Genomic DNA, 72,089 nt, shown 5'->3' with positions numbered 1-72,089 from the left:
GAAACACATTCACAAAGTGGTTAGAAAATCATGCTGTGTGTTCCCACAAATTGCCAAGGTCTTTGCATGTAGGTCAAAGGAAGTTCCCTCTACTCATCAGTCATCAGACCCATCAGAGAGTATCACGGCACACTTGCGATGAGTCTGACTAGGCAGCTTCAGCAGCTGGAAAGACCACTGAAGTACCTCAACAAGAGGATTACTGGCCTCAAACAGTTGCCCCATGCAACCAGACTGAAGTTAACTCAATCTGTACTCTGTTGCATACTGTCTACTCAGGCGATCACTGCCCAACAGACAGGTCCATGTCCAATGCAGAACTGATGTATATGCTCTATCTTAAGTAAACCCAAGCTCACTGTGCCACATGCTCTAGGGATATCATCATCACAGCAATAAATAGAACATGTTGGAGGGATACATTACTAACTCTCAGACTTCCCTTGCTTTGGAACAGGCTCCCAACCTACATTAAGCTGAGTCCCTCACTGACACTCTTCCAGAGGAGCCTTGATTAGTGTATGTGAAACCGAACTGTCACACCATGGATCACTTCATCAGCTCTACTACACAGAGGCCTAGGGAACTAACCCCATGTGTGGTGATAGCTGTACACTCTGGCCATACTAATATATGCCTTCAGGCAGATAGCCTATTACCTACCTATGTACCTTATATATATATATATATATATATATATATATATATATATATATATATATATATATATGCATAGGGGGAACACAGTATAATAAGCCAAAGATGGATGGGCAGAGATGTGTGTAAGAGGGTGACCATGACAGGGAGCCATCCAGGACTGTCCCACCCAGCACACATCCCAATGTCACAAAAGACATCAGGTGCACATCTCACCCACTGTACATAATAGCCACCAGTATCTGTAAGCATTACAGTGTATGTGGTGCATGTGCCTGCTGTACAACATGACTGTACAATGAAGTACACATCTACTATCTGTAGACATGTACCGGTCACATAGGTTCATAGGCATGTAGTAGACTATCTTCATGAAGGCATATATTAGCCTAGGCAAGTTGTGCAGCTTTCATCACCCCATTGGGTAGTCTCCTAAGCCCTAGTTCTAATAGTCAGTACCCTAAGCCCCTTTCTATTGGGGCTGCTGATGTGATGCCTGGCGTGAATTGTCTGTTTCCCATCCACTCATCAAGGTTCGTATTGATGAGTGCCAGCGAGGGGCTCTGTCTGATGTACATTGGGACTCTGTTCCACAGTAAGGCAAGTGTCTGGGATGGTACTCTATCCCACCAGCATGTTGTATTCATTGTTGTGATGAGGTTCATATTCCTGGAGTGTGTAGTGCAACCCAATTTTGTTATCCATAGATGGAGCCTGTTCAACAGTTATGTGTTGGACATGGCTCTGTACGCTAGGCAGAGTGTGCCTCTGAGTAGGCGGTACTCAACAGAGAACAGATTTAGTTTTACCAGTTGTATTGCATAACACAACTGTTTGAGGCCAGTAATCCTCTTGGTGAGGTACCTCTGTGGTGTCTCCAGCTGCTGGATATGCTTAGTCGAGTACATCCAAAATGGTGCATTGTACTCAATGATGGGTCGGATGACTTAAGAGTAGAGGGCCAACACTACCTCTTTTGATCCTGATGCAAACCCTTTGTTGATTAGGTGGGCCACATAGGATTTCCTAATCACTTTGGCAACATGGTTGTCATAGGAAAGATGACTATCTACTTGTGTCCTCTGATCCCTTATTACCTTGTCAGTTTTTAGGGGGAAACACTTATGTGGTAGTTTGTGGGTACTTTGTTTCCTCCAAAGGGGATTACTATGCATTCTTTCACATTGAGCTTGAGGCCAGGATTCTGACACCACACATCTGTCTCATAGAGTCCCTTATGGAGAATATTTGTGTCATCCGGGGAATCTGTTACGGCAAACACTTTACAGTTCCCAGCAAAATTAGTCGATCACAACCCTCCTGTGTTGGCATGTACTTTTGAGAAGTCTATACCAAACAGGAGGGGCCCCAGAACTGAACCTTGGGGGACACCAGTTGTTACCGGTGTAGAGTCTGACATGTAGCCAGCAACTCTTAATTTGTGGGATCTATCTGTGAGCCAGTTTGCAATCTATCTTGTGATGTATGGATTCATGCCCAGGTTGGTGACTTCATCTATGATACCTGACTGGGTAATGGTGTCGAAGGCCTTAGTGAGGTATAGGTAGGCTGTGTGGAGCTCTTTTCAATCATCTGTAGCCTGGGTAATTGTCTCAAAGAAATCCACCCAGTTCAGGAGGCGTGATCTGCATTTGATGAAGCCAAACTGGGTGTGCTTAACTGTGTGAAGGTTCCCAATGTCTTTATTGTTGACTTCCATTATGATTGGCTCCATTGCCTTGCAGATCAGACTCGTCCGGCTCATAGATCATGAATGGCAAGGGTCTTTTGTGGCCCCACCCCTGTGGACTGGGAAGAACATTGCTGTGCAACATTCTATGGGTACATATCCTGTAGAGAGGATGTAGAGAGAGAGGTGTAGGTATCCCTGATGAATATGGCTACATCCCCATCCTATGTGCTATGATCCAGGTTCTGATGCTGGAAGGTATGGAATGAGTCGTATCCTGGCAGTGCTGGTGTGCTCTCTGGAGCCTTGAACTAGGTTTCTGTTACTGCACAGATATCAATATTCTCCATACTGAGAAGTGTTCGAGTGTGTGCATTTAGAGGCGAGACTTCTGGCAATGAGTAGCATTTAGCTCACTTTGTGGTTATTTGTGTTGGTTACGGGGTTTGGTTTGTCCTGAGTGACCGGTGTTCCACACCTGAAGTCAATGCCTCATTGGTCCGATCCAACCATAAGCTAATTACCCTACATATCCACATTCTTCCCCCACCACCCATTAAGGAAACCATGTTAAAAAATTTCTCCAAAGCCAACTTCATGCTTAAGACAGAAGTGGTGAACTTCATGACACCCATGCAGATGGACAATACAGTTACGACTACTGAATTCTACACAATTGCACTTTATAAGCACTTACACGAGTGCATGGATCGTGCTATCCCAAACAGAACCAAGACGCTATCCTCCAAGAAAAGGAAGCCACTCTGGTGGTCCCCTGCCATAAACAAACTGTACAACAGAAGGAAGAAACTGTTGCAAAAGAGGGTAAAATCCCATGAGTGGAGGAGCTCCCTGGTCAGCCTCAATAAGAAGCTGCGATCCCTGATAAAATCCTCCAAAGCTAGTTACGAAAACAAAATTGCCACCGATTCTAAAGACAACCACAAAGCATTCTATCGCTATGTCAAGAATCTCAATGGCAACACTCAGACCTGCTCTGAGTTACAGCACAGTGGCACTAAATATACACACCCAACTGATATTGCCAACATCCTGGCAGATAGGTTCAGTGCTAACTTTACTCCCCTCTCACCCATGAAACAGCCCATCTCTATACTGGAAGAATGCAAAGTTGCTGTCTTCACGGCTGCACAGGTAAAAACCACACTCTCCAAAGCCAGGAACACAGCATCCATGGGACCAGACAATATCCCAGGCTGCGTTCTACACGAACTACAGAATGAACTGGCACCACACCTAAGTACCATGTTTAGTCATAGCCTCACCTCTGGCTTTGTGCCTGCTGAATGGTGCACAGTGACGGTTATCCCACTACAGAAGGGGGGAGCCACCACGGACCCCAGGAACTAGCACCCCATTAGCTTGATGAGCCTGTTCTGCAAGGCCATGGACCTTATCATCATGGAACTTATAAACAAAGACATTGCTAATCTCCAAACTCTGGACCACAACCAGTTCAGGTTTGTGAAAGGCAGATCATTTCTCCTAAACCTGATAGACTTCTTTGAAAAAGTCACCAAAGCCGTAGACAAGGATAAGGTGGTTCACACAGCCTATCTAGATCTTGCCAAGGCTTTCAACACCATCCCCCACTCTGGAATTATAGATAAACTCACTAAACTAGGTATAAATCCCTATGTCACAAGATGGGTTGCCAACTGGCTAACTGACAGAACCCACAATGTGAAAGTAGCAGACTCCAAATCCGACTTCAGACCAGTGACAAGTGGAGTACCACAGGGTTTAGTCCTGTGTCCTGTCCTGCTTGGTATCTACTTCCCTGAAGAACAGGCTAACACAGAAGGTTTTTGGCTATTGAAGTTCGCAGATGACTGCAAACTAGGAGCCATAATCGAAATTACTAACGATGTGGACATCCTACAAAAAGGCCTCACTGAGACAGATGCCTGGTGTCAAAGCCATGGCCTCAAGCTCAGTGCAAAAAGTGTATTGTCATCCCCTTTGGTAAAAACTCTGTACCCATGAACTACAACATAGGCGGTAGTATACTTAACACCGAAAGTGTGATGAGACCTTGGGACAAGATGGACAGTAGTCTCTCCTATGATAATCACATCGCCACAGTAAAAGCACCAGTGAACGAAAAACAAGCTGGTCTTGCTCAGAGTTATAGTAAGTGAATAAGTGGTCACTTTTTATCATGGTGGATTGACATTTTATATAGTATTAAAGTTGCCGAGAGTACCGTGCGTTTGGTCGCTGGTGTTTTTGTATTTTACATCACCACAGTAGTCAGAAAATCTTTCTACGTGGCACACCTCATCACAAAAGGTTTCTCATGCAGAAAAAAAGAGGTAATTGTTCCCCTCTACTCATCACTCATTAGATCCATTATAGAGTACAACGCCCCTTTTGGTATGTACCTCACAAGACATCTACAGCAACTTGAAAGGCCACATAAATACCTCACAAAGAGGATTACCAGCCTCAAACACATGCCCTACACAGACCATCTCAAAACACTCCAGCTTTACTCTGTCGCATATTGCCTACTCAGAGGTGATCTCTGCCTAACATACAAAGCTATGTCAAACACAGAGCTGTTGGACATGCTCCACTTAAAAAAATCCCAATCCCTCCTAGTTTATTCTGGAATATGGGAAGTCTCTGGGACAGGAATCTATCCCTCCAGCATGTTCTGTTTATTGTGGTGACAAGGAAATAGGAAATTCACCCCGGGGATCACTTCTGTGTCTCTGCTCGACAGTGGCACAGGAAAATAAATTTCTTGGGTGGCAAAAGCCAGGGTACCTATTTGGCTGGGCTTGTATAGACCCTAGGGCCGATAACCTAGTACCTACCTATGAACTTATGAACCTTGCCTAAAAAAGGTAATATGGGGACAGCAAGAGCCTTGGCCAGTATTCAGAAGCATAAGGGCGACAAATGCAAACCATCTGTAGCGAAGCAACAAGGCTTGTCTATCATGTCATCACAGGCAGACAGAGACTGGATCCCCTTTGAATGACACCAGAAGCTCAGCCAATTGTTGAAGTTTAACGTCTTTCTGTTATTTTGCAGTATCATGTAGGTGAAAGTAAGATGCTACTCAAGGTCAGGGTCATACCAGCCTGGGCTACATGATCATAGAGCTACTATATATATCTCTTGTCATGTTGTCCTGGGAGGTATGTCTCAGATCATTCACACTGACATGTACAAAGAACATGTCATATATGTACCTGTTCTGGAGTGATGTAAGTGCTTATGTTATGTGGCGGATCATAGGACCTGACAGACAACTGACAGTAACCTTCCCCTTGCCCAGCCAAGTGAGTGAAACATCTGTGTGTCTGACTATGAAGTCATCTATTACTAGTGTGTTGGGTATGTTGTTTTGCCTTAGGGCCTGGTGTGAGGCACACTGCTTTGGTGTATTATGTGGTTTCTGGCGTGTCCTTGGAGGTACATGTTGCTTGCTTGTCTGCTTAGGAGGACACTCTCTCTTTTTCAGATTAATATTTGTATTCTCCAAGTATGGTAATGTGTATTTATGTGTGTGTTTTACTGGTGCTTATATTGTAGGTCTATGTGAGACGGTGTTGTGGTTGTATGACCGTACTCCTCTTGACTGTATTGTCCAGTATTGGGTTGACAGAGCTTAGCCACCGGTTTGACCCTGTGTGTGCCAGCATGTGGTGCATCAACCCATATATGATATGGTCATGGCCTATGCATACAATACACTCACAATACACCTAGTATGATAAGCCTGCTGAGGTTAGCAAATGTGAAAAAAACCTTTGGGCAAACTGTCCACAAGTAATGTCTGTATTGCACCCTGTAATTCCATATTGCTTGCTGAAGTGTAAAGACGTACTTAGTTTGGATTAAGAACCCTGCACTTGCCAACGGTGTGTGTGTCTGTCTCTCCCTGGGGAGAGAGCAACCTTTTTGGAGACTACTTACACCCCTTAAAAGTGGTGTACTCATCTTTGTCAAGTCTGATGATGTCACCATCCTACAAATATACCTGTGGAAAGGTAAAATCCCAGTAATGTGTATAGTGTGTTGTGTAAATGCGTGCTGCTGTAGTATCATAATGTAGTTAGGTAGGGGGTTGCATCCTGCACTTGCCAACTGTGTGTGTGTGTGTGTGTGTGTGTGTGTGTGTGTGTGTGTGTGTGTGTGTGTGTGTGTGTGTGTCTCCCTGGGGAGGAGCAATCTTTTTGGAGACTACTCACACCCCTTAAAAGTGGTATACTCATCTTTGTCACGTCTGATGGTGTCACCATCCTACAAATATACCTGTGGAAAGGTGAAATCCCAGTAATGTGTATACCATGTCGTGTAAATGCATACTGCTGTAGTATCATAATGTAGATAAGTAGGGGTTTGAATCCTGCACTTGCCAACTGTGTGTGAGTTTGTATGTCTCCCTGGGGAGGAGCAACCTTTTTGGAGACTACTCACACCCCTTAAAAGTGGTATACTCATCTTTGTCAAGTCTGATGATGTCACCATCCTACAAATATACCTGTGGAAAGGTGAAATCCCAGTAATGTGTATAGCGCGTCGTGTAAATGCGTACTATTGTAGTATCATAATGTAGTTAGGTAGGGGTTTGAATCCTGCACTTGCCACCTGTGTGTGTGTGTGTGTGTGAGTGTGTTTGTCTCCCTGGGGAAAAGCAACCTCTGTGGAGAATACTCACACCCCTTAAAAGTGGTATACTCACCTTTGTCAAGTCTGATGATGTCACCATCCTACAAATATACCCGTGGAAAGGAGAAATCCCAGTAATGTGTATAGCGCGTTGTGTAAATGCGCACTGCTGTAGTATCATAATGTAGTTAGGTAGGGGTTTGAATCTTGCACTTGTCAGCTTGTGTGTGTGTGTGTGTGTGTCTCCTTGGGGAAGAGCAACCTTTTTGGAGAATACTCACACCCCTTAAAAGTGGTATACTCATCTTTGTCAAGTCTGATGATGTTACCATCCTACAAATATACCTGTGGAAAGGAGAAATCCCAGTAATGTGTATAGCATGTCGTGTAAATGCGTACTGCTGTAGTATCATAATGTAGTTAGGTAGGGGTTTGAATCCTGCCCTTGCAGTGGTATACTCATCTTTCTCAAGTCTGATGATGTCACCATCCTACAAATATACCTGTAGAAAGGAGAAATCCCAGTAATGTGAATAGTGTGTTGTGTAAATGCGTGCTGCTGTTGTCTCATAATGTACTTAGGAAGGAGTTTGAGTCTCGCACTTGCTGACTGTGTGTGTGTGTTCCAGGTGGGTGACACCATTGGTCAATGTGGAGTGGGTTTTGATTTTTCTAGTGTATGACATATCACAATGACAACTGTATGTGCATTACACATGTAAGGTAGCTGTAGGGCAAAGCCATATACATACATGTGACCTCAATTATTTCATAGGTGGGTACTCTGCTTTCTCCATGAATGCATCTGTTATCTTTGCCAGAGTGTGCTGGCACTTTCCAGACCTTAGGTCACTTCTGTACTGTAGTGACAAGCTTAGCCACTGCAGTGATCACTGGGCTACGTCTTCTGTTTCACATCCACTCATCATGGTTTCTGTTGAAGAGTGTGAGTGAGGGTTTATGCTTGAGGTATATTTGAATCCTGTTCCAAAGCAAGCAAAGTCTGGCAAAGATGACTAATCATTATAGGTGTGCAACAACCTCTATGGATCTGCATGCAAACCCTTTATTGCTTATGTGCTCCACAGAGGGATTTCCAAAACCCCTTGGTAATGTGATTATCAAAGGAGAGATGACTAAACACATGGCTCTATGTATACATTAGTACCTGTTCCACATTTTGGGGGCTACTACCTATGTTGTACTCTGGGGATACTTTGTTTTCTAAAAGTGGATAACTATGCTTTCTTTGGCTTACAGCTTTACAGCATGAGTTTGACACTAGGTGTTTGTCTCTATGATACCCTTTTGGAGGATGTGTGTGTCATCTGGAGAATGAAGTATAGCCCACAGTATGCATTTTCATCAAATGTGGGCAGACATATCCCTACTATGTTTGCTTGTACCTAAGAAAGCTATATGCAAAACAGGAGTGGTCCCAGGACTGAGTGCAGGTGAATACCACTTGTTACTGGCATAGAATTGTACATGGAGGCTGCAAATGTTACTGTGTGTCCTACATCTGTGCGTCAGTTGTCAATCCATCATCTAACAATCATTTATGGTCAGTCTGTTGAGGTTATGTATAATACCAGAATGTGGGATGGGTATGAATTGCTGGTGAGCTATAGCTTGGCTGTGTGGACCTCCCCTCCCTCACATATAGCCTTGTTAACTGGTTTGAAGTCTACTAGGTGTAGGAGCTATGATCTGGCCTTTAGAGAACCTAAGTGGGTATGGTGCAGTGTTTGCAGGTTCATAATGTCTCTGTTAATTAGTTCCATAATGCTGTGCTCCATACCCTTCCCGATAACATTTGTCTGGCTTATAGTGTGAGAGTTTCCAGGATCTGTTGTAGCTCTACCCTTAATCAATTTATGTTAACATTTGCACTGGGTGTGACGAGGGTGGACAGGTTTAGGAGTAAGTATATTAGAGGGTCAACCCAGGTTTGAAGGTTAGTAGACCAAGCCAGATAGGCAGGATTAAGTTGGTTTATACATGTGCTGAGGATGGATGCAGAGTATATTGTGAAATAGATGCTAAGAATGAAGCCACCAGGTAACAGGAAAAGAGGAATGCCTAAGATGAGGTTTATGGCTGAGGTGAGAGAGGACATGCAGGTGGATGGTGTGATAGTGCAAGATGCAGAGGGCAGGAAGAAATGGAAACAGATGATCTACTGTGGCGAGCCCTAATGGGAGCATCCGAAAGGAGAAGAAGAAGATGTGTTAGCTCAACCCTTGTGGACTGTGAACACCATTACCATGCGTCATTCCACAAGTATGTAACCTGTATAGAGGCTGCACCTGGACAGAGTGTTTAGGTGAGTGTTGACTTCATATGTCAGCTTGTGTATGACACAGCCAGGGACACTGTCCAGTACCATTGCCACTGTGGTTTGGACTTTGATAAAGAGATGTTTTAACTAGAGAGTCTGTGAATCATCAGGTTTTACATTCTTCAGGTCGGGAAATGTAGCCCTTGTGTAACGACAGGGTGGTGAAATCTGCATTCAAACTGTCTGACAAGAAATTGGTAATGTCAGTCAGAAAAGTGTGCTTTGTGACCATTTACATTAACTGTGACCCAAATTGAGATTTCCCCTGTAGATTATACACAACACTAAAGAAAGCTTTAGTCTTGTCTTTGGAATCCTTGCCATTTTGTATTTTGAAGCTTGCCTTGTACGTTTATTGAGGGATTGTATTTTCCCAATGATACTGACCAGAGAGGTTATCCCTTCTTGGTATGCAACTCTTTTTTGGTACAACTTCACACCTTCTATTATATATTTAGTTTATGGCATGGGGTCCATGAGACTAATGCACTTTTACTGTATAAGTGAGAATTTCTTGTGTTTGTGATAGCACGGTCCATACAACCCTGTAGGTGAACAGTGTGCATTGCTAAAGGATTATGCAGCTGGGACAGTGTTAACCTTAGTAATGCAAACCAATGACAGATAGCAACAACAGCATCACCCACAGCACAGTGTCAACCCGTGTCATACACACACATGTGTACTCAAGTTCCAAAATGTGTGTAGTACAATGCATACTGGCCACCAATAGAAACTATGGAGTGTTAACACTGGCCAATACAGGGCATGTCACCCTGCCCATGTGTCCAATATGCATGTACATGCAGACAGTGCACCTCCAACATGTTCACAAATGGACACCTGCAAACGTGTGTTGCACACACCTCACACTTACTGTCCACTGTATAACGCATGCTGACACAACTGCACACATCAGCCAAGTGGCACATGGGCAAACAAAACACGACTGGAATAAACAATGGTGAAAACAATGCAACATTGCTAATTACAGCTTTAATGCATCATGCCTGCTCAGCTACACCTTCAAGGATATCATTACACTTTACTGCTGACAACATGCTACACATACAACCATTGTTATACTTTATTAAAGTCACCCTGTGTGTCAGTGCCATGTTAGCCTGTTCCTTCATCAATGTTACAAATGACAGGAGGTGGCACAGGTTTCATCATATGCACAGGCTGTGTTGTTGGTTTGCCAGAGGCCTACACTGAGCCATACAATCGACGTGTGTGTGAGGGCCATAAGTACTGTTATGGGCCAATGTTGATGTAATGTGTGCGGGTATGTGTTTGCCCTAGGTATCTGGTTTATGTGTGTGTGTCTGCATGCACACAGTTCCACCATGTGGCTGCCATATACGGGGATTTGTGAGACAGCTACAGACTGTACCTGGCAGGCTTTACAGATCACCATCTCTGGCCATGGATACGGAACCTGTGCCTGGCAGGGGTGCTACAAACAGTATCAGGTACTAATCCAGATTGGGTACTATCCAAAGAGGCTGACATATGTCCACTGGATCCAGGTCCCTGCTGTGACTGGCCAGAGCCACATGCACGTGGTCTGCTAGGATGATCTATGGAGAGCCCCCCTACATTGCTGGGGCTGGTACTGGTACTACAGGAGCAGCTGTGACTTGCTGGATGTCCACGGCAACCTCCAGCTGCTAATGTTGCTGGCATACGTCCACGTTGACGTCTCAACCTTCCCGCACTGTCCTGACACATGGACATGACATTGTGGAGGACATCCAATGTCTCACCCCAGCGTCTATCAATGACCTCAGTGTAGTTATTTATGGCACCTACTAGGTCATGGATACTGTCATTTACAGAGGTGTAATGAGCCCTCTGTGCCCTTAGCCCCTGTCTGGTGTACCGCTCCATTCGTGTTTGTGCTTCCATGACAGCCTGGAACATGCATGTGGTAGAAAGAGGTGTGGCACATCTGCCAAGGGCATGATGACCAGCAGTGCTCTGACGAGAACCCCTGGGCATCTGGCTATGTGGTACCATTCCAGACATCTGGCTATGGCTGCTGTGTCCTGATACATGTGCCATAGATACCACACTGTCCTGGCCAGTGCCAGCGGTACACTGTCCCTCAGCTAAGGGCAATGGTGATGATGGATGTACAGGCAGTATGACTGTGTGCATGGATGGGGTGGAGACTTGTGTACTGTCAATTGGTGGCCCAACAACAGACCCTGACAAACCTGCCTGTGCCTCAACATGCCTATCCTCATCATCACTGTCTGTCTCAGTGACATCAGGTTCCCTGCTGTACTGAACCAGCCCCACCTCGGCACCTGTGAGAGGAAAACAGGAAACCCCCTTTAAGATCTGAACATGACTTCAGACCACATGCACACATGCACACATGCGCACATGCACACACGCAAAACTACACTCCTCCCTAAAGCAGACACACACAACACCAGTAATCGCAGAACATACACAATAGCAGGTGATGGTGTGGTACAGTATCACAAGCAAAACAGTCATATCACACGTCAGCTTGCAGGACATGTGTTGCTCAACAGTATGCAGTGCAAGTGTAGTTAGTCCTTGTTGCTAACAGTATACATGGCTTTGATGCATGTGTTTTGTTATTAGGTGATGGCCCTCCCCCTGGAACATAATGCATACATGGACACAACATTGCTGTGCAGGTATTCATAACCCTGTAATGTACTGTGCACCATAACTCACAGGTGTACATACCATTGCTGAATGTGTATCTGTGTGTCATATAGTTATCCAATGCTGATTACCACCTCTGTGTCTTTAGCAAATAATTGTGAACACATTTTTAGCACATGCATGATGAGTATTCACACAACATCATCAGTGGTGCATGGGTAATTGCTGGAATACCATTTGGCCACATACTCAATGTACGGTACTTATGGTGAGTGTAGATCATATTGTGGACATGCAAGTCTCATCCATGACATGGCATGCTAAAACACAACTACATATTTAAACACTACACATACCCAATATGTGTCATATGACCTAGCCACTCAATAGCATCACAAGACATATATGTGTCAGTTGTGCAAATGGTGATTGGTATGCATACTGTTTAGAGGTGCGTATGTGTGCACACACGCATCATTACGGTGTGTAGCAATGACAGCTATGTGTAGTACTGTGGTTACAATAACTGGATGGGGTATACTACCATAGGCCATCATCATAAAGCATCAGGTGGTCACTCAAGGCTACAAATGTTTCACAAACGAGCACTAATCATGCTGTGCCAGAGCTGTACTACATTGGCTAAATTCACCATTTCACAACCAGTTGTTACGTGAGTTTGTAAGGAGGCCAATAAGGAGCATTCCCTGACATGAATGTGTAGTGTGTTGCAGAGTGTTTAAATGCCCCAGGATAGGCCTCTACCCCTCAGGTGTATTATGTGTAATGTGTGGATGAGATTTTGGATACTGGAGTGTGTCTTTACAGAGGGTTTGGGAATCCTTTATGTGTAGCATGTTAAAATGCTCTGTGTATGACATAGATGTGTATGTTATGTGCATGTTGAGTATCAACTGTGCCTATCTAATGGTCACTACAGTCTAGCCACATTTGTTTGAGATGGTCTGGGTGTTGCATGTGTTTGAGGCAACTAATCACATTAGTGAGATGTGCGTGTCCTTACACCAAACATGCACAGCATGCATTATGGGTAGGTGTGTTACATGTGTACATGGCCTACACCTTAACTATGACATGTACATTTTATTTACAATAATAAATGTAGAACACACTCAACAGCATATGTCCGCTGCCTTGATGTCACCCCGGAAGGACCTACATAGAGATGAGACAGTTTGTCAGTGGCCACATCTGTGGCATTGCTACTGTGTGTTTGCAATCTTACAGTACAACAGTTTACATTCACAGGGCTACAGATTATGTTCCAAATGATCATTATTGCACATCAACAGGCTCCACATCTTTGAAAAACACATTCCACATCTCACATATGCATGATCTACCAATACAGATAACAGTAATCTGCAGATATGCCATGTTACCTGCATGCTCCATGTGTGCTTCCTCGGTGGCTCCAACCTCCATCATGGTGTATGTCTGCTGCTGCTGCTGCTGCTGTTGGGCAGGTGCCACCAGGCTCAGGAGCAGCTCCTCTACTCTGGTGAGGGGGGATGGATATTAACACCACCTCCTGTTGCAAGCTGTCATCTACGCACATCAGCGGCATGCTGACGGACATGTCTGAGAAGATCACTGCAGTGGTGGCATACCTGCTCATATGTCCGGTTATGCAGGCCTACCTCATTGACCCTGCAGACAACATCTTGCCACATTGCAGTACAGTCCTGCTGATCCTGACTGGTCCGTGAGAACATGAGACAGTAGTGCTGAATCATACTGCTAGTAATGATATTATCTTCAGCACTACTGTAACTGGGGTTCCTGCTATGGGCCATGATCCCTGGAAGACATAAATACAAAAATATGTCTGAGCAAGTCATATGGCACATTTAACATTATACAGTACAGATATCACTGAACTGCCATATATAGCAACCTATAAGCTAACCGAGAGTGAAATACTGTAACTGCCACTTATAACTGCTCACCCCACAGTTGCTTGAAAGTGCCTTGCTCACTCTCTAGCTAATGAACCATGTTCTGCACAGCAACAAAATAAAATCACTATATAAGACTATGCAAGAGTACCTGGCACACTGTATGCAACACGATGCACCACCTAGCCACGGCAGATATACATCAAGCTGATGTGTAAAGAAATATATCATCCATCACAATCAGTGTGAGGTCCAGTAAATGTTTTACTATTATACCACACAACTTGTTAATGCCAAACCCATGGCCAAAATATGTGCACAATTGGGAATATAGGCCACATACTGCTGTAGTACACTATGAATGTTGCTAGATACACAGTAATATGTTTTACCACACATATGCCAAAGGACATGTTACAGACATACCCACACACACATCAGACATAATTACAGGACACAAAGGTATGACAACCCAGTTAAGCTTTCAGTGTGTACTATACAGTACTGTGTCAGTACTTACACAACCTTAATCTTGAGAAATGTAATCTGTGATGAATACAGGGACCACTCAAAACAGTGGATGCAAGCAATGTGGACATACACCATACTTTTCTGTACAGGCCCAGAGCTTCAAGTAGTACTACAGTACACACATGATTTGCATTCAACATCGGTACCAATCAATAATCATAGATGTGGTGCTTTAACCTCCAATACCACACTTTAGTTAAAACCAAGGGACTTAATCACACTGTATGCAATAGTACTTGTTCTGTCTTGCAACAGAATACACAGCTTTTGCTAGGATCAAAGGAAGTAACCATAATACCATAACATAAACAGTTTCCCACTAAGCTATCCCACAGATACATATCTTTGACGTATTCACAAACATATTAACCATCACAGTCAACAGTACAGAGAATCTATTGCAAGAAGTAGATGTAGGTGTGTATGAGTATATATATATATATATATATATATATATATATATATATATATATATACCTATACACATCCATTTGTCTACATATACATTTCACTTTTCATAGTGAGAATATCAATTATACAAAGGATGTAAGGTGTACAGTAATGTAATAAAATTGCACAGTCTGAGGATAAATGCATTGAAGGTGTTCACAGCCCAGGTAGCTTTAGCAGGCCTTACTCGCTTCAACATTGCAAACTGAACATGAGCATGTGATGGCCTCTGCACCAATTAGTGGCCACCATTTGCTAATTGCATGCAGCCTGCTGTGTAGTAATTGCAGTAATCACTGTCATAGCAACCCAGTACTATAAATTGCTGACTCAAGTAGGCGTGGCCCATTCAGCTTTCCAAGATGGAGATCAATCCTTGTTTGCTGTGGACATCATTTAAGACAGTAGGTTGGTATAGTTCTTATATCAGAAGCCACGGGTGTAGCCAGAGATTTACATTTTGTACTCAGACCTAATGTTGCTGCTTCCAGTACCCACTTGTCAGTGTAGAAATGTACTCACCCTTTAAAATGCTACCCCAAGATACGTGGAAATATGTACTTTCTTTTCAACTGTTACAATTAACTGCCATACAAAGCTAGTTATTGAGATGTATTCCTTTGGCACAAGAATTGTTTGTGAACTGCTATACTGTGAATATTCATTTACTCAGTTCTAAACAGTTTGTGCTTTTTGTAGTGTTGACATTAGCACAAGATGCTCAGAAAAACTAGACACATTTCAGTACTGTGAGTATGCTTACCTACATCCTTGGTAGACCCTGCACACACAGGTATATTCTACATTTGGGTAAGGTTGCAGAAGTACAGAGAGCATAAGTAGTATTGTGTGGATTTTATCTTGATAGACTTACAGGGTTGCTGTGTACATGTTAGTTTATTAAGGCAAGTAGTCTGTCTGCGTAACTCCCAACTGTAGACCTATCCACATGATAGCCAGAGAATAGCCTGTTATTTTTTGTCTGTGCACCACACAGGTCTTTTCAGCAATAGAGCAATGGCATTCTTACAGTTGGTTGCTACCAGTACATGGCTACATCCATTTGTATTTCAGTGTTGTATTCCTACATAAGGGTATGCTTACGATACTCCTTCCAAAGCTATTAGCACAGTGTGTAACAGCAGAAAGGCTGATATGCCTCTGTGTTTCTGCATCTGCCAGACCTCTCAACCAGTCAGGTACATATTTGAACAGACTCAGGGAAAAGTCAAGAAAAAGTCAGGGACAATCAGGGACACCTTTAAAATATTAGTGCCATTAAGTTGAGACATTGAGAGAATCAGAGCATATGAATTAATACACCTTTTCTGAAGTAAAAGAAGTGTCTAACTCTTAATTATTGTCATTATTCATTAAGTGTACTTCACCACCTCTCTGCCCAAAGTCAGTAGTTTTCGGAGGGATTCAGAGGGATAGAGCTAAAATTTGTGTCAAAATCAGGGACATCCCTGAAAAATAGGGACAGTTGGGAGGTATGACCTCTACCCTAAACAGATATGCCAGTGTTTGTCCTGCTGTGATACTGTGTGGGGTTGTAAAGTGATAGTGTAACATTATTTACACCTAGCGTGGCTGCTTCTCTTATCACAGTCATGTAATGTAATCCCACAACAACTGTTGGTCAACATCCATAGAACAAGTTGTGTGGTATGGTATTCCTATTTTTCCTTTACATTCACTCATTCTGATGCATGATATAATTATTTAAGCACCAATTTGATGTATATCTACCATAGCTTAGTGGTACTTCATGTTGTGTAGTTTGTGCAAGGTCTGGGGTTCAAGACTTACAGAGGTGTTTTATTTTGCTCCTGAGCAGAACAAGGGCCCTCACATACAGAGTGACTAAGGCACTTTTAAGCAGTTGTAAGCAGGTTTGCGCAATGCTGCGCATTGCTTAGCTAAGCGCAAACCCGCACAAACCCGCTAACTACTGCTTAATAGTGGTTATTCCCGCTCACCCCCTCGCTCATTTCTTTGAAAGGAAAGAAAAATGGGGAGATAGGAAAGTGGTGAAAAAGGGGCACAAAGAGGGAAAGACAGTATGGAAAATAGCTCAGGATGTGCAGGATGGGTGTGGGGAAGGTCCATAGCTGCCCATTTCTTCAACAGCAACAGCTGTGCATATGCAATAAATTTGGAGGTACATATGAAACCTTCAACCCCTTAGAGAGGGGTGAGGAAAACAAAGTATGTTGTAATGCCAATTAAATAACATTTCATGTGTCCAGTGGACATGTGTGCAAAATGGGAAGCTATGTATGAGGCATAATTTTTTTGGGGGGAGTAGATTGCCCTTTTTTTTCAGGTGAGAGTGGAATGTGGGGTAGGGGAAGTAGGTATATTTGGGGAGGTAGGTTGGGGAGGTAAATAGACAAGACAAACAAGACGCATACAGGGGCGGTATATGACACATGTGGTGGGTGAACACCTTTGACGGGGAGGGATGTTTAGAAATCACAAGCCCATGAGCCCCCAGATGGAAATAGTGGGACTGAGGTTCCCACCCATGTGCAGTCACCACTGCACCTTCACGGCCCAGAGGGTGGCTGTGTAGGAGGGGCAGTCTGACCTGGGAGATGCACCACTCGGGCCTCAAGCTGGCGTAGAGGTTCTGCAACAGAACGTTCAATCTCTCTACGCACCACAGCCTGGACCGTTCAAAGGGTGATAGGTACCCCTCATCCACCCACGCTTGCACAAGGGGGCCGAGCCCCATCCCCTAAAGCACTTCCACCCGAAGGTGGCATAGGGCCAACAGAGGAGAAGGTCCCAGGCTGGGCACCAGATCTGCTGGTGCCAAGTGCCATGGCCAGCTGAGGTGGGACAGGTGGGTCTGCTGGGACCGGCCTTCCCATACAAACTATGTTTTGGAGAGTTTAATAAAGATATGGGTTATTAACAGTCAACAGCATTCCCAATTAGTTTTAACAGCATGCAGAAGTATTCCCATTAACCCAACACACCAGATTTTCAACAGTTGAAAAGCAAGCATAACACATGCATATATAGAACAATAGTGGACATTACAACAGCATGCAGGTTGAATTGATGGCAACAGGCCACCAGTGTTGTGGTATTTTAACAGGGCACATGCATAGAAATTAATGCAAATATTTATAAACCAATAGGACATATGTCCCAAAAAATGTTTTGAGATTAGACATACTGATTGAGGTGTGGAATTGCATTTTTTATACACATACAGTAGGGTGGGAAAAGATAGCCCAATTAACAACTTATATATCCTTCTAGTTTTCACTACATAGGTTGGTTCATAGGTTGATACTAGGCTATCTGCCCTCGGGCATTTATAAGCCTAGCCAGAGTATGTTTGGCTTTCGCCACCCTTTTAGATTAGTTGACTGTGCCTCTGTATAGTAGGTCACAGAAGGTAGCCCTTTTAAGGTTTGTTACTGTACCTCTGTCAAGCAGCGACACAGAAGAGATACCAGGGGTAAACTTACGATCTCCCATCCATTCGTCAAGATTTCTCTTGAAGAGGGTCAGTGAGGGGCTCTGCCTGACATGGATTGGGATTTTGTTCCAGAGTGAGGGGAGCCTCTGGGATATGAAACTGTCCCTCCAGCATGTCCTATTTATTTCTGTGCTGAGGTTCAGGTCCCTGGAGCGTGTAGCTCTAAGAGATTTAGATTTCCTGAGGTGAAGCATGTCCATTAATTCTGGGTTGGACATGGCTTTATACGTAAGACACAGATCGCCTCTGAGTAGGCGGTACGCAACTGAGTAGAGCTGGAGTTTCGTTAGCCGAACTGCAAAGGGCATCTGTTTGAGCCCCTTGATCCTCTTGGTGAGATACTTTTGGGGTCTTTCCAGTTGCTGAAGGTGTCGGGTAAGGTACATCCCAAACTGGACATTGTACTCAATTATGGGCCTGATAAGTGATGAGTAGAGGGGCACAATGACCTCTCGATCTAGATGTGAACCCTTTCATGATAAGGTGGGCTATATAGAAGGTCTTTCTAACCACTTTGGCAACATGATTGTTAAAGGAGAGATTGCTATCTACTTGGGTCCCTAAGTCCCTAATTACTTCTTCTGTACTTAATGGATTACCACCTATGTGGTAATTTGTGGGCACTTTGTTTTTTCCAAAGGGGATGACTATGCACTTTTTGGCATTTAGCTTTAGGCCATGGCTCTGGCACCAGTTATCCATCTCTGTGAGACCCTTTTGGAGGATGCTTGTGTCAGTCTGAGAGTCGATTATAGCACCCAGTTTGCAGTCATCTGCGAACTTGGTCAGCTATAGTCCACCCGTGTTAGACTGTACCTCGGAGAAATATATACCGAACAAGAGAGGTCCCAGGACTGAGCCTTGTGGTACACCACTTGTAACTGGTTTAGAGTCTGACATGGCACCTGCTATTCTGACCATGTGGGTTTTATCCCTGAGCCAGTTTGCAACCCATCTTGTGACATAGGGGTTGATATTTAAGCTGGTGAGCTTATTTATGATGCCCGAGTGGGGTACTGTGTCAAAGGCCTTTGCGAGGTCCAGGTAGGCTGTGTGGAGTACCTTCCCTTCATCTATTGCTTTGGTAACTGTTTCAAAGAAGTTGACCGGGTTCAAGAGGCAAGATCTGCCCTTAACGAAGCCGAATTGGGTAGGATCCTGTGTCTGGAGGTTCCCAATGTCTTTGTTTATGATTTCCATGATGATACGTTCCATAGCTTTGCAGACCAGGCTAGTCAGGCTTATAGGGCGATAGTTTCCGGGGTCTTTTGTGGCACCACCTTTGTGGAGTGGGACCACTGTTGCTGTACGCCATTCCTTGGGAACATATCCTGTAGTAAGGCTGAGATTGAACAGTGACTTTATATGAGGGTTTAGTTCTTCTTGGAGCTTGTGTAAGACGCAGCCCGGGACACCATCTGGTCCCATTGATGCTGTGTTTTTTGCTTTGGAGAGGGTAGCTCTCACCTGTGCATCTGTGATCTCAGGAAGGCTACACTCTGTTGGGATAGACATTTGCTCTTTTTGGGGGGGGGGGAGAGAAGTTTGCATTGAACCTTTCTGCCAGGATGTTGGCAATGTCTGTGGGTTCAGTGAATTTTTTGTCATTTTGCACTAACTCAGAGCATATCTGGGAGTTGCCTCCCAGGTTTCTGACGTAACTAAAGAAGGCCTTGTGATTATCTTTAGTGTCTTGTGCAATTTGTCTTTCAAAGCTGGCCTTAGAAGATTTTATGAGGGATCGTAGTTTCTTGCTAGTACTGATCAGTGACGCCTTCCCTTTTTGGGATTTTGCTCTGTCATGTAGTAGCTTTCTCCTTCTGTTGTATAGCTTATTTATGGCCGGGGTCCACCAGACAGGTCTCCTGCCTTTGGAGGAGTGAGTCTTGGTTTTATTTGGGATAGCATGCTCCATGCATTCCTGTAGGTGTCCATAGAATGCTTTTGTAAAGGATTCTGCATTTTTGGCCATATTGTCCACTGGCCCGAGGGCTTTGAAGGATTCCACCTCAGTTTTGAGAAGTGTGAAGCTTGCTTTTGAGAAGTTCTTCACCGTGGTTTCCTTGGCTAGGGGTGGGGACGGAATATGGATGTCCAGAAAGATTTGTTTATGGTCTGATCTTACCAATGAAGGGTATACCTCTGGTGTAGAACATAGAGACCCCATGTTGGTGATGACCAGATCCAGTATGTTGTCCCCTCTTGTGGGAGTGGTGACCAGTTGTTCCATAGCATTTGAGTTTATAAATTCTAGGAACCGTTGGGCGAGGGTGTTTGGGCTTGAGTAGTTTTCCCAATCAATGTCTGGGTAGTTGAAGTCACCCAATATAATAGTGTTCGGAGAGACCTTCATATTCTCCAGTGTTCTCAGGAAAGCCGAGTGGGGTTCCTGTGTTTGGGAGGGTGGTCTGTAGCAGGCTACAAACTGAAAGGCAGTTTTGCCCACTGTTAGTTGCACATGGATGGTCTCCAAAGCTTCGTGCAGTGCCACTAGCCTGGAGGTGTGGGTATCTTTGATAAATACGGATACTCCCCCTCCTTTTGTGGTTAGGTCTGAGTTTTGGGGCCAGAAAGCATGGTATGAAGTATAGCCTGGTAGTGCTGGGGTGCTCTCGGGAGCCTTGAACCAGGTTTCTGTTACTGCACAGATATCGATATTCTCCATACTGAGGAGAGTCTCAAGTGCATGCATCTTGAGGTTTAGACTTCTGGCGTTGAGCAGCATTACCCTTAGTTTTTTTTTTGTTTGTGTTGTCTATGGGGGTGGGTTTGTATTTTGAGCCTTGCCTAAAAATGGCACTATGGGGGAGGCAAGAGCCTTAGCCAGTATTCAAAAACCCAGGGGTGACAGGTGAAAGCCATCCCTAGCGAAGCAACGTGGCTTGTCGAGCATGTCATCCCAGGCTGACAGACACTGGATCCCCTTTGAATGACACCAATACTATAGCCAATTGTTAAAATTGATCATTTTGTCTTGATACTGTGGCATCATTCTTGGTGAGGGTAAGATGCCACTCAAGGTCAGGGTCATACCAGCCTGGGCTACATGATCAAAGAGCTCCTGTACATCTTTTTTCATGTAGTCCAGGGAGGTACATCTCAGGTCATTCACACCAGCATGGACAATGATGGAGTCATACTTGTACTTGCTTTGGAGTGACCCGAGTGCTTGTGTTATGTGGCGGATCTTGGCACCCGACAGGCAGCTTACAGTGACCTTCTCCTTGTTCAGCCTGGTGAGTGGGACATCAGTGTGACTGACAATAGAGTCACCTATTACAAGTGTATTAGGTGTGTTGTTTAGCCTTAAGGGCTGTGACTGTGTGGCACACTGACTTTGTGAGCTATGTGGATATTGTTCCGTGGTAGGTGTTGCTTTGATGTCTGCTTTGGAGGTCTCTGCTGCTTAGGCAGATTTTTTTTTTCATTCCTATTAACTGCAGTTATATGTCCCTTACATGTATTATTACACTACCCAATGTCCTTATATTGTGCAATTGGATTTTGCTAGATCATTATATACATGAGCTGTATCTTACATACAAACTGTCCAAGATGCAGATGTTACTGCAACATATTTTGAGAGTTGCTCACACACACTACTGCTAAGATGGTACACTGACAGCTCTACTTTTATATAATTATCTAGATATGTTCAGGTGAAAGTATCAGTTATATGTTAACAGCTCCCTACATTTCTGGCAGCACACTGACATTTCTGGGGAATACAATACCAAGCTAGTCATGTGCCAGATTACGCTGTACATGCTGGCCAGGAACCAACAGTTGAGGGCTGTACATATGCATACAAGCTACTGGCACTCCCTTCATCCACGTTATTTAGGCCTACCCAAGTGTGGGTTGACACTGCTTAATACAACATTACTATTTGTAGAATGCAACAGTACAACAACATATCAAAGAAAATGACACAGACGCACTCCATGAATCATACAGTTATTAAAGGATTATTATACCTTTATTTATTGGGTTAAAAGACTTTTTGAAGGCTCTCTCATTTATTTTATATAACAGTACATGCAGAATAATTACTAACCTGCCTGATGACGCAACCTTTGCAGCATATATTCATGGGGTTGCTGGTTCATAGCCCAGACACCTGCAGATGTGAAGTAAATGCAGTGATAGTGAGACATACCTATCCATAGTATAGACAAGCATAGCAATTCTTAACTACTTAGTACAATGGCTACTTACTCAGTACTGGGGCATTGGGCATTGTATGCGATTTCTGGATCCACTGGTCCAAATGATCCTCCCTACGTCGCTTCAGGTCAGAATAATGGTGCCTGACCTGCTCACCAGTCCAAGGAACACCAGTGGCACTGGTGAGATCATGGGCAAGACTGTTCCGGGCCTCTGGTTTATATTGGGTACCCTGGTACTGGCCCCGCAGGAGTCTTTCCTCATGATTGTGGACAAGGAGCCAAACCATTACTTTGGACTCCTCGATGCCCCAGCGTTGCACTCTAAATCGAGTGCCTTCTCCAACACCGGCCATGCTAACTGCAGAAGGAAGCTGCAACCAGTTATAGAAAGTATTCCCACCTCTGGAGCTTAAATATGCCTAATTTCCCGCACTTATTTGTGATTGGCCAGTTTTGGAAAAACTCAGCTGTAGGCATGCCTGCTTAGCTGATGTTGGCAAATGTTTAAAATTCCTTTGATAGATATGTGTCTGTTGAAAGTGCATGTTTATGAAATGCTGTCATGGCTTAGTGGTTAAGTACTGTGACTATAGTGCACAGTATCCTGAGTTTGAGTCCTGTCACTGCTTTTTATTTTCCTACTGGGCAGACCTGACTGGTTAAAGTACAGTAAAGGAGGTGTGGCCGTGTTTAACCAACTTTGCCCAATGTTGCTCCACGTTGCCTGACATTGCTCGACATTGCCCAACGTTGCACTGGTTAGCGTGGTGCTCAGCTACGCGCAAATACGTTGTGGTTGCGCTGGTTCACGTGGTGTGCATCTACGTGCAAAGACATTGTACTGGTTAACGCGTTGCGCAGCTACGTGCAATTGTATTTAAATATGCTCAATAATGGTAAAATGTGCTAAGCAGTGCTTTATATTGCTTAAAATAGGGTACCCATGCCTCAGAATGCATAACCATTTCACCTTTATATATATATATATATATATATATATATATATATATATATATATATATATATATAATTCGTTCACTACTACATTTAACATTTCAATGCTTCTTACAAAACTTATACATGAAAAATGTCAGGAAATATTTTTGTATACAGATTTCCAACAGAAAATGGAACCTGCAGTAGTGGGACTCGAACCGGGAATGCCTCCTCTTTGTACGAAGGCTCTAACCACTATGCCATCGTTATTTTGCTTTGCATATATTTTTCTTATTATCCTCCTCTGGTGTCTAAGCTGCTAACTGTAGCTAAGCAATGGGCAAACCCGCGCAAACACATGCAAATATGGGCAGCTATATCGGATGAAAAAAAAAATAAAAAAACTCTTTTTATTTTTAATTTTGTCAGTTGTTTAACATATGGGGGAGTGTGGAGTTACACTGTGCACATGTGAGTGGACTCGCTCATATAACGAAATTGCCGCGTTTCTTCATTGCAGGGGCGTGGATATTTGGACTGCTCGGCAGTCCGACACACCCGCTACACTCGTCCATGCTCCGTGTAAGCTTTAGAGTTGAGGCAGCGCGCCCTCATTAATATGCATGGCGTGCTGCCGTCATACTCTTAGACTGGCGCTTCCGTGTAAGACTAATCTAGTCTTATATGGAAGATTAGTAAATCCGGGGGATAGTGTTTTTTTACTTAGAGTATACAGCACAAATCACAATAAAAATGCTAATTAAGTATGTACCAGTGTCCCATTCACTGTCACTGAATGTGATCTTTTTATATATTCTTGGATTACTGCCTTCATTGTAATTTACAAGTTTTTTTATGGTAAATTGAAAAGTATATATTACCTGTTACTTAATGTATAACTTGGATCTGATGGAGCTATGACAAGAGTGAAAGCGGTTATCTTTTGTTTTTACTTAATAAACAGTGGGGTAAACAAGCAATACCAGCTTGAGTCATGTTTTCTTATTTTTAATAAGAATGCAAGGTGATCTTTAACACGGATCTTACATTAGTATCTATGAAAACGGTTTATCTAAGGACATCATATACTGCTGTCGTTCCTGTACAACTGGTTTCCCTATTTTTTCGTATACATACATATATAAAATGTGTGTGTGTGTGTTTGTGTATTTATTTATTTATATTTATATTTCTTTACCGGTGTAGTATACTAATCCATACTGACCAATTTCGGATTCAGCCTGGATGAAATACAAAACATTTCACAAACAGGAAATACAGAAATGTAAACAATAAGAGAAAAGTTCAGACTAATTACATGGAAAAAAATGTGTAAATACATTCCAGTGAAGAAACACAGTACAAGCAGAGTGTAATGTACAATATATATACTAGTTTCTAAAGTGGGTCAGTCTTCAGTGAATCTTGAGAGAGGAGAAGAGACTGTAAAAGGAGATAGGTTAGGTGATATGTCCTGTGTTGAATCAGGAGCATTTGGCTTGGATGAAGTAGTGCTTTTTGCTTTGCAGTTCTGAATTTGGAATAAGTGTTGATTTCCTTAATGTCGATGAGGGAGCTTGCCAAGGAGGCGCCTGAGAGGAGAAAACGTGCAGTGCTGTGGAATTTGGTTCTAGGAGTAATGAGAGTTGGTATGGCTTGTGAGTAGTGTCTCGGTTTGCATGAGAAGTTTTTTTGTGAAGTCTAGCAGTAAGGGAGTAAATGTGTGGATCTGGAGTAGTTTGTAGAGTTCGGATCCTAAAAGTAGGTTAGATCTTTGTTTTATGGGTAGCCATTTGTCATTTTCTAGGATGATACAGTAATGGTCACGGAAAGGTGAGTTTGTAATGAAGTGAAAGATGTTGCTACAGATAGTCTGGTGTGTGGCAGTGTTTCTCTTAGAGGCAGAAGCTAAACTTGGGAGGCCTTATTCAGGTTGAGAGAGGGGAACTCCTTTGACAATGGATGCTATGGCTGGTTGGGATAGAAAAGGAGATATCTTTTTGGTCCAGAAGAGGAGGAAGTTTATTTTGCCTCTCACTTTGTCTACATGGAAATGGAAGCTTATTGACTGATCAAACCATAGTCTAGGTATTTTAAGGTGGGAGTTGCCTGTCTGTCATGGTTGTGTAGGTCAAAGATAGTTAGAGTCAGATGCTTGGTGAATTTTCTGTGGAGTTCCAAAAAAGCATCATTTTGGGCTCAATTCATTTTTGGAGTTCTACCCCAATCTGCCACTCCCTTCCCCAATCCCACAATAATTTGTTGCTGTCCAAATGTCTCTAGATCTGAGATTCCTACTGTCAGCCGATAAACTATTGGTCCAGACCCACAAAGCTAATAACTCTGCTGGTGAATCCCTGTTTGCCAACTTCGTTGGCAAAACTTGGAATTCGTTGCCAAACTATATAACCCTACAATGCTCCAAATGTCTCTTCAAAAAAAAACTCAAACAGTATCTCAAAGTGAATTGGCTATGCCCAAGTACCACCCCTGATTAAGTTATAAACTGAAAGCATATTCTGTAATTGTCATAACTTGTAACTATGTCACCAAGCTCTGCTTCCAATCTGATGTCTCTTACTTTTAATTGTGTCTGTCCATGAGAATTGTGAGTCCCTACTTGGAAACAGTACTAAGCCATTGTATATAATCACTTTGTTTTTATAATTGTTTGCTAACTTCTGTGTAATCTATGTATGTTTGTCTATGTGGAGCTTTTCTCCCTGGGCCTCCGCTGAAAATGGACATGTATCCAGTCAGACTATCCCGGTAAAATAAATAAATAAATAAAATAAAATAAAAATAAATCTTACCACTCCTCAGCAATCCCATAACATCCTAAAATAAAGTAAAAATATAATGTCTTCAGTTTTTGCAGGTTATTTAACCATTTTTATATTTTCTAAGCTTGAGCAGCTTCATTTACAAGTTGCTTTGCTTCCTGGTTGGGTTGTTCCTTGATTTTCTCAAAATAAAAAAAAGTTGTTATAGCAACATCCATGGGCGGCCACGGTGGTGCAGTGGTTAGCATTGCCACCTCACAACAAGAGGTTCTCCAGTTCGATCCTCGGCTGGGGTGCCTTCTGTGCGGAGTCTGCATGTCCTCCCTGTGGTCACGTGGGTTTCCTCCAGGTGCTCCAGTTTCCTCCCACATCCCAAAGACATCCTGCAGGTGGATTGGACACACTAAATTGGCCCTAGGTGTGAGTGTGTGCGTGTGTGTGCCTTCTGTGGAAGGTTGGGCACCAGGCTGGCAACTCGACACCGTAAAATTCCACTGCCAATCATGAGCGGACCAGGTGATCCGCTGTGGCGACCCCTAACCGGGAAAAAGCCGAAAGAAGAAGCAACACCCCCTCACACGCACACACACACACACACACACACAGACACACACACACACACAATTGAGGCAAGGCTATTCTGCACCCTTTCTGCTGGCCTTACCCAGAAGTTACTTTTACTACTTTTGTTAGGTATTTTGTTTTTTGTGTATGTGTGTTTTACTGTGATATTGTGTGAAATTGGTTAATAGTTGGACCTTAATCTTTAGCACTGATTAGTTGGGCCATTTTTTGCCAGTGGTTTATCTTGTTGCTGTTCTTCTATTTGAATTTAAACACCATTTGCTATTATGGATTCTTGTTCATGGTGTAAAAAAGACATAAACAGTGTGGACATTATTTCCCACCAAATGATAGACATTTTTTGTGTATGACATGTCTGCTTCCACAGTATCTGAAACATGATTGTGAGATTTGTAGGTTCTGAGACAAAAGGGCTGCTAAAAATAGGCTGAATCTTACAGTGGCTTCTTCCTGAGGAAGGAGAAGAGCAAGTCATTCTTCCCAACTAGAGTTTCAGATGCCAAAGAACAAATCTTAGAAAAAGAAAGAAGACTCCTGTAGATCAAGTTCTTCTAAAGATGTTGTTTTCCTCGGGTCTATATTAGGAGAATGAAAACCCGACTGAGCAAAGGCCAGTTGAGCGACACAGAAAGAGCAAACAATGTTAATATTGAACCAGAGAAACTAAACAGGTAAAACACATAAACTCTCACTAAGTGTTTTTTTAGGCTTGCCTCCCTGCACCCCCACACCCCCTCTACTTAAATATGCCAACTCCGAGATCGCACTACATTGAAGGAAATGGATGAATTCCTTATGGCGATCTCCGTTCATTCTTGCGATATTAGCGGTTTTCGCTCTTTCTGTTCGCTCAACTAGGATTCACTCAGTCAGGTTTTTGTTCTCCTAATATAGACTCGTTTTCCTCCTGCTCCCAGATCATTCTAGAGAGGAAGAAGGTGAATTATTGTAACCCCATCAAACATATGACAGAGGAAGAAGAATCCTTGGACAGTAAGAATGATGTATTTTAGGGCTAAACATAGATGTAGGTATTGTAAACAGAGTAATGCATCCTCTTTTTCAGAGTTAGAGTTGGGCAGACTTGTCTCCCACAGGCCTCCTGGTCTTCTGTGACATTTATTTTTTGTCAATGAAATACATTTCTTCTCAGTGCAGTCAGACTGTTAAAGCCAGTTTTGGTTACAAAATGATGGAAACGGTCTCTGAAGTGCTGATCAAGATGGGTCTGGTCCTTTTCCCTTCTATTATCTTAGAGAATAAAGACTACATTTCTGTACGTCACAGATCATCTTCCTCCTCAGTGGCCCCTATTTCAGGACTGATTGTTTTAAAGTTGACTGAGTCCCAGTTGAGTCCTGCATCAGTTGCAGTTTGAACCTTTTTGTTGACAGCCATTGGAACCGTAGGATCATAGAAATTCCCTTCAGCACTAAATGCAACATCGGTATGGGTTGTGCTGGCAGATTCCAGATGTTCTGGACCCTTCTTCAGCTGCAGATCTCTGCATCGAGGTCACGAGGCCAGATTTAGTACAATGTTACAAGCCTTGCTTTCATTGGCTTTCAAGCTCTCCATGCTGAGGAAACTGGTGTTGACTATGCTGGCCCAGCAAATCCCTCAGATTGAGGAAGCCTCATTTATTAGTGTCTTCTCTGCTCCCCAATGACTGAAGCAACTTTAACATCCAATATTCTTGGTGTAGATCAGGTTGTCAGAGACCAACTTTGTGTCAGTGTTGCACCCACAGGTACAGAATCCATTGGACGCTGCCAGTGGCTACCCATGACCCAACAATTGTCTTTTCCTGTACATGATGCTGCCATCCCATTCCATCAGGTCAGTGATTCATATATTCAACAGCAGGATCTTTAGAAGTCAGAATCAGTTTCATCCTGTGATTCTTCCTCAATCTCTACATCAGTGAGGAAGGGAGGTGACCATAAGTGTAAGATGAAGCAGATTGATTGCTTATTGAAATCTCTCACTAAATGTTCTGCTGATGGTAATGGAACAGTGTCCCCGCCTCTATCCATGATGCCTTCAAGTTCAGGAATATCCAAGAGATTATTAGTAAAATGGGAATATGGCCTTGAAGAACCTCCTCTTCAGAGGACAAGCCCCTGGGCGAAGAGGAGATTATCTTTTTTATTCAGTAGACTAGGAAAGACTGGTGTAGTGTATCCAGTGCCCAGGATGTCAGGGAAGATCTTCAAGGTCCACAACTCAGCTTACACAAGCAAATAAGACTTATTGTGAAGTCCTCCAGAGCAAACTACAAATCCAGATTAGCTTCCTCAACTAAGGGCAACCATAAGGCCTTCTTTAGTTACAGCCGTAACCTAAAAGGAAAGGCCCAGATTTGTGTCGAACTGGTAGTTAATGATACTATGTATACTGAGCCTGTGGACATAGCTAACGTGTTGGCTGACAGGTTCTGTCCCCCCACCACAGGTACCCCAAGACATCTGTTCCACCTTTCCTCTACCTTGTATCTCTAAAGAGCAGGTCATAAATACCCTAAGGCCAAAAACAAAATATCTATGGGACCTGATAACATCCCAGGCTCTGTCCTACATGGGCTCCAACAAGAATTATCAACACCATTGGGTACTCTTTTCAGTCATAGTCTATGCACCGGCTTTGTCACAGCTGAATGGAAAATGACCACTGTTATTACCTCTCACAAAGGTGGTGCTTCCTCTGCCTCTGGGAACTATAGACCTATTAGCCTGACTAGCCTTATCTGCAAGACCATGGAGTAAATCAGCATGGACCTTATCATCAAAGATATAGGTAATCTCCAAACACTTAACCCTACTCAGTTTGGATTTGTCAAAGTGAAATCATGCCTGTTACACCTGGTGGACTTCTTCAAGACAGTCACCAAGGCCCTGCACGAGGGGAAATCTGTGCATACAGCCTACCTAGACTTCATGTAAGGCTTTTGACACTATCCCCCCAGTCAGACATCATTGACAAAATGACTCAGCTAGGTATCAACCCTTGTATGATTAGATGGGTTATTAACTGGCTCACTGATAGAACCCAAAATAGGGGAGTCCACCTCCAACAGCAGACCTGTAACCAGTGGTGTTCCACAGGGATCAGTCCTGGGACCTCTACTGTTCAGAATCTGTTTCTCCAAAGTACAAGCAAAAACCAAAGGTTTGTGGCTGACAAGGTTTGCTGATGATTGCAAACTGGGAGCAGTCATACTATCTCCAAATCCAACATCCTACAAGAGGGTCATACACAAACAAATGGTTGATGCCAAAGTAATGGCCTTAAACTCAATGCAAAAAAATGCATTATCATCCTTTTCCTGTAAAGTGATGTTCCTGCGAACTACCACATTAATAGCAATACCCTAAGTACGTACTCAATGGTGAGAGACCTGGGCACACAGGTTGATAGCAACCTTACCTTTGATCACCATATCTCCACCATGGTAAGAAGGGCATTCTATATTGCTCATCTCATCAGTAAGGGCATTGCCTCCAGAAAAAAAAGAAGTTATAAATTATCTGTACTCTTCCCTAATTAGGCCAATAATTAAGTACAACATCCCTTTTGGTATGTACCTTTCCAAGCACCTGCAGCAATTGGAGAGACCACAAAGATTCCTCACAAGGAAAATTCAAGATGTTCGTCGTGTTTCACTGTTGCAGTCATTACATTTGGGTAATCTGCTGGCAGGTTGCCCTCAGTCGGCCTGATTAACAAAGTCTTGGGTCCTGTGTCGGTTGCTGTCCCTTCTTCCAAGACGTCAGGTCGTCAGGGGTATAAAAGATGCAGCCGACGCCATTACATCAGTCTTTCTTGCCATGCGGTGCCCAAAGCAGAAGCAGTTCGCAAGTGCCGGTCGGCCGACTCCTGAAATTTTCATTTTCGAGTTTCAAATCCGAAGTCTTTAACTAAAAAGCTAAGTACCCCTTTGGGGAAACTTTTTCTTACTCCTTACCGATGTCAGTAAAAGTTAATAATTGTATTACTTGTGGGAAGCAAATACCTCATAAGAATTTTCATTTGTACTGTATTCCTTGCCTAGGCCCTCACCATGACGTACCTTGCTGTCGGTTCTGTGCTTTATTTAATCAAAGCACTTTCCGTCATCGGTACATTTTTGCTTCTAAATATTTTGGCTCATGCTTTAATTATCCAGAAATGACATTGGTTAGCAATCTGACTACCGGAATACCTAAAAAACGCAAAGAAAAAGACAGAGACAGACCTCTGAGGTCCAAAACTGCCGACGACGCTTCTCCTAAGCCAGTCGCCAATTTGCCGGTACTCAGTGAGGTGCTTTCGCAGCCCCTGATACCCGCTACGTCTGATTCGCAGGCCTCTACTGAGACCCATTCGGAGTCCGGTATGCCGCAAGATGCTTCAATTATGGAACCTGCGGATGTCTCTGCCTTGGATGGGTTCGGAGCCACTGTGCAGGCACCGGCTTCTGAGGGTGTATTCAGGCCTACAGATTTGTATATTAAACCAACTCCATCTTCAATATTAAGGCCAAAATCTCGAACTATGTCTAAAAAACCGACGCCTAAGTCACATGTGCAGGCCCCTATGCCTAAAAAACAAATGATCAAAATGGTTGAAGATTTAATTACTCTAATCAGGGGTAGCCAAACCCCCCTTCTAAGAGGCCTAGGCAAGAAAGTGACTATGAAACTTCTGAACAGAATTCTATTTCTTCTGACTCTTCTAATGAACAGGAATTGTCTATACCTACTTATGAGGACTCTGATGCAGAGGATTCCATTCCTTCTGCTTCTCCCCCTGAGGATTTTTCTTTTGGGGAAACTTTACATACCTTAAGGGAACATTTCCACTGGGAAAGTCAGGATTTTTTTGAATCTAAAAAGAGGCTTAGGGATTTTCTTCTAGTTCCTCAGAATAGGCCTTTGGCTATACCTCCTGTTCTAGACATTGTTGATGATGTGTTTTCAGAATCTAGTATGACTCCTGATTCTCTGCCTCCGGCTCCTTGTAAGCCAGACAGATACTACAGGGTTCCTGACTCCCACAAATTCCTTTTCAAAAATCCTGTTGTGGATCCTGAAACCATTTCTCAGGGCCCCAAGGGCATTAAGGCTTCTACTGCTAAAAATCCTACCCATTCTGATAGAGATTCCAGGGCGCTGGATAGATGGGGTAAGAAGGTCTACACATCTGCAACCTTGGCAATCAGGGCTTTAAACTGTCAACTCCATATGCTAAAATATTAACAGCATATCATGGGACTGCTTAAACAGAAAATGATGTTCATTTATGACTGTGTGGAAAATAAAGATTTACAGGATCTATTGCTTTCAGCTGAACAAGTTGGAAAACATACTTTGCAATGTGGTTTTGATTCTTTGGAGACCTCTTGCAGGGCTGCTGTAACTGGGTCTGTGATAAGAAGGCATGCTTGGCTCAAAGAGCAATCTCTGCCTGATCATGTTAAATCTAAATTGTTGGATACTCTTTTACAACAGGACCATCTCTTTGGTAATAAGGCTGAAGAAGTTGTAAAAAAGGTGGAAGATAAATCTAAATCTATGCAAACTGTGAAAGATTTCTTACAAGTGCAACCTCCAAGATTTAGTAGGCACTGGCCTACTAAGAACTGGTCCCTTCCAGTTCCTTCGAGAGCCACTCGAGTCAAACCCAGACATTCCAAAGGCACCAGGTTTCAGTCCCAAGGGACTTTCAGAACAAAGCAATGGCGTGCCTCCTCTTCCAAATCTGGAAACAACAAGACACCTCCCTATGGTAAGCAGTCTCAATGACTTCCATATACACTTACCAAGCACTTACCTTTTAGCTGCTCCTTTGGGGGGGAAACTGGCTCTTCATGCAAAAAACTGGCAACTTATAACCCAGGACAAATGGGTTTTAAATATAGTATCCCAGGGATACAGATTTCATTTCCACACATTGCCAACTCCAAACAGATGGCCAGACCTGCCCCCAAATCAGTGGACAGAGGCCCAGAAACAAGTACTTTCCCTCATGAGCATGAGGGCTATTCAACTAGTACCAGAAGAGGAAAAGGGACAAGGTTTCTATTCAAGACTTTTCCTGGTACCCAGAAAAGACAAATCATGGTGTCCAATTCTGGACTTATCTACTCTAAATACCTTTCTGGACATTCCAAAATTCAAGATGCTGACTTCACCAGTTACTTCCTATGCTAGGCAAAGATGCCTGGTTGGCAACTCTAGATTTAAAAGAAGCTTACCTGCATATCCCAATCAAGGAATCTTCTAGAAGATCCCTCCATTTCAAAGCAGGCTACTTGCATTACCAGTTCTCTGCACTGCCTTTTGGCTTATCTACTGCGCCCAGGGTCTTTACAAAGTGCCTGGCTCCAGTAATTGCATTTTGCAGGCAAAGAAATATTCAAATATATCCATACCTGGATGACTGTCTAATTCAGACAGAAAACAAGGACATTCTTCTAAAATATCTGGCATTTGTAAAAAGAGTTCTAACTTGTCTAGGGTACACTATAAATGAAAAGAAATCACAACTGGTACCCTCTCAGAAAATTACATTTCTGGGTGCAAGCTTGAATATGACTGCCCACATGGCTTTCCTTATGCCAGAAAAGCAAATTCATTTGGTGACTTACTTCAAACAGGTGGCCACAAAAACCCTGCTTTCTGCAAGGCAAATACTGCAAGCCTTGGGGTTCATGGCCTCCTGCATTCTTCTAATTCCATATGCAAGACAGCATATGAGGAAACTTCAGTGGTATTTAAAAAGTCTATGGAGTCAACATTGTCACAGCCTGGAAGCAATGATTCCTATCATACCTTACCTGCGCCTAGAGTTCCTATGGTGGGCAGAGACCTGCCACCAGAACAAGGGACTGCCATTCACACCACCCCCTGTTGCCCAAACCCTAACTACAGACGCATCAGATTATGCATGGGATGCTCATCTGGCAGGGAAGTGCATTCAGGGAAAATGGAGTCCAAATCTAATGCACCTTCATACAAATCAAAAAGAAATGCTAGCTGTACAGAATGCACTGACAGCCTTCAAGGACTACCTTCATCCAGGACAATTACTGATAAAGACAGACAACACCACGGTTATGTGGTACATAAAAAAGCAGGGGGGTACACACTCCTACCCCCTCTGCAGACTAGCCATGGCATTGTGGAACATGGCCTTGAGCTATCAAGTACAACTACAAGCTCAATTCCTGCCAGGAAAGCTGAATACTCTGGCAGACGAACTAAGCAGAAATCTCATGGACCCACACAAATGGAAACTGGAACCATGGATTTTCAACATGTTGACACGCAAAATGGAGGAGCCCAGACATAGATCTTTTTGCCTCACTCCAGAACTATCAGTTGAACAAATTTTGCACAAGAACTCCACAGAAAAGCCTGGAAAGTGGATGCTCTGTCCTTCAGCTGGAAAAACCTATCAGTCTATGCCTTTCCCCCTCTGCCTCTGCTCTCCAAAGTTCTACTAAAAGTCAAACAGGACAAACCAAAAATTATTTTGATTGCTCCAGACTGGCCTCGCCAGCACTGGTACCCACTCCTGCGCAGTGTGTCACACCTTTCACCGTGGCACCTGCCTCAGACACCTTCCTTACTGTCTCAGCAGAACAACCAAACTCTGCACCCTCAGCTCCAAACTTTGAATCTTGCAGCGTGGCTAATCACCTAAATTCACCCTTAGCATCCCTCAGCAAACCTGTGATGGATGTCATTTTGGAGGCGAGAAGACCTAGTACTAGAAAACCTTATGCTGACAAATGGAAAGTATTCTGTGCCTGGAATCAATCTCAAGGGATAAGCACAGCTGTGCCCAACATTCCTCAGATTTTGCAATACTTAACTGAGATGCTTCACAAGGGCCTGTCCTTTTCTTCCATAAAAATCCATGCCTCAGCCATTTCAGCTCATTACAACACAGAACCTCCCCTCTTCCCTTATCCTCTGCTAAAGCAGTATCTCAGAGGGGCCAAAAGCTTAAGACGACTCAGGAGAGCTCCAACCCCTGCCTGGGACCTTAATTTTGTATTGGAAAAACTCACTCTCCCTCCTTTCGAGCCAGCTGCTGCTGCAGACTTAACATTTCTCTCCTGGAAAACAGCTTTTCTTTTAGCAGTCACTTCAGCTAGAAGGATTTCTGAATTACAGGCTCTTATGGCAGTGGAGCCTTTCATCATTTTGCATGCGGACAGGGTATCTCTCAGGACCAACCCATCCTTCATGCCCAAGGTGGTATCCAATGTGGCTCTTAATCAGACCATTCATTTGCCAACTTTCTTTTCCAATCCACAGAACAAGGGGGAGTGGATTCTGCATTCTGGATGTACACAGACAACTTAGATTTTACTTAAACAGGACTAAATCTCAAAGAAAATCTGAACAACTGCTGGTAGCATTTGCTGCAGGGGCAGAGGGAAAGGCTATTTCAAAGCAAACCATTTCCAAATGGATAAGCCATTGTATTCTTTTCTGCTATAAGCACCATGGAAAAACTATCCCCCAGGGGATCAGATCCCATTCCACCAGGGCTGCATCTACTTCAACAGCCTTTCTCAGAGGTGTTCCAACCAGGGATATTCTAGAAGCTGCTACCTGGAGCTCAGTTCATACTTTCACCAAACATTACCATTTACCACTTTTCTCTAAATCCAGAGCTGGCTTTGCCACTGCTGTCTTGCAGGGCCTTATAGCTGGTCCTAATGCTGTATAATTTCCTCCTCCCAGCCATAGCTTTGGGAATCTACCCAAATGTAATGACTGCAACAATGAAACACAAAGAACATAGTACAGTTGTGTACACTTACCATAAATGTAGATGTCTGAGTGTATTCACTGTTGCAGTCCTGGTTACCCTGCCTCCAGCCCCCTATTTTTCCCTGGCTATACCTCCATTTTCTTTTACTATGCTTAAAAGCCCTTTTGGTGTATTTGCTTTTGGTTGGAGGTATATTTTTGTGTTTTTAATTTTATTTGCTCCCCATTTGGGGGGCACCTGACATCTGGGACAAGAAAAACTGATGCAATGGCATCGGCTGCATGTTTTATACCCCTGATGACCTGACATCATGGAAGAAGGGACAGCAACTGATGCAGGACCCAAGACTTTGTTAATCAGGTTGACTGAGGGCAACCTGCCAGCAGATTACCCAAATGTAATGACTGCAACAGTGAATACACTCGAACATCTACATTTATGGTAAGTGTACACTACTGTACTGTCTTCAGCATCTGTCCTATGTGGATTAACTGAAATCACTGTCACTTTATTATTTTTCATACAGACTACTCAGAGGCAATCTCTGCCTTGCATATAAAGCAATCTCTGACCCTGCTTTACTGGAAATGCTGCATATCTGCAAGTCAAATGGTACACGGGTTACTTGCTGTAAAGACCTTAACCTGGTATGTGACATTAATTGAACCTGCTGGAGGGACAAATTCATCTCCCAGAGGTTAGCACACCTTTGGAACAGACTCCCACTTCATCTCAGAGTACCTCGTTGGTCCTCTTCAAACGCAATCTGGGCATTTGGATGGGTAACCATAAATCCAGTCTGGGGATTTCACCTGTGTCCCTATTGAACATGGGCAATTGCTGATTGTGGAAATAAGGTAGAACTTGGCTATGCTTGTAAGGGACATTAGCCTAGTAACTTCCTATGATCGTATGACTGCATTTATGGACTGCATAATAGTGGCAACAGCTTTAAAGAGCCTGCACCTTAGAATCTGGCATTTCATCCTCCAGATAAGGGTTATCACGAACTGGATCATTTTGGGAACTGGGTCTTCAACCTTTTCACTTCAGATGTTGTGAGTTATTTATCCCATATATTTCATGTCCACTGAGGAACTCGTGGAGAAATTGAGCTAGTTGCTTGGCCAGTTGCCAAATTAAGATGGAAAATAGGCTCAGAATGATGTCCCAAGCAGCAGCTGTTTCTACAGTTTTCAGTCTAATCATGGGCCTGGTATATAATCCTTCAGATGGTGCAGCAGTTCCTCGGGCACAAGTGTTTTGATCTGCCACCACACCTGGCTCCCCTTACTGATTTTGCTTAGAATTTTCAGGTGTCTTTTCTAAATGACCCATTTAATAGTGCCTACCATTTTATCCACAGGTAAGAGAAAAGTTGAAAAACAGTGAACAAGATGGTAAGAACTAAATGGTGATTGGTATCCATTTTCCATATGCCACAGAATCCCTTCACCTGGAATCATAAAAGGGCCTAAACTTTTGTGATTTAAATATGGCCAAAAACAGCAGTAGTAGGAGCAGCAAAGGAGCCAACAGTTTTGTAAAAACAAGAGACGCCATGGTTCATCACAAAATGGGCTGCCGTACAGAAGTATTCTTAGCATAGCCAGGGTTGTCATACCTTCTCTTGGGGGGGATAACAAAACCAGAAACAGTCCTGAGGATTTACCCACTGTCAAACTTTCAAGGTAGTTTGCTGCCACTTTGCCCTATAAACGTCCTGCATGAATGTTTATCATACTCTTAATGTGGATAATAAAATGCACCATTTTCAGTGACTTACAGAATCCTGTTTCTTGTCTCCAGTCTTCTGTTATCTTATCCTTAACCAGACATCTTACCCCATCAAATGATGGCAGCAAAGAAAGAGAATTTAATTTTTTGGGGGGGGCAAATTTTGCTTCAGTGCCTGCTGACTCGTCATCTTCTGTATTACTGACATGCCTAGTACAGCAGTGTAGCCTGAATCATCTGGAGGAGCTATCATTCATTTAGCCATTATGATTCTTTTTGCCCTTACTGATATTTCTGTCTCTGATCTGCTGTAAAGGATGGACAAATTTATCCTTTCACCCAAGTAAGTCTGCCCCCCCCCGACTAGACATGCCCTATGGTATCCTGTTTTGCTAGTCCATAGGCTGGAAACTACATAGCAGCTGCTGTCTAAGTAGTTTTACATCATTCGGCCTCTGAGCAGATGACTGACCACAACCACTATCTCACCCCCCCTGAATGTAAGAGAGCCCGTAAAGCTACTTATTCTCAGTACTGCCCCCATTGACCCTTCCAGTGCCTGAGCTACTAGAAACAACTCAGGTAATCTGGGTCATAATCAGGGCTTTATCTTTCTATGCTATAGAGCCAAGAGGAAAGAACTTTAAAACTTCCTAGAAAAGTGAGCCATCCAAGAGGTCCCACCAGAAAAGAGTGGGTCTGGATACTTTCTGGTTCCAGGTTATTTTTTGTACCCTGTTAAACAAATGGTCTCAGGCTAATACTGGATCTTACCAGTGTTACTGTGGTCTAACTGTAGGTATTAAACCATTTTTTCATTCTTATGCACTGAGTGCATGTCAAGCTAGTTCAGAACTAGTCTTTTCGTTAAGGCAGTTCCAGGCCAGTCACCTCAGAGCGAATGGTTTAAGAAGTCCAAAACTGCTGTTTGCTGTGACCTTTTAAATTAATGTTGCATCGTTAGTTCTATTACATAGAGAAAGAAAGATGTTTCCATTTCTTGAGCTGTTTTTAAATTAATATTATCAGCCTATGTCTGCTTTATCTAAAGTCTTTATGTATGTTAGTAATTCCAGTATACAGTTGCACTGCATTTTGCTGTTTAAGTGGTCTAACTTCTGGTATTAAACACTAGTTTCATTCTTATGTACTTTGTTTATGTCACGCTAGTTGACCACACACCACACCTCTCCAAGGCAATTGCAATACACATAAACCATGATATACTGAAGTTCTAAAGATTAATTTGCCTAAATCTCAAACACCTCCAAACCACAACATGAACACAAAACACACACAAGTTAAGCTTACCTCCTCACATAGCATGGGGAGTCCCAAAATTGGTGATGGTGAGCCTCTAATGCAGGCATTGACCCAACCATTCTTGTTGTAGGTGACTGTATTGTAAGACATACAGATGTACCTTGTACTAAGTTAAACAAGGAAAGAGTGACAGTTAGTTGCATGTCTGGTGCCTGGATATGTCAGATAAAGCATGCACTCAAGTCCTTGAGCAACAAGTACCAGTATGACTGTCATAGTTCATGCCGGTGTTAGTGACTTGAGATGTACCTCCCTGGACTGTTTGAAGAGTGGAATGATGCAGCTGTCAAGAGTGTGTGTCCAAGGCAGGGATGAGTCTAGCATTAAGCAGCACTCTACCTTCTCCAAGGATGCTGCTGCAATATAAGCAGAAATAATTGACTTCAATAATTGGCTTAGTTTTTGATGTCATTCAAAGGTGGCCAATATTTGTCTGGGAGGATATTCACCAGGATGACCTGCATCTGTCCCCTCTTGGATTTTGATTATTGGCAAAGACATTGTCCACCACCATAGTGTTTTGTTTTTATGTAATGCCAACTTAAACACACCAACATAGTGAAACAAGCAAAGAGAAATATGAAGGTGTTACTGATCAATGCTAGGAGCCTAAAAAAGAAACTTTACTCCCTACAAGCTCTTCTTACCCTGTATTAACTGAGATATGCTTTAAAACTGCAGGAAGCACTCCAGCTTTGCAGGGCTATAACACCTTTCCAAATGTTTAGACCAGTTACTGTGCCGGACGAGATAAAAGGTGTAGGTGTGTCAGTCTTCATCCAGAAAAGACTCGCATCAAGGCTGGTTAAACAGCATGATGCACTAGCTTCTTCATCTCCAAATAACCATCAGAAAGGCCCTGTGCCATATATTAGCTAGCTATAGAACTCCCTGTATGACACAAGAAAGCCACACCTATCTAAACGAACTAGAATCACTCAGTGTTAAACTCAGTACCATTTTCCTAGGTGAGCTAAGCTGTCCAACTATAGACTCAGAACCCTACACCACCACTAGTGCACAAGCACAGAGATTCCAGTACTTTGTCAATGCAACAGCCTTGGAATGATTAGTCGGAGTATTCAATAGGGGGGAATAACATATTGGATCTTGTCCTTACTAATATAGAGCATCTTGCACGTCCCTTGTATAGCTTCATCGCTTGTTTGTTCTGTCTCATAAAGTAGTCTCTTTTGAAATAAAATTGAAACCAGAGATCCATTCCACCCAAGGTACCTTTAGGAATTTCATTAAAACAAATTGACAATATGTCACTTAAAAGTAGACAAGCTTTAAATCCCCACAAAACCCAGTTACCTTTATTGAATATGTGGAAATGTACACCACCGTACTATACTAGCATGTAAACAGCTGCATAGATGTGTCTGTACCCCAGTAGAAACAAATGCAGGGCAAATCCCAGAAGCAAAGCCACATTATGGAACCATAATATCAACAAGCTTTACAATAAAAGGAAAATAATTTTTTTTCAACATCTTTATTAAATTTCCACGTGAAAAAGGCAACAGTTTACATCACAGATATTACTGAAACAACTGTAGTTGCAAACATTACTAATCACTTATAAATATTCTAATCATTGGCAGTTAAGCATTATACAGCTCATTCAAATCCTGTCGCTTAAACCTCTTTCCTGTTTCGCATATACTTTTCCCACAATTCCCATTTTTTCTATGTAGTTTGCTCCTTCCCTTTTCTAAAGATCCCAATTCCAGTTGCTTTAGCTCAGTTACTATATTCACTACTTCAACTAAAGTTGGTCTAGACTTTGATTTCTATTTTCTAGTAATTGCTTTTTGGCAATCACCATAATTAGACTCAACAAGGCTTTACTATATCTAGGCAATTCTGATTCTGTAACATAACTCAAAAAAATCATCTCCCCAGTCAGTCCAATCCGCCCACCCAGCATCTCCACCATAGCAGCCCACAGGGAATCCCAAAATTCTGCTAGCTCATCACACCTCCAAAAAATATGTTCCCAGCTACCTGTTTCTTGCTCATCACACTTCCAGCATTTGCTATCCACCTGAGGAAAAATTCTTTGGAGTCCACCTAGGGTATAAAAATACCTATGTAAACATTTCCAGGCAAAGATGCTAAATCTTCTAGACTTTGTTGTATATTTGGGAGATATACATATATCCCCCCATTGTCTCTTTGTGACTTGCTTATCCAATCATTTCTAAGCACCTCTGATTGATTCTTGTAATTATCATGCAGTATTTTATATGCTTTACTAATTATTCCATTTTTAATGGCAGCTTCTGTTCTACATTCTATTAAAAGCTCTACCAGTGCTGGTCTTTCAGTTAGGAGCCCCCTATTTCTTTCCCTTTGCCTATACTCTATCAATCCTTGATAGGGAGGGCAATCTCTAACCTGCAGTCCAAATACATTTTTGGCCTCTTCCCATTCTTTTACCTTTCCCTTTCTAGTTATTTGTTCCCAATACCTTGGTTCCTTTGCCAATTTTCTCCAATAAATTCTAGCCCCCTCTTGCCTATTATATGTATCCCTGAACACAGTCAACCCTATTGGCAAAATCTCTTTTCTCCATTCTCGTACTGGTTTGGTTCTTAGAATACTCCCTGCTATTTTATGAATATAATACTCTCTGTGATTTCATTTATTCATTTATTTATTTATTTCCAGTTTGATTACCGGGGAAGTCCACTGGGTCAGAGTGACCCGTTTTCAGTGGAGGCCCGGGGAGAAAAGCTCCAAGATACATAATACAGATAAGGTACATAAATACACGGATGTCAGTCTTACAAAATATGGAAACAGTTACAAGTAAGTACCTTGAAAATATGCATAATAAGCAGAAAAGCACTGAGTGTGGACTTATTGTTTATACATTTTCTTTAGTGTGCACACTCAGATATTAGGTGAGAAGATGTTTTATACGCATACTTTTAAGTAAAATGAGGATACACTATACATGCACAATTTCAGAAAATAAATTAGTAATGGAAAGCTATATACAATATTTACAATGTTGTACCATAAGAAATAAGCAGCTAATAGAGAAAGGAGAGCAAAGAAAATGCTTTGGGAGCATAGCTGAAGGAGAGTTATTGAGGTTATCAATAGCTATTGTTATTGTATTGATAGTTATTGATAGCTAATGGTGAAGGGAGAGCTTACAAAATGCTCGTGGGAGCATAGCAGAAGGAGAGTTATTGAGGTCTTAGAAACCTGAGGGGGAAACCCCCAGGAGCATAGCTAAAGGAGAGTTATTGAGGGTATTGATAACTATTGTTATTGTATTGATAATTATTGATAGCTAATGGATAAGGGAGAGCTTAGAAAATGCTCGTGGGAGCATAGCAGAAGGAGAGTTTTTGAGGTCTTAGAAACCTGAGGGGGAAACCCCCAGGAGCATAGCTAAAGGAGAGTTGTTGAGTGCTTAGGAACCAGAGTAGGAAAACCCCCAGGGAAATGGACTAAGGAAGATTAGGTTGGATGGTGGCAATTGCATTTCCATTTTGTGGCCAGGTGTTTGGCAAGCTGAGTTTTGTAGTTTTCTAAGTTTGGGATGGTTCTTAGAGAGGGAGGAAGGGAATTTCATTTTTTGCCTAGAGAGACAGCGAGGAGAAGTTGGCCTGCTGTACTTTTGGGTTTGGGGATAGCAGTTAGGTTTTGATGCTCGGATCTGAGAGTTCTATTGGGGGGTGTAATGAGGGAGAATATTAGTTAGCGCTGGACACTTAGTTGGGTGATATACACGTCTGTGTGCAGTGGTGAGTTGGAGGAAGTCTAAGTAGTTTGGGAGTTCAAGCCACTTTAGGGATCTTAGGGTAAGGCAGTGATGGGTAGATAGTTTAGATTTGGTAGCAAATTTTGAGATTTTATTACAGCAGTTTTCTAGTTTGGAGGAAATAGAGGAGGATAGGTTAGTTAGCAGGGGGGCTCCATATAATAAGGAAGGCAGTAGATAAGTGGTGGCTAGAGTATTCCTAGTAGTATAAGAGAGGAAGTGATTGTTCCTATACAGCATACCTAGCTTTTGGTGGGTTTTCTTAATATTTTGTTGAATATGGATATCGAACTTGAGATGTCCGTCGATAGTAATACCAAGTAGTTTAGCGGAAGGAACCACTTCTATAACTGAATTAGTTTGACTTAGCACTTTGAAGGCATTTTTGTTGTAGGAGAATGACTTTGTGGGAGGGAAAAGTAGAATTTTTGATTTGTTTGCATTGAGAGAGAGGTGGTTTTGGCGCATCCAATTTTCAGTGATTGAGAAGGCAGTTTGTGTGTTAGACAGCAATTCTGAGAGGTAAGAGGCAGTGCAGACTAAGGTAGAATTATCTGTGTATTGAATAATTTTGGAATCAGGAATGGCAGCATGAAAGTTGTTTATGAAGATATTGAAAAGCATGGGCCCTAGGATAGATCCCTGTGGTACGCCAGTTGGGGTAGGTAAGAAGGAAGAGGTAGAGTACTTCCATTTGACTGCCTGAGTTCTATCTGATAGGTAAATGGAGAACCAGGATATAGTGTTTAGGGAGAGATGGAGCTTTATGAGGTGATAAAGAAGGTGTTTGTGTGAAACAGTGTCGAATGCTTTGGACAGATCAAGTAGAACAGTAGAGACTAGATGTCCAGAGTCTCGGGCTAGATTGACTGTTTCTAAGAAAGAGAGTAGAGCAGTTATAGTACTATGACCTGGGTGGAAACCATGTTGTGTAGGTGTGAGAAGATTGTTTTGGGCCAGGTAAGGCATACGTTGAAGGTGAATGCACTTTTCAAGGATTTTAGAGATTGGAGAGAGCAGAGCGATAGGGCGGAAGTTAGAGATGCTGGTGTTTTTGCCTCCTTTATGAAGGGGAAGAATATAGGCTGAGCACCAGAGTTTGGAGACGTAAGATTCCTTAATAGATCTGTTGATTATAATATGGATTGGGAGAGCTAAGACGTCAGCAGCACATTTTAGGAAGGCAAAGGGAATGTTGTCAGGAGCATTAGAGCATAGTTTAAGTTTGAATAGAAGTCTTTTTATGGAGTTAGTAGAGGCAGGTTTGAAGTCAAACAAGGGGGGAGAGTTATTAGTGGGGTTGGATGAGGAAGAGAGAGGGGCTGGAGGGTTAATGTTGGGGAAGGTCCTGGTCAGGTCAGAAATAGTTTCTAAGAAGAATGAGTTAAAATCAGAGGCTAGATCAAGATCCTATTTGCTTGGGTCAGGACAAGGATTATTTTTGGATCCTGGATTAAGCAGTGAGTTTATTGATTTCCAGAATTGCTTGGGGTTTTTGTTGTTGGACTGGAGTTTGATGTAGTAGGACTTTTTGTCCTTGGTTATTAGCTGTTTTTCTAGGTTACGTTGCTGTTTGTATTGGAACAGGGTATTGGGAAGTTTATCTTTTTGGTAGAGCTTCCACAGTTTGTCTCTTTGGTGCATACTTTTCTTAGTATCTTTGGATAGTCAAGGAGCTGTATTAGTTTTTACCCTCTTGTGTCTAAGAGGGGCAAGGGAGTTTAGAGTGTTTAGAAAGAGAGAGCTGAAGTGTTCTATAGCATTGTCAAGAGGAAGGGAGTTTAGTATTTTGGTTGCTCTCCTTAAGAGTCTGCATCCAAAATCCCAATCTCTCCTTATTTCTTGAGCTTTCTCCCTGCATCATTATCATCTCTTCCCTCCTAACCAACTTCCACAGGAATACCATCTATTCCTGAGGACTTTCCTGTAGACTGGTTATACATAGCCATTTTTATCTCATCCCTTCCTATCCTGTTAGTAATTGAGCCTCATCTGCCTCTAACATTGGCATATTTAATTCTTCCATAAACATTTCCATTTGTACCTTTTCTAGATTTCCATATTTCTCTGTTTCATACAAATTTTCATAAAATTTCCAAAATATTTCTAATACTTCGACGGCGTCTCTTATTATCTTCATTGTTATAGGCTGCCTAAGTTTGGTGACTGCCCTTTCCACATTTTGTTGCCTGAGTTGTTGTGCTAAAAGTTTTTAGCTCTAGAATTATTATCAAAAAATAGTTGCTTAACAACGATCTTTCTGAACTCATGCATATTATCAAGGTAATCCCCTTATTTTCTGTTTAGCATTCTGCAGTTGCTCCTTTTCTTGTTCTGGGAGATTTCCCCTATTTTACAATACTTTAACATTTGCCAATCCCTCTAAATAATTTGTGTTACTGTTTAGCCATATCTCCCTTTCTTTTATTTACAACCTAGTTTTAAACTCCACTTTAATTTTATCCCACTCCTTAGCTATGTTTGCAGAAGAGAAATCTGTCTTCTCTAGTAGCTCCTGAAATAAGTCCACAACACATTCCTTAAATTCCTCTCTTTTCAACGGGTAGGTGGGGAAGCTCCAGTGTCTCATTTTCATTTCATTGCCTTGCATTTTTATTTTAGTTATTATTGACGTATAATCTGAAATAGTTATTGGGTGCATTTCAAGACCTTCAATTAAATGCACATGTTCCTGTGAGATATAAAATTTATCTAGCCTAGCCCATATATCTCGGTGAGTAATATATAAATTCACTCCAAGCTCCTAATACTGAACTCACATCTTCCATGCCAAACATTTTCATAAATTTCTTCAAAAATATACCCTCCCTTGTTATATTATCCCTTTTAAAAGGAACATAATTTTGACCAAAAGTAAGAAGAGTAATTTCTAGAATGGTATGGCCCTTGTCACTGAAATAAACAAACACAAGGGCTTAATAAAAGCAACCAAAGTGAAGTTTGAGGCTAAAATAGCTACACAAGCCAAAGATAATCACAAGACCTTTTTAAATTACATTTGTAATCTCAAAAGCACAGTGTAGCAATGCACTGAGCTGATAGTGGACATTGCCTACACTGAGGCTGAAGATATAGTGAACCTACTGGCCGATAAATTTAATTCTAAATGTATCCCTTTCTCACGTCTGCCCCTCAAGATATACTTGAAACTAGCTCACCTCCAGCTATCCCTCAAGACAAAGTCCTAAAAGCACTATTAAAAGCCAAAAGTACTGCATTGATGGGTCCTGACAATATCCCTGGATACATCTTAAGTAACATGAAGTATGATTTAGCCACATCGATAACAACACTGTTCAGTTTCAGCTTCCATACAGGTTTTGTGTCAAGCAAATGGAGATCAGCTATATTCACCTGCAAAAGGGAGGACCCTCCACAGATCTAGGCAATTACAGACCCATAAGTTTAACAAGCCTCATATGCAAAGCCATGGAAAAACTTAACACATACCTAATCAGTCAGGGCTCAGGGAACCTCCAAACACTGGATCTGTCTCAGTTTGGATTAATCAAGGGCAGGCCACACCTACTCAACATAGTGTACATTTTTGAAAACATCACCAAAGCAATGGATGAAGGCAAAATAGTGCACACAGCACACCTTGACCTGGCCAAAGCTTTTGACGTAATTCCCCTCTCAGGCATAGCAGAAAAGCTAAATAAACTGGAATAACCCCTATCACCCACTGGGTTTCCACATGGCTCACAGATAAGGTGCAGAAAATCAAAAATAAGGGAAATTATCTCCACAAAGTGACACTCACCAGTGGAGTCCCCCAAGGTTCTGTGCTGGTACCTCTCCTGTTTGGCGTATACTTTTCTGAAGTAAAAGCCAATACCAATGGGCTCTGGCTGACTAAGATTGCAGATGACTGCAAACTAGGAGCAGTTATTGAATTCCCAAATGACTTAGACATCCTGCAGTAAGGTTTGTCCCAAATAAATAGATGGTGTCATAATCATGGACTGAAACTAAATGCCAAAGAATGCATTATTGTACCCTTTCAGAAGTCATCTGCCCTAGAGAATCTACAACATTGACAGTATGCTCCTAAGAGTTAACCCAGTCATTTGGAACTTGGGAACTTGTGTGGACCTTTTGACTGATATGTGGCCATTGTAAGAAAGTCCTTCTATATTGCACAGCTTAAAAACAAAGGGATTGTGGCTAGATCTAGGGATGTCATTGGCCCCCTTTTCTCACCCCTTATTAGGCCAGTCATTGAGTACAATGCCACCTTTGGCATGTATCTGTCCAGACACACACAACAACTGGAAATGCCCACAGAGTAACCTTTCGAAAAGGATACAAGGCCTAAACAACATGTCCTAAATGGACAGAGTCAAAGCCCTGTCACTATACACTGTATCCTACAGACTGCTAAGAGGTGACCTGTGTCTGGCATACAAGGTATTCTCCAACCCAATACTGATGGATTTACTGTACAACAGCAAGTCAAATGGCATCAGAAATACCCTGTCTAGGGATCTAAACCTCTTCTGCAACATCAACAGAACAGTTTAGAGGGACAGGTATGTCTCGCAGAGGATACTGCACCTCTGGAACAGACTGCCCATCCACATAAAGCAAAGTTCATTCCTGTCCATATTCAAGCACAACTTGGTCTATGGATGGGAAACAGTAAATTTACCCCAGGACTACCCCCTGTACTTCTAATGGACAGAGGCAGCTCCTAAGTACTTCACCTCATGCAAGGGTCATCACACATTATATATGGTATGATCCCAGTTATTCTAATTAGGGGTAATATATAATTATCGACAATGGGATGGGTAAGGCCAATCTCTAACCAAAGGGATAGGTTAATTCAAGCACACAAAGGGAAATTGGCCAGGCTTAAAAAAGCCCACAAGAGCAGCTAGACTAATACTTACCTATGAACCAGGGAAGATTTGGATGTGCTTGCTCAACCTGCAGGATACTTTCCTGCACATCAAACTAGCCAAGCAGTAAAAGGACCAATAACTTGCCTTCCAACAATGTATAAACTATGCACTGGAATTGATGCCGACAGAGTTTGTAGTCATTTAGAAGAAAATTCAATTATGGCAGTAGACCAAAATGGCAATAAAAGAAAGTCATATGGAGCAAAGGATTATTTGTTGTTAAATAAAGTCATAGTGGAGAACTGTAAAAAATGAAGAATCTAAGTATGGTGTGGATTGACTATAAAAAAGCTTTTGATAGTATCCCATATTCATGGATAAAAGAGTGTTTGAAAATGTATAAGATGCACCTGACACTGATCGACTACATTACAGTGACCATGAAACAGTGGCAGACCACTTTACAAATAAGCCATGATAAAGGACAAATTATTATTCCAGGGATAAAAATTCAAAGGGGGATATTCCATGGTGACTCCTTGTCCCTGCTGCTATTCTGTCTTGCCCTTAACCCATTAAGCTGTCTACTTAACAGATTAGGCCATGGCTATAATTTGGCTCCTAGAAAACAACAAAGTGTAAAGACTTCTCATTTTCTCTTCAATTAATTAACATTGTATAGCTATCAGATGAGGAACTGAAAGCACAACTGCAAGTTGCCAAAACTTTTTCAGATGATATAAGAACATCATTTGATAAATGTGCAAAAGCAACCTTTAAAGTAGGAAAACTGCAGCACCAGGAAAACATCAGTTTGGGACAAGAATGTGATATAAATGAACTTGAGCAAGAGGTAGTGTATAAATATTTGGGAATTGATGAAGGATCAAAAATAAAAAATGAACAAATGCGAATAAAACTTAGTAAAGAATACTTTAGAAGACATAATAATGAAAACAACTTTGACATCTAGGAACAAAGTCCAAGCTATAAACCAGTTTGCTCTTCCTGTCCTAACTTACAGTTTTGGAATGATTAATCCACACTGTAGAGAGACGCTGAAGCAACTGGGTACACTCACAAACAGTTTAATTAAGCGTTTTTCGTTGTACACAATTGTATGACTTCTTCAGATAATATTCCATTAACCTACACCTCCTTTTATTTAAAATGTACAAAATCATGTGTTCAAGTCAACCGAATCACTACTTCCTTCACATCCATATCAATTGCCCCTCCCCTTCTGGGTGCAATAAAAAGTTTTTTTGATGATAAAAAATCTTTAAAAAAACCTAAAACATACACTGCTATCTAACCCAAAACATACATGTCTTCAACCACATTGTACTAAAAATCTTTTCATATTGCTTTAAAGGTTTTTATGTATTACTGTAAACATTTACAAAACCACCAGTATTGATGATAATACTAAATTACTCCACTACACATAAAAACAACTGATCACTAACCCTTTTGTATACCAAGATGGTATACATCATCTTAACAAACATTTCAACTTTAAGATGCACAAGATTGAGCACATTTCATTGAGCCCTGGGTAGTGACATGCATCCATGCGTAATTGCCACACTACCTCCAGTTGGTCCCCATCTCATATCAGTTGTTACTTTATCTATAGCTCTAAATTAAAACTTATGGCCTGTATTGTTTGATGTGTGTCTGGCCAGTGCATTTTCCAGCTTACCCTTATCAATACTGTACAGATGTTCATATACATGGTCACATCATTTTCATTTGTTTTTTCCAATATAAAATGCAGGGCACTGATGGCACTGAGCCAGATACACGTATCATACTAGGTTGACAATTCAGTCTGTTTAATAGAATATGTAATTACAACCAACCTCCACGTGTTTGCAATAATTACACATCTCACACTTGAACATACCTTGCCTATTAGTAAAGTGTCCTACGTCCCTTTCCAAAATACTTTTCAAGTTTGTGCCCCTCCTATAAACAATCTGAGGTGTTTGCGTTAACTTGTTCCTTAGTGATAGATCAGTGTTTATCAGTTCCCAATTTTTATATAAGATGTTACAGATTTCAATGGCATCTACACTAACGGTAGTAATGAAACTATATGGGGAATATGTTATTGGTTCCGTAGACTGATTTAGTACTAAAGTATCCGGTAAATCTTTATTCCTCCTATGGATGTGAAGGAAGTAGTGATTGGGTTGAATTGAACACATGATTTTGTACATTTTAAATAAAAGGAGGTGTAGATTAATGGAATTTTATCTGAAGAAGTCATACAATTGTGTACTACGAAAAGTGCTTAATTAAACTGTTTGTGAGTGTACCCAGTTGCTTCAGCATCTCTCTGCAGTGTGGACTGTTCATTTATTTTATTTTAATTCTTCTGAGTTTTGAGTTTTGGAATGATTGACTGACCCAAAATGTGTTGGATAGATTAGATAAGAAAACAAAAAGGATGCATCATGCTCACCAGATGATTTATAAAAATCAGTGCATACCAAGATTATGTATTCCCCATTCCAAAGGAGGGCTTGGCCACCTTGAAACTGATTGCATGTATAGATCTGCAATTGTGGGATTGCACACATCTGCTGACCTCACAAGACCCAAACATAGTGAAAGTTTTGAAACATGAGGAGGATAAATCTAAGATGATTTCTCTGCTTAATCTAGCAGAAGCATATTGGTGTCAAGCAGGAATGGAAATCAAACCAAAAGTAGATAAAAATTAGGCACCAACTGAATGTGCCAAGAAAACAAAAGAAAGAATATAAGGTGAAGGACCAGATGAGAAGGCAAGAAATCTGGAAAATGCATAAATATAGTTGCAAGTATAGAATACTTCTGGAAGAACATCATGTTGATCAGGAATGAATGCAGGAATGGTTAAGGAGAGGCAAATTCAAACCAAGAGATGAAAGGTTAATATTGGCAGCCCAAGATAGTGGGCAATGTACATGCTGGTTTACAGAGTCCATTGAACAAGTGGGAGAAATAGACAAATGCAGGTTTTGTAAAATCAAACTGGAAACATTTGCACACCTCATAGCTGGTTGTGACATACTAATGGTAGAAGAACTGTATACTGAAAGACATAATAACATGACAAGACTGCTGCACTGGGGATTGTGCAAACATTATGGTACTGAAGCAGCTGAAAAACACTGGAAACATGAGCCACAAAGCATCATAGAAAATGATGAAGTTTACATCACATGGGATCACCCATTACCAATAGTTCAAAAGACAGATGCTAGAAAAACAGGTATAGTGGTCCACGAAAAGAAGACAAAAGTAGCATTGATCATTGAAATTCACACCCAGTGACTACAGTGTCTTGCGTACAGAGAGACACAAAGTCATAAAATATCAGGATCGGCAGAGCAATGTGGAAGAAAGATACCCATGCAGTTCCAATAGTAGTAGGAGCAACGGGTCTTATAAAAAGGAATCTACAGTCGTATTTAGACATGTTACCAATACATGTATCCCCATACGAATTGCAGAAGGAGTCATTACTGGGCACATTAGGGGTGCTGCAAAGAGCACTTCTGGTTGACATCAAAGATTGAAACAATGCTAATTTCATGAACTTTAATTGTACTTTGACTTAGGAATGGGGTCCATTCTCATCATGGTATGTGAAACCCAGAAGACTTGGAGAAATTAAAAAAAAATAAAAGGATGTTATAGTTCTGAACAAGAGACAGACACTTTCAATTCTACGTTCTCTTATTTGGTTTCACCTCAGCATTCAAGGTGTTCAATAAATACATGGCCATGGTCACACATTTTACACAAGACTATGAGAATGCAAGATGTACACTTAACTTTCATGACTGGCTCCTAACCACCCCTACACTGAAAAAGCTAGTGACAGTGACAGTCTCTCTACTACATCTATTTTCATCATTAAGTATTACAGTAAACACTGCAAAATTGCAGACATAGCTATCTCACAGCATAATGTTCATAGAATATATACAGGATTCTAGTTTGTAAAAAAGTTTACCCCTAGGCAGAATTTCTCCTTTTGAGTGAGTAGTATGTCTTCTTCTATCTTTGGATGTCCAACAGTCAAGCCCCTTTTTGAACACATTAGCCTTATGGCAGCCACAATATTTCTGGTGCCCCCATGCCAGCTATCACATTTGGGTCTTGCAGTGGATTTTTGGACATGAGTGGAATCAATTCTCCCACATCCTGTTGGATCAGATCAGATTCTCAAAACAGCTGCCTTTTGGCAGTGCCTTCCATCTCCAGGTTCTGTTAATGACCGTCACTATTGATGTATCTGCTCTGATTTGTGGTGGTCATTGTCCAAGCAGAATGGTCCAAGGCATATGATCACCTGAAGAGGCCAACTTGTACATAGGCTGGAAATGAGTGGTCCTCTTGTCCATAGAAGCCTTCAAGAGTCTCTTTCCCATGATGCCATTCCCATGCCTGCAGACAAAACAGTGGTTGTATGGCAAGTAAATATACAGGGTATGACTCATTCATGCTCCTTATGCCAAGAAACCATGAGATTCTGGAAGTGGACTGTGCTATCTAATCACTTTTTTATTGCTGTCTGTAATTTTGGGGAAGCTCACCCATCAGTTGACAGGCTTAGCCGTTGGCCTCTGGTGCCTCATGTTCATCAGTCTGACAGCAGCACAGAGGATCTTCCATTTCCTGGGGGACCTATGCTGCACCCTCTTTGCATCCCTGACCAACATCAAGGGCAACAGCTACTTTTCCCAAGATACCCTCCAATGAGGAAATTGCCTAGCAACTGTCTAGTACACTGCTGGCCTTTTTGTCTCCTTTATGCATTATTTATCTCTTCCCCAGATCCACATTTCATTCAAAAAGCAATTTTCTGTAAGGCCAAAGTCATTCTGATAACTTCCCCTCACTCCAGTATTTGTGGTTGTCCCTGTTTTGGCCTCTTTTTTTTTGGAGAAGCATCTATATCTGAAGAATTCCTACACAGCCTTCTGTCATATTCTTCTGGCAAGCTTCACCCAGACATATGCTCCCTCCACTTGAACTCTTTGTTCAGTTGCTTCTTTTGATGTGAGGAGCACTTCTTTTCCTCCTAGAGTTGTCCAAATTATTGCTTCAGCCCAGAGACAGTCTCTAGTCACATATACAGGAGCAGGTGTCATTGTTTTAGTGGTGTGGCCTACTTCCAATGGATCAGACCTTCTTTCAGCTACTGTTTTAACTGTGTGACTGCATAGCTCAGATATTTGATATGTGCCTAAATTACAGTTCTGCTAAGGTTCATAGGTTCATAGCTGGGTACTAGGCTATCTGCCCGAAGGCATTTATAAGCCTAGCCAGAATGTGTTGGCTTTCACCGTCCCCTTAGATTAGTTCCCTGTGCCTCTGTCCAGCAGAGCCACTGAAGTGATCCCCGAAGTAAACTTTCTGTTTCCCATCCACTCATCAAGGTTTCTTTTGAAGAGTGTTAGCGAGGAGCAATGCCTAACGTAGACTGGGATCTTGTTCCAAAGCATGGGAAGTCTCTGGGACAGGAATCTATCCCTCTAAGATTTAGATCCCTAGAGCGTGTGGCTCGAGGGGATAAGGTTTTCTTTAGGTAGAGCATGTCCATCAATTCTGGGTTGGACATGGCCTTGTATGTCAGGCAGAGATCACCTCTGAGTAGGCGGTATGCAACCGAGTACAACTGGAGTTTCTTCAGTTAAGCTGCATAGGGTATCTGTTTGAGGCCATTGATCCTCTTGGTGAGCTACTTCTGTGGTCTTTCCAGCTGCTGCAGGTGTCTTGTAAGGTACATCCCAAATGGGGCATTGTACTCTAAGCTGGGTCTGATGAGTGATGAGTAGAGAGGCACAATGACCTCTTTTGATCTGGATGCAAACCCTTTTGTGATTAGGTGGGCCACATAGAAGGATTTTCTAACCACTTTGGCAATGTGATTATCAAAGGTGAGATTACTATCTACTTGGATCCCCAGATCCCTTATTACGTCTTCCATATTTAGGGGACTGCCACCTGTGTGGTAGTTTGTGGGTACTTTGTTTTTTCCAAAGGGGATGACTATGCACTTTTTGGCATTTAGCTTGAGGCCATAATTTTGACACCAGGTATCCATCTCAGTGAGACCCTTTTGGAGGATGTCTGTGTCAGCCAGAGAGTCAATTATAGCCCCTAGTTTACAGTCATCTGTGAACTTGGTCACCCATAGTCCTCCCATGCTTGCCTGTACCTCTGAGAATTATATGCCGAACAGGAGGGGTCCCAGGACCGAACCCTGGGGAACACCACTTGTAAACGGTTTAGAGACGGACCTAGTTCCCACAACGGTCACCATGTGGGTTCTGTCCATGAGCCAGTTGGCAACCCATCTTGTGACGTAGGGGTTTATGTTCAGGCTGGTGAGCTTGTCTATAATACCAGAATGGGGAATGGTGTTGAAGGCCTTAGCAAGGTCTAGGTAGGCTGTGTGTAGCACCTTTCCCTTGTCTGTAGTCTTGGTAACTGTCTCAAAGAAGTCCACCAGGTTTAGGAGGCATGATCTGCCCTTAACAAAGCCAAACTGGGTAGGGTCCAGTGTTTGGAGGTTCCCAATGTCTCTTTTAATGAGTTCCATGATGATGCACTCCATAGCCTTGCAGACCAAGCTAGTCAAGGTTATAGGGTGATAGTTCCCAGGGTCTGTTGTGGCTCCACCTTTGTGGAGCGGGATAACCATTGCTGTGCACCACTCTATGGGTATGTAGCCTGTGAAGAGGCTGAAGTTGAACAGTGTGTTTAGGTGAGGGTTTAGTTCGTCTTTGAGCTCGTGTAGGATGCAGCCTGGGACACTGTCCAGTCCCTTTGATGCTGAGTTTTTGGCTTTGGAGAGGGCTGTTTTAGCCTGAGTGTCTGTGATTTCAGGGACTCTACATTCTTCTGGTATTGTTATGGGTCCTTTTGGGGGTGAGATGGGGGTGAAGTTTGCCCTGAACCTGTCTGCCAGGATTTTGGCGATATCGGTTGGTTCAGTGTATTTTGTGCCATTCTGCACTAAATCTGAGCAGATCTGAGCACTGCCACTTAGATTCTTGACATAGCTAAAGAATGCCTTGTGGTTATCTTTGGAGTCCTTGGCAATTTTTCTTTCAAAGCTCGCCTTGGATGATTTTATGAGGGATCGTAGTTTCTTGCTGATACTGATCAGGGATGTCTTCCCTTCTTGGGATTTTACTCTTTTCTGTACTAGTTTCCTCCTTCTATTGTATAGCTTGTTTATGGCAGGAGTCCACCAGACTGGTTTCCTTTTCTTGGAATAGTGAGTCTTGGTTTTGCTTGGGATGGCACGATCCATGCATTCTTGTAGCTGCCCGTAGAATGCATTAGTAAAGGATTTTGCAGCTTGGATAGTGTTATCCTTCAGCATGGGGGCTTTGAAACTTTCCACCTCGGTCTTAAGTAACATGAAGTTTGCTTTTGAAAAGTTTTTCATGGTGGCTTTCTTGTCCGGGGGAGGGGGCGGAATATGGATATCCAAAGTGATTTGCTTATGGTCAGATCTAACCAGCGAGGGGTTGACCTCTGGTGTGGAACACCGGTCGCCTATGTTGGTGATGACCAGGTCCAATATGTTGTCACCTCTGGTGGGAGTGTTGACCAGTTGAACCAGGGCATTTGAGTTTATAAATTCTAGAAAAGGTTGGGCAAGGGAGTTAGTACTTGAGTAGTTCTCCCAGTTAATGTTTGGATAATTGAAATCACCCAATATTAGGTTGTTTGGTAGGACCTTTATGTTTCCCAGTGTTTCCAGAAATGCGGAATGGGGGTCCTGGGACATGGTGGGTGATCTATAGCAAGCTACAATTTGAATTGCAGTTTTGCCCATTGTTAGTTGCACGTGGATGATCTCTGATGCATCGTGCTGTGCCACTAACCTAGAGGTGTGGGTATCCTTGATGAATATGGATATGCCCCCACCTTTTGTATTTCAGTTTGGGTTCTGTGGCTGAAATGTATGGTATGAGTTGTAACCTAGTAGTGCTGGTGTGCTTTCTGGAGCTTTAAACCAGGTTTCTGTTACTGCACATATATCGATTTTCTCCAGTGCGTGTATTTTGAGGTTTAGACTTCTGGCATTGAGTAGCATTACCCTCAGTTTTTTGTTACTTGTGCTATTTATGGCGGTGGGTTTGTCTTTTGAGCCTTGCCTAAAAAAGGCACTATGGGGGTGGCAAGAGCCTTGGCAAGTATTCAAAAGCTTAAGGATGACAGGTGCAAGCCATCTCTAGCGAAGCAGAGTGGCTTGTCGAGCATGTCATCCCAGGCAGACAGACACTGGATCCTCTTTGAATGACACTAGAAACTTAGCCAATTGTTGAAATTGAGAATTTTTTCTTTACCTCAGTACCTTAATTTTCATTTACCTCAGTATCTTAATTTTTGTTTAGGAAAATGCAAGAACTCATTGTGCAAAACTTTTAAGTGAAACTTTCAGTTTAGACACCCTTTTATTAAGCCTTTTTCCCAGTTTGGGACCTGAATTTCATGCTAGAAAAATTAACGTTACCTCCATTTGAATCAGAGTATAAAGCAGATCTCATATTTCTGTCTTAAAATATATATTCTTGGTAGAAGTAACATCAGCAAGGAAGCTTTACTACATTCCATCTTTGCATAATCCCCATCTCACATTGCATAAAGACTGCTTATCCATGTTAAGTGATCCTGCATTCATATGTAAACTCAATACAGATGCAAATCTTAATCAGTACATCAGTTTACCATACTTTTCAGGAAAATGCCAATAAGTAGAATATTTCTTGCACTGTGTGGGTGATCATAGGTGGCTGCATTTTTATTTGAGCTGGACAAAATCTATGAGAAAATCCACTCAGTTTATTTATTATACTCGTGTCAAGTACAAAGTATCCAGTATAACTTTATATTGGAAGTTGTCAGAATGTATTAAGTTCTGTTACAATAAATACATCAGACCTCTACCAATTACAGATAATGTGCATAGAGCTAAAGCAGTAATTTCTAAATTCTCCTTTAAAAGAACTTCCCAGGATGAGATTTGGGCAGCTGCAACACAATCTTCTTTGTATATGTGCATAAGACCCTGTAAGCTGGATTTGATCCCAAATCTAGGTCTTCCTTTGTAGCTACCATTTTGCATGACATTCTTTCTTGATTCCATGCATGATGGGCTAGGGGACACTATCCTGTTTTTAAAGGATAGACAAGATTACTACAAATATGAAAATTGTGCTTAACAGTAGATCTGGGTGACGTGTCCATCCTCTTCAGCATACCTGCAGTTCTTTTCCCACCTGTGTTCAAAACCAGAGGAAAGTCTATGTTTTAGGTATTTAATTAAGAGTTGGAGTAATTCTTTGTAGTCGTTGCTTCAGTTGAGTGCCATTCCAAATCTGCAGACATTTGGGGAATGCAGATCATTTTCAGACTGGGGAAGAGATGGAAGTCTGGGTAAGGGCTTGAGTGCCAAAGCCAGCTTGAGCCTTTGGCAAGTCCTTTTGGTTGAAGAGGATGTACACAGGTCATTCACATCTAATGTATAACCTGCTAGTATAATTTTAGGTGAAACAAAATGAGAAACAGGTAATGTCTGGCAGCTTCAAATCTTAATCATTAAACAAAAAAAACTCTGTCACGTTGTTTAAAAGAATTAATTTTAAAATTTGAAAACATTTAAAAACATTTAGTATGGCACAATGATGTAGGAGTTAGTGTTACTCCTCACAGTGATTGGTTCTCCATTTGGTTATCATTTGGTGGGTGCCCTCTCTGTTGAATATGCTAGTCTTCCTGTCCATGTATGTGTCTGTATAGGTTTTACCAGTGGGACATTTCACAGGAATGCAGAAAGGTTAAACTATATATATATATATATATATATATATATATATATATATATATATATATGTATATATTGTGTGTGAACTCCCAGGATTAGTTCCATGCCTGCCTGGTTCTTGGAGGGATATGTTCTGCCTCTCCAGCAACCCTGAATAGGACAAATGGTGCACCAGAAAATGAATAAATGTATTCATCTTGCTTTCATAGAGGGCTCATACAAATACTCAGTCTGGTTAAAATATCATATGATACTTCAAAAATTAAAAGAAGGCCTTGTTAGTGTTACTACAATGAAATAACTTCTCTGAAACAATCATTTATTATATAGACAGATACACATTTCCATTAACAGATAGTAATTTTTCAATTTCTCCAAGATGTATGTAGGTATAGTTCAGGAAGTTGTCATTTTGTAAAATATCAGAAATATTATACATTAATACAGGAATCCCCAATTCCTGAGAGCAGAGACATTAAAGCTTAATTTCAGTAGTCCTGTAATAGCGGAAAATGGAGTATTGCATGCATCTATGGTATAGCAAACCTAACATGCCTAAAACAAGATGCTTACAAAAAATATGCAGCGTGTTGATGCAATCTTCTGTGTTTGCAATGTCTTTAGCACTGTTCACTTTTAGTTTCTACATCTCTGTGTTTAAAATCTAGAGATAGAAACAGCAGAAAGGCACCACATTGGATGATATTTGATTAAAAAGCAAAACTGGATGAGATGTTAAAACTGACATGATCATCCTACTGGCTGACTGAAGGTTTCACATTACAATTTCTTTATCATCTCCTTAACATTGCAGTAGAGGTGCTGAAATAGCTCTTCAGAATGAGATAATCTGCTATCACTAGTGATTGAGAAATTATATGAATATTTGATGGAAACTATTTACAAATGACATTTTTCTTGGTGACATGTAATACCTAGTGAAGCATATGTGTAAAAACTCAAAAAAGAATTACAATTCTGTGACTATCTTACTTTTTTAAACTTTTTATTAATTAAAAAAAACGTGCAAATCCATATAAAGAAAAATATAACAAAAACATAACTATTCATAGAGGTCCATAACAAAATTCAATACTGAAAACTAAATCATTAAAACTTTAATAAATCACTTAATTTTAACCAAGACCTATATTGATGAGGGATATTCAATGTTCTCATTTTTTTAGTTCACAATTCCTTTTTCAGACATGTTTAACCAAACAAATGAATTCAGTAAAAAATAGAGCAGTTTTACATTTCCAATTCTTTGTAATTACGTTCCTTGCTATGGCTAAAATGGACCGAAGAAGAAACACCTGTAATTTAGGAATATAATCTAGAACTGGAGCATTAAATAAGATCAAAGAGTTAGTTATACTACAATTATCCAACCACAAAGCTTGAGAAGGATTTCTAAATTCAGCCCAGAAAAGTGTGACCATTTTACATTCTATTTTCATATGAAGCCAATCTGCATCAGAAACTTCATTATATCTCTAACAATTTTTTCAGATTTATATATTAAAGCAACTTTATGCGGAGTTAAAAAACTCTCTCTATGGAGATATTTCCAAGTATAGCTTTCCCAATAAAGAGAAGAAGTAGATTTTTCTGCAGATTTTAAAATTAAACTTTTATATCAGAAACAAATATTATCATTAAGTTTTCTTGAGTAGTTCCAAAATGATGAATCTGAGGAAATTAACTATTTTCTTATAATTTTATAAATTACTGATACATAGGATTTATTTCTACTTAAGTTTAATGTTAAAGAAAAACTCTACAATCTTTGGAATATGTTTTGTTTGAAAATCCACAGAGACCTTAATTTTATCATTAACATTTTTTTACAGAATTGTATATTCAACCAATTATTATTGTCTAAACAGTCCCCCGGATTTACTAATCTTCCGTGTAAAACTAGATTAGTCTTACACGGAAACACCAGTGTAAGAGTATGATGGCAGCATGCCAAGCATATTAATGAGGGCATGCTGCCTCAACTCTAAAGCTTACACGGAGCATGGACGATTGTAGGGGGCATGTCAGACTGCCGAGCAGTCCAGATATCCACACCCCTGCAATGAAGAAATGCCGCAATTTCAAAGTTACATGAGCGAGTCCGCTCACATGTGTACAGTGTAACACTACACTCCCCCATATGTTAAACAACTTACAAAATTAAAAATAAAAATAATTAAATTTTTTTTTCTTCCGATATAGCTGCCTGTAGTTGCGTGGGTTTGCGCGGGTTTGCCCATTGCTTAGCTACAGTTAGCAGCTTAGACACCAGAAGAGGATAATAAGAAAAATATATGCAAATTAAGCAACATAGTGATAGCATAGTGGCTAGAGCCTTCGCACAAAGAAGAGGCATTCCTGGTTCAAGTCCCACTACTGCACGTTCCATTTTCTGTGGGAAATCTGTATACAAAAATATTTCCTGACATTTTTTATGTATAAGTTTTGTAAAAAGCATTGAAATGTTAAATGTAGTAGTGACCGAATTATATATATATATATATATGAAGGTGAAATGGTTATGCATTCTGAGGCATGAGTACCCTATTTTAAGCAATATAAAGCACTGTTAAGCACATTTTACCATCATTGAGCATATTTAAATACAATTGCGCTTAGCTGCGCACCGTGCTAACCAGCACAACCACAACGTATTTGCACGTAGCTGGGCACTGCGCTAACCAGCGCAATGTCGGGCAGCATTGGGCAAAGTTGGGTAAACATGCTCACACCTGCTTTACTGTTCCTTAACCAGTCAGGTCTTCCCAGCAGGAAAATAAAAAGCAGTGACAGGGCTCGAACTCAGGATATTGTGCACTATAGTCACAGTACTTAACCACTAAGCCATGACAGTATTTCACAAACATGCACTTTCAACAGACACATATCTAGCAAAGGAATTTTAAACATTGCCAACATCAGCTAAGCAGGAGTGCCTACAGCTGAGTTTTTCCAAAACTGGCCAATCACAAATAAGTGTGGGAAAGGAGGCATATTTAAGCTCCACAGGCAGGAATACTTGCTATAACTGGTTGTAGCTTCCTTCTGCAGTCAGCATGGCTGGTGTTGGTGAAGGCACTCGATTTACAGTGCAACTCTGGGGCATCCAGGAGTCCAAAATGATGGTTTGGCTCCTCATCCACAAACATGAGGAAAGACTCCTGCGGGGCCAGTACCAGGGTACCCAATATAAAATGGAGGCCTGGAACAGTCTTGCCCGTGATCTCAACAGTGCCACTGGTGTTCCTCGGACTGGTGAGCAGGTCAGGCATCATTATTCTGACCTGAAGCAATGTAGGGAGGATGAACTGGACCAGTGGATCCAGGAATCCCGTACGATGCCTAATGCCCCAGTACTGAGTAAGTAACCATTGTATTAAGTAGTTAAGAATTGCTATGCTTGTCTATACTATGGATAGGTATGTCTCAATATCACTGCATTTACTTCACAGCTGCAGGTGACCGGGCTATGAACCTGCAAGCCCATGAAGATAGGCTGCAAAGGCTGCGTCATGAGGCAGGTTAGTAATTGTTCTGCATGTACTGTTATATAAAATAAATGACAGAGCCTTCAAAAAGTCATTTAACCCAATAAATAAAGGTGTAATAATCCTTTAATAAATGTATGATTCATGGAGTGTGTCTATGTCATTTTCTTTGATATGTTGTTGTACTGTTGCATTCTACAAATAGTAGTGTTGTATTAAGCAGTGTCAGCTCACACTTGGGTAGGCCCATATAACGTAGATGAAGGGAGTGCCAGTCTGATGGAGCCTTTGTGGTGAAAGTGCTAACTTTTTAATAAACCAGTTTATATTTCTTTTTGTGCCTTGTGGGCATTCAGTGTTATCATCAAATTGTGGATTATACCTGCCGTGTTTAGTCGCTGTGGGTGTGTTTTATTTCTGAATTGGTTTACACAACTCTCAAAATATGTTGCAGTAACATCTGCATCTTGGACAGTTTGTATGTAAGATACTCATGTATATAATGATCTAGCAAAATCCAATTGCACAATATAATTACATTGGGTAGTGTAATAATACATGTAAGGGATATATAACTGCAGTTAATAGGAATGTAGTGAAAACTAGAAGGATATATAAGTTGTTAAATCAGCTATCTTTTCCCACCCTACTGTATATGCATAAAAAAATGCAATTCCACACCTCAATCGGTATGTCTAATCTCAAAACATTTGTTGGGACATAAATCCTATTGGTTTATAAATATTTGCATTTATTTCTATGCATGTGCCCTGTTAAAATACCACACTATTGGTGGCCTCTTGCCATCAATTCAACCTGCATGCTGTTGTAATGTCCACTATTGTTCTATATATGCATGTATAATGCTTGCCTTTCAACTGTTGAAAATCTGGTGTGTTGGATTAATGGGAAAACTTCTGCATGCTGTTATAACTAATTGGGAATGCTGTTGACTGTTACTAACCCATATCTTTATTAAACTCTCCAAAACATAGTTTATATGGGAAGGCCGGTCCCAGCAGACCCATCTGTCCCACCTCAGCTGGCCATGGCACCTGGCATCAGCAGAACTGGTGCCCAGCGTGGGACTTCTTCCTCCGTTGGCCCTGTGCCATCTTCAGGTGGAAGCACTGCAGGGGATGGGGCTCGGCCTCCCCATGCAAGCGTGGGCGAAGGGGCACCTATCACCCTTCGAATGGTCCGGGCTGTGGTACATAGAGAGATTGAATGTTCTGTTGCAGAACCTCTAAGCCAGCTTGAGGTCCGAGTGGCGCAACTCCCGGGACAGCCTGCCCCTCCTACACAGCCCCCAGCACAGCCACCTTCTGGGCCGTGAAGATGCAGTGGTCTGCCCATGGGTGGGGACCTCAGTCCCACTGTTTCCATCTGGGGGCTCATGGGCTTGCGATTTCCAAACATCCCTCTCCGTCAAAGGTGTTCACCCACCACGTGTCATATACCGCTCCTGTATGCGTCTTGTTTGTCTTGTCTGTTTACCTCCCCAACCTACCTCCCCAAATATACCTACTTCCCCTACCCCACATTCCACTCTCACCTGAAAAAAAAAGGGCAATCTGCTCCCAAAAAAAAAATTACGCCCCATACATAGCTGCCCATTTTGCACACATGTCCACTGGACACATACAATGTTATTTAATTGGCATTACAACATACTTTGTTGTCCTCACCCCTCTCTCAGGGGTTGAAGGGTTCATATCTACCTCCAAATTTTTTGCATATGCACAGCTGTCGCTGTTAAGAAATGGGCAGCTATGGACCTTCCCTACATTGGTCCTGCACATCCTGGGCTACTTTCCATACTGTCTTTCCCTCTTTGTGCCCCTTTTTCACCACTTTCCTATCTCCCCATTTTTCTTTTCTTTCAAAGAAATGAGCGCGGGGGTGAGTGGTAGTAAGCACTATTAAGCAGTCGTGAGTGGGTTTGTGTGGGTTTGCGCTTCTTTGTGCTTGGCTAAGCAATGCGCAGCAATGCGTAAACCCGCGCAAAGCTGCTTACAACTGCTTAAAAGTGCCTTAGTCACTCTGTATGTGAGGACCCTTGTTCTGCTCAAGAACAAAATAAAACACCTCTGTAAGTCTCTAACCCCGGACCTTGCACACACTACACAACATGAAGTACCACTAAGCCACGGTAGATATACATCAAGTTGGTGCTTAAATAATTATATCATGCATCAGAATGAGTGAATGTAAAGGAAAATTAGGAATACCATACCACACAACTTGTTCTGTGGATGTTGACCAATGGTTGTTGTGGGATTACATTACATGACTGTGATATGAGAAGCAGCCACTCTAGCAGGAAATAAAGTTACACCATCACTTTACAACCCCACACAGTATCACAGCAGGACAAACACTGGCATATCTGTTTAAGGCAGAGCCAGAGGCAGAAACACAGAGGTATATTAGCCTTTCTGCTGTTACACACTGTGCAAATAGCTTTGGAAGGAGTTTCGGAAGCATACCCTTATGTAGGAATACAACACTGAAATACAAATGGATGTAGCCATGTACTAGTAGTAACCAACTGTAAGAATGCGATTCCTCTATTGCTGAAAAGACCTGTGTGGTGCACAGACAAAAAATAACTGGCTATTCTCTGGCTACCATGTGGATAGATCCACAGCTGGGAGTTACGCTGACAGACTACTTGCCTTGATAAACTAACATGTACACAGCAACCCTGTAAGTCCAGCAAGATAAAATCCACACAATACTACTTATGCTCTCTGTACTTCTGCAACCCTACCCAAATGTAGAATATACCTGTGTGTGCAGGGCCTACCAAGGATGTAGGTAAGCATATTCACAGTACTGAAATGTGTCCAGTTTTTTCTGAGCAGCTTGTGCTAATGTCAACACTAAAAAAGCACAAACTGCTTAGAACTGAGTAAATGAATATTCACAGTATAGCAGTTCACAAATAATTCTTGTGCCAAAGGAATACATCTCTATAACTAGCTTTGTATGGCAGTTAATTGTAACAGTTGAAAAGAAAGTACATCTTTCCATGTATCTTGGGGTAGCATTTTGAGGGGTGAGTACATTTCTACACTGACAAGTGGGTACTGGAAGCAACATTAGGTCTGAGTACAAAATGTAAATCTCTGGCTACACCCCTGGCTTCTGATATAAGAACTATACCAACCTTCTGTCTTAAACAATGATGTCCACAGCAAACAAGGATGATCTCCATCTTGGAAAGCTGAAAGGGCCATGCCTACATGAGTCAGCAATTTATAGTACTGGGTTGCTATGACAGTGATTACTGCAATTACTACACAGCAGGCTGCATGTAATTAGCAAATGGTGGCCACTAATTGGTGCAGAGGCCATCACATGCTCATGTGCAAATTCCTACAAAAGCAGGCTGCAATCTCTGCCAACAAACTCAATCACTCTATTGCAGAGACTGACAGAGAGAGAGAGAGAGAGAGAGAGAGAGAGAGAAAAGGAAAAATAAATATTACCAAATTATACAAAGGAAAGATATGTGACACATATGTATTTACTGGCATGTAGTAGATGTCATTGAAGAATAGTCTACATAATGTGAAACATTCATATGTGGCAGCAGTACTTCTTTATGCACAGCTGTTCTGCTTAACTACTGCTATGGACAATACTGTGTGTACCTGTGGGCAGTGGGACATACCTGTGAAATGTGTAGCTCAGCATTAAAGGTTAAAGATCTGATCATGTTATCTGTGTTCTGTACAGTAGTGTGGCCGATGGCTGTTGGGAGGATTAGCGCTGACATTATATAAACATGGATGTGACACAACAACACATGCATGGTAGTCATATTAAAGTGTAGCTTAGCATTGGCAACTGCTGAAGCAGTCTAGTATGCTTATCTAGCATCTGTTGCCATATACACCCCCAATGTTAGTCTGTGTTCATATGTGACACCTGTTTGTGTTGCAGCAAACCCCAAAATTTCAACTGTGAGGTCCAGTGACTTACAACAGTGTAGACCATGTGTGTGTATGCCACACACATACGGAGAAATATATATGTGTCATATATATTCACATCTGTATATGTGCATAGAGCAGGGGACATTTTACAACTGTTTGCGAAGGGGGGAGATATATATGTTGGTGAAGGTTAGTATGCGCATATCTGTATGATTTAGTGTGTGACAAACAAGACAGCATACAGTGCTGGTATATAACATGTGGTGGTTAAACAGTGTGGGTGGTTTATTCAGTTTGCAATGTTGAAGCCAGTAAGGCCTGCTAAAGCTACCTGGGCTGTGAACACCTTTAATGCATTTATCCCAAGACTGTGCAATTTTATTACATTACTGTACACCTTACATCCTTTGTATAATTGATATTCTCACTATGAAAGGTGAAATGTATATGTGCCTCTATATATATATATATATATATATATATATATATATATATATATATATATATATATATATATGCATATAATATATATATATATATATATATATATATATATATTCATATATACTCATACACACCTATATCTACTTGTTGCAATAGATTCTCTGCACTGTTGACTGACTGTGATGGTCAATATGTTTGTGAATACGTCAAAGATATGTATCTGTGTGATAGCTTAGTGGGAAACTATTTATGTTATGGTATTATGGGTCCTTGCTTTGATCCTAGCAAAAGCTGTGTATTCTGTTGCTAGGCAGAACAAGTGCTATTGCATACTGTGTGATTAAGTCCCTTGATTTTAATTAGGGTGTGTCATTGGAGGCTAAAGCACTACATCTATGATTATTGATTGGTACCGATGTTGAATGCAAATCCTTTGTGTACTGTAGTACTAAATGAAGCTCTGGGCCTGTACAGCAAAGTATGGTGTATGTCCACATTGCTTGCATCCACTGTTTTGTGTGGTCCCTGTATTCATCACAGATTACATTTCTCAAGATTAAGGTTGTGTAAGTACTGACACACAATACTGTATAGTACACACTGAAAGCTTATCATACCTTGTCATACCTTTGTGTCCTGTAATTATGTCTGATGTGTGTATGTGGGTATGTCTGTAACATGTCCTTTGACATATGTGTGGTAATACATATAACTGCATATCTAGCAACATTCATAGTATACTACAGCAGTATGTGACCTATATTCCCAATTGTGCACATATTTTGGCCATGGGCTTGGCATTAACAAGTTGTGTGGTATAATAGTAATACATTTGCTGGACCTTATACTGATTGTGATGGATGATATATTTCTTTACACATCAGCTTGATGTATATCTGCTGTGGCTAGGTGGTGCATCGTGTTGCATACAATGGGCCAGGTACTCTTGTATAGTCTTATATAGTGATTTTATTTTGTTGCTGTGCAGAACATGGTTCATTATATAGAGAGTGAGCAAGGCACTTTCAAGCAGTTGTAGGGTGAGCAGTGATAAGTGGCAGTTACAGTGTTTCACTCTTGGTTAGCTTATATGTTGCTGTATATGGCAGTTCAGTGATATCTGTACTGTATAATGTTAAATGTGCCATATGACTTGCTCAGACATATTTTTTGTATTTATGTTTTCCAGGGATCATGGCCCACCACAGGAACCCGAGTTACAGTAGTGCTGAAGATGATATCATCACTAGCAGTATGATTCAGCACTACCGTCTCATGTTTTCACGAACCAGCCAGGACCAGTAGGAGCGTACTGCAATGTGTTTAGATGTTGTCTGCAGGGTCAATGAGGTAGGCCTGCATAACCGCACATATGAGCAGGTACGCCACCACTGCAGTGATCTTCTCAGACATGTCCATCAGCATGCCGCTGATGTGCGTAGAGAACAGCTTGCAACAGGGGGTGGTGTTAATATCCATCCCCCCTCACCAGAGTGGAGGAGCTGCTCATGAGCCTGGTGGCACCTGCCCAACAACAGCAGCAGACATACACCATGGTGGAGGTTGGAGCCACCCAGCAAGCACACATGGAGCATGCAGGTAACATGGCTTATCTGCAGACTACAGTTATCTGTATTGGTAGATCATGCATATGTGAGATGTGGAGTGTGTTGTTCAAAGATGTGGAGCCTGTTGTTGTGCAATACTGAGCATTTGGAACATAATCTGTAGCCCTGTGAATGTAAACTGTTGTTGTACTGTAAGATTGCAAACACACAGTAGCAATGCCACAGTTGTGGCCACTGACAAACTGTCTCATCTCTATGTAGGTAACTCTGGGGTGACATCAAGGCAGCGGACAGATGCTGGTGAGTGTGTTCTACATTTATTATTGTAAATAAAAACTGCATGTCATAGTTAAGGTGTAGGCCATGTACACATGTAACACACCTACCCATAATGCATGCTGTGCATGTTTGGTGTAAGAGCACGCACATCTCACTAATGTGATTAGCTGCCTTAAACACATGCAATACCCAGACCATCTCAAACAAATGTGGCTAGACTGTAGTGACCATTGGATAGGCACAGTTGATACTCAACATGCACATAACATACACATCTATGTCATACACAGAGCATTTTAACATGCTACACATAAAGGATTTCCAAACCCTCTGTAAAGACACACACCAGTATCCAAAATCTCATCCACACATTACACATAATATACCTGAGGGGTAGAGGCCTATCCTGGGGCATTTAAAAACTCTGCAACACACTACACATTCATGTCAGGGAATGCTCCTTATTGGCCTCCTTACAAACTTACGTAACAACTGGTTGTGAAATGGTGAATTTAGCCAAGGTAGTACAGTTCCAGCACAGCATGATTAGTGCTGGTTTGTGAAACATTTGTAGCCTTGAATGTCCACCTGACGCTTCATAATGATGGCCTATGGTACTATACCCCATCCAGTTATTGTAACCACAGTACTACACATAGCTCTCATTGCTACAAACAATAATGATGTGTGTGTGCACACATATACACCTCTAAACAGTATGCATACCAATCACCATTTGCACAACTGACACATATATGTCTTGTGATGCTATTGAGTGACTAGGTCATATGACACATATTGGGTATGTGTAGTGTTTAAATATGCAGTTGTGTTTTAGCATGCCATGTCATGGATGAGACTGGCATGTCCACAATATGATCTACACTCACCATAAGTACCGTACATTGGGTATGTGGCCAAATGGTACTCCATCAATTATCCATGCACCACTGGTGATGTTGTGTGAATACTCATCATGCATGTGCTAAAAATGTGTCCACAATTATTTGCTAAAGACACAGAGGCTGTAATCAGCATTTGATACCTATCTGACACACAGATACACATCCAGCAATGGTATGTGCACCTGTGAGTTATGGTGCACAGTACATCACAGGGTTATGAATACCTGCACAGCAATGTTGTGTCCATGTATGCATTGTGTTCCAGGGGGAGGGCCATCACCTAATAACAAAACACATGCATCAAAGCTATGTATACTGTTAGTAGCAAGGACTGACTACACTTGCACTGCATGCTGTTGAGCAACACATGTCCTGCATGCTGACATGTGTGATATGACTGTTTTGCTTGTGATACTTTACCCCACCATCACCTGCTATTGTGTATGTTCTGTGATTGCTGGTGTTGTATATGTCTGCTTTTGGGAGGAGTGTAGTTTTGTGTGTGTGCATGTGCGTATGTGTGCATGTGCACATGTGTGCATGTGTGCATGTGGTCTGAAGTCATGTTCAGGTCTTAAAGTGTGTTTCCTGTTTTCCTCTCACAGGTGGCAAGGTGGCACTGGTTCAGTACAGCAGGGAACCTGATGTCACTGAGACAGACAGTGATCATGAGGATAGGTGTGTTGAGGCACAGGCAGGTTTGTCAGGGTCTGTTGTTGGGCCACCAATTGACAGTACACAATTCTCCACCCCATCCATGCACACAGTCATACTGCCTGTACATCCATCATCACCATTGCCCTTAGCTGAGGGACAGTGTATGGTTGGCATTGGCCAGGACAGTGTAGTATCTATGACACATGTATCAGGACACAGCAGCCATAACCAGATGTCTGGAATGGTACAACATAGGCAGATGCCCAGGAATTCTCGTCAGAGCACTGCTGGTCATCATGCCCCTGGCAGACATGCCACACCTCTTTCTACCACACGCATATTTCAGGCTGTCATGGAGGCACAGACACAAATGGGGCAGTACACCAGACAGGGGCTAAGGGCACAGAGGGCTCATTACACCTTTGTAAATGACAGTATCCGTGATCTAGCAGGTGCCATACGTAACTACACTGAGGTCATTGATAGACATTGGGGTGAGGCATTTGCTGTCCTCCACAATGTCATGTCCATGTGTCAGGACAGTACAGGATGGTTGAGATGTCGATGTGGACGCATGCCAGCAACATCACCAGCTGGAGGTCACCGTGGATGTCCAGCAAGTCACAGCCACTCCCGTATTGCCAGTACCAGCCCCAGCAATGTTGAGGGGGCTGTCCATAGACCATCCTAGCAGACCATGTGCACATGGCTCTGGCCAGTCCCAGCAGGGACCTGGATCCAGTGGACATTTGTCAACCTCTTCAGATAGTACCCAATCTGGCTTAGTACCTGATACTGTCTGTAGCATCCCTGCCAGGCACAAGTTCTGTATCTGTGGCCAGAGACAGTGATCAGTAAAGCCTGCCAGGTACAGTCTGTAGCTGTCTCACAAATCCCCGTATATGGCAGCCACATGGTGGAACTGTGTGCATGCAGACACACACACATAAACCAGAAACCTAGGGCAAACACATACCCACACACATGACATCAACATTGGCCCATAACAGTTCTCATGGTCCTCCCACACACACTCACACACATATGTCGATTGTATGACTCAGTGTAGGCCTCTGGCAAACCAACAACACACCCTGTGCATATGATGAAACCTGTGCCACCTCCTGTCATCTGTAACATTGATGCAGGAGCAGGCTAACATGGTGCTGATGCACAGGGTGACTTTAATAAAGTATAGCATGTTGTCAGCAGTAAAGTGTAATGATATCCTTGAAGGTGTAGCTGAGCAGGCATGATGCATTAAAGCTGTAATTAGCAATGTTGTATTGTTTTCAACAGTGTTTATTCCAATTGTGTTTTGTTTGCACATGTGCCACTTGGCTGATGTGTGTAGTTGTGTCAACATGCGTTATACAGTGGACAGTAAGTGTGGGGTGTGTGCAACACATGTTTGCAGGTGTCCATTTGTGAACATGGTGGAGGTGCACTGTCTGCATGTACATGTATATTGGACACATGGGCAGGGTGACATGCCCTGTATTGGCCAGTGTTAACACTCCATAGTTTCTATTGGTAGCCAGTATGCATTGTACTACACACATTTTGGAACTTGAGTACGCATGTGTGTGCATGACACGGGTTGACACTGTGCTGTGGATGATGCTGTTGTTGCTATCTGTCATTGGTTTACATTACTAAGGTTAACACTGTCCCAGCTGCATAATCCTTTAGTAATACACACTGTTCACCTACAGGGTTGCATGGACTGTGCTATCACAAACACAAGAAATTCTCACTTATACAGTAAAAGTGCATTAGTCTCATGGACCCCTGGCATAAACTAAATATATAATAGAAGGTGTGAAATTGTACCAAAAAAGAGTTACATACCAAGAAGGGATAACCTCTCTGGTCAGTATCATTGGGAAAATACAAGCCCTCATTAAGCATACAAGGCAAGCTTCAAAATACAAAATGGCAAGGATTTCAAAGACAACACTAAAGCTATCTTTAGTGTTGTTTATAATCTACAGGGGAAATCACAGTTTATGTAAATGGTCACAAAGTACACTTATCTGACTGACATTACCAATTTCTTGTCAGACAGTTTGAATGCGATTTCACCACCCTGTCATTACACAAGGGCCACATTTCCAGACCTGAAGAATGTAAAACATGATGATTCACAGACACTCTAGTTAAAACATCTCTTTTTTCTACATGTATGATATGACTGTTTTGCTTGTGATACTTTACTCCACCATCACCTGCTATTGTGTATGTTCTGTGATTGCTCGTGTTGTGTGTGTCTGCTTTTGGGAGGAGTGTAGTTTTGTGTGTGTGCATGTGTGCATGTGCACATGTACACATGTGCGCATGTGTGCATGTGCACATGTGTGCATGTGTGTGCATGTGTGCATTTGGTCTGAAGTCATGTTCAGGTCTTAAAGTGTGTTTCCTGTTTTCCTCTCACAGGTGGTGAGATGGCACTGGTTCAGTACAGCAGGGAACCTGATGTCACTGAGACAGACAGTGATCATGAGGATAGGTGTGTTGAGGCACAGGCAGGTTTGTCAGGGTCTGTTGTTGGGCCACCAGTTGACAGTACACAAGTCTCCACCCCATCTATGCACACAGTCATACTGCCTGTACATCCATCATCACCATTGCCCTTAGCTGAGGGACAGTGTACGGTTGGCATTGGCCAGGACAGTGTGGTATCTATGGAACATGTATCAGGACACAGCAGCCATAGCCAAATGTCTGGAATGGTACAACATAGGCAGATGCCCAGGGGTTCTCGTCAGGTCACTGCTGGTCATCATGCTCCTGGCAGACATACCACACCTCTTTCTACCACATGCATATTCCAGGCTGTCATGGAGCCACAGACAAAAATGGAGCGGTATACCAGACAGGGGCTAAGGGCACAGAGGGCTCATTACACCTTTGTAAATGACAGTATCCGTGATCTAGCAGGTGCCATACGTAACTACACTGAGGTCATTGATAGACATTGGGGTGAGACATTTGCTGTCCTCTACAATGTCATGTCCATGTGTCAGGACAGTACGAGATGGTTGAGATGTCGACGTGGAGGTATGCCAGCAACATCACCAGCTGGAGGTCACCGTGGATGTCCAGCAAGTCACAGCTGCTCCCGTATTGCCAGTACCAGCCCCAGCAATGTTGGGGGGGCTATCCATAGACCGTCCTAGCAGACCATGTGCACACGGCTCTGGCCAGTCCAAGCAGGGACCTGGATCCAGTGGACATTTGTCAACCTCTTCGGATAGTACCCAATCTGGCTTAGTACCTGATACTGTCTGTAGTAACCCTGCCAGGCACAAGTTCTGTATCCATGGCCAGAGATAGTGATCAGTAAAGCCTGCCAGGTACAGTCTGCAGCTGTCTCACAAATCCCCGTATATGGCAGCCACATGGTGGAACTGTGTGCATGCAGACACACACACATAAACCAGAAACCTAGGGCAAACACATACCCGCACACATGACATCAACATTGGCCCATAACAGTACTCATGGTCCTCACACGCATACTCACACACACGTCGATTGTATGGCTCAGTGTAGGCCTCTGGCAAACCAACAACACACCCTGTGCATATGATGAAACC

Source organism: Protopterus annectens, chromosome 2.part1 (assembly GCF_019279795.1).
Source record: "Protopterus annectens isolate FY-2018-M chromosome 2.part1, PAN1.0, whole genome shotgun sequence".
NCBI classification, from domain to species: Eukaryota; Metazoa; Chordata; order Ceratodontiformes; family Protopteridae; genus Protopterus; species Protopterus annectens.
This window is presented reverse-complemented; position numbering follows the sequence as displayed.